General features: G+C 50.3%; 2 protein-coding genes across 2 annotated transcripts; one reads left to right on the top strand and one right to left on the bottom strand.

Annotated features, from left to right (window-relative positions):
• Positions 1-21,465: 21,465 nt before the first annotated feature.
• ZIC1 (Zic family zinc finger 1) lies at positions 21,466-24,764 on the bottom strand. The gene is made up of 3 exons (XM_016221764.2): positions 23,783-24,764; positions 22,246-22,409; positions 21,466-21,660 (listed from the first exon to the last, which is right to left on the bottom strand). Exons 1-3 carry the CDS (start codon positions 24,762-24,764, stop codon positions 21,466-21,468), a joined length of 1,341 nt encoding a protein of 446 aa, XP_016077250.1.
• Positions 24,765-29,306: 4,542 nt separating this feature from the next.
• Positions 29,307-64,294, top strand: ZIC4 (Zic family zinc finger 4). The gene is made up of 7 exons (XM_087818512.1): positions 29,307-29,377; positions 31,968-32,052; positions 37,801-38,418; positions 42,625-43,024; positions 45,204-45,319; positions 63,408-63,631; positions 63,947-64,294. Exons 2-7 carry the CDS (start codon positions 31,983-31,985, stop codon positions 64,292-64,294), a joined length of 1,776 nt encoding a protein of 591 aa, XP_087674638.1. The 5' UTR covers positions 29,307-29,377; positions 31,968-31,982.
• Positions 64,295-70,113: the final 5,819 nt, after the last annotated feature.

Here is a 70,113-nt window from a genome sequence, read left to right as displayed (position 1 = left end):
TTGTTAAATGGAGAAATTAATTTATATAATATTATACATTTTCCATGGAAAGTATATTGATGTGTGTATATCTCCAAACCAAGTTTAGCACTAGGGAGAGTTGTGAGCTGGGAAAGGGCAAATGGGATAATGATTGGTGTGGGCGAAGAGACTATCAAAACGGTATTTTACCTTTATAAAAATTATTTCAAGTTGTTTTAAAATATGTTTTTATTGATTTCAGAGAGAAGAAAGGAGAGGGAGAAAGAGATAGAAACATTGATGAGAGAGAAACATTGATCGGCTGCCTCCTGCAAGTCCCCTGCCCTGACTGGATTGGAACCGGTGACCTCCTGGTACATGGGAAAATGCTTAACCAACTGAGCCACCCAAAAATTGTTTCAAGTTTTTAAAGGTGATATAATCATTAATTATCTTTTTATATAATGGCGATTCATTATTTATCAATAGTAACATAATGTATCACAAGCATATATTCTGTAGCCCCTATCTCCTCCCCTCTTCCAGATACAGCTGATTGGACCAGGGTATATATATGTAATTCAAGCTGGAGAAATCAGATTATCTTTCCCAGGAATTTAGAATTGGGTTGTTGACAGACTAAGCCAGTCAGAGAACTGTGAGAACTGGAACTATAGGCCATGTGGAATTTGAGACCAATGTCAAGTAATGCCATATGTAAAGCAAATTTTTGGAGAGACAAAGAAACCATGAATAAGGAAAGAAAGCTTATGTGAGAAGAGAAACAGGAGACTAGATGGGGCAGATGTGTAGGGAGAAGTACATGTGGCCTCCTACTTTTCAGAGCCATCCGCACGCAGACACTACACTCTATTTCCTGTCCATGCTCTTTCCTATCTATAAACACCCTTTAACATCAACTACTTTAAAAAGAATTCTATTCCCTGTAATGTTAGAATCTTGACTTAAATACCCATATCTCTTCTATGGTAGAAGCACAATATCCCAACATTTGGAGAAAGAAAAAAAAGTATTTTCAAATATATGAAAATGTGCTCAAAGTTAAATTCAGTGCTTTTAATTAAAAAGTACAAGAAAGCAAAGACCAAGGCTGATATGCCTTTTCAGAATTGTTAAAACCTATATTAATTTGCATACCTTCATAATTTGATTTTAAATTTTATTGCTATTAAAGCGATTCTTTACTATTTATTTAGCAAAACTCCTTAATTCTGCCATACATTCCCCTCAATTAAAACAGCTGCTTTCAGCTTGAGTATCCCAAACTCTTGGTGAGGAGAGTTGCATGAATTTGCTACTACTAATAAAGCACATAAATTTATGAATCATTTCTTTTTTCATACACTTGAGCAGTTGTGGTTCCTCACATTCCCATAAGCATTCACCCGTGGAAGAGAAAGTGGTGAGGTTACAGGTGGATCCACAGAAGTCAAGCATTTTCTGCAGCCTCTCACTATATTCCAATCCAAAATTTAAAATATCCAAAGGGAGTATATGACACAAGTTTGAGCTTCCTATTGCTGCCTTCCTATTATATGGGTCACTTACTCAGACATCCTCTGGCCCATGGAGCTAAGGTATCCACAAAAAAGTATCTATCACATTATCACATTGTTCCATCTCACTTAGTATTAATTCATTTAGTATCATCTGATACTTCCTTCCCCCCTCCCCCCCATTCTTTCTTCCCCACTAGAACATAATTCTATGACAGCTGGAAATGAAGATGTCTGTTTTGTTTATCACCATTTCCCTGGCACCTTAGCATATGTTGTGCCTGGTACAAAAGAGGCGCTCAGCACATACTTGTGGAGAGAAATAGATGAATGCTTTAATTAACAGGCCAAGCTAGTTCCCACCCAGCCCCTTCATATTTTCTTTCCTCAGCCAGAATCCCCTATCCCTTGTTCTTCTGATGGCCGGTTCCTTCACATCATTTAGGTTCCAGCTCAAATGTCAACTCTTCAGAAAGGCCACTGATTGCACCAGCCTCTCCACCCCTCCAGACCCTCTCTGACTCATGCGATTTTAACGTAAGCACAACACATGTATGTCAGAATTTCTCTTTTACATGTATTCTTTCCACATTCGTTGTTGCCACCCATTCCCTCTAGAATGCAAGCTGCATGAGGAACTTTGACTGGTCTCCCACTGCTTCTTCAGAACCTAGAAGAGAACCTGACACTTAGAAGACATTTAATAAATCTTTGTTAAATGAGTGAATGGAAGGTTGAAAATTGCAGTCTAAAAATATATGTTCACTATTCTTCAGTGTTAGAGTACAGACAAGCTAAGTTGCTAAATGTGAAAGTAATTTTTAACAATTAAAAATTCCTATCTATAAACACCCAAGCCCAGCCAGCATGGCTCAGAGGTGGAGCGTCATCGACCTAGGATCCAGGAGATCTAGGCTCAATTCCAAGTCAGGGCATGTGCCCAGGGTGCGGGCTCCATCCCTGGTGGGTGGTGCGCAGGAGGCACCCTATCGGCGACACTGTCTCATCACTGATGTTTCTATCTCTTTCTCCATCTCCCTCCTTCTCTCTGAAATCAATAAAGACATATAAAAAAAATTCACACAAAACATTGATCAAAAGTAGCCAAATTATATTTCCAGATGTATTTAGAATCCTGGTTGGGTACAAGTGGCTTATGATCAGGAGCTGGTTCAACTTTGACTATCCTTACTTAGTTTCCAAGAAAAAAAATTTTCTTTCCTCATATAGATTGGAAATAAAATTGCAAAGGATACTTTACTACAATTAAACCACAACTATTCAGGCTTGGCAATTGTGTGCCACTGTCCAATGTATTTGTGTGTGCAAACAGACACAATTCCTAAAAGAAGAAAATTTTCCGTTCCAAAAAATTATTTCCCATGACTACATCCCCAAACGGAATTAAGTCCCACTTCATAACAGTCTCAGACCTAAGGTGGGGGGGTCCTTTGATTGAGAAAATGACAACTACAATCACCCCAAGTCATCGATTACTGAATTGGCTCACAGCAGGCCGACTGAAACTGTCAAACAAGGGGACATTCACAGCTGAGACAAATCTAGTTGCCCTGCAGCCCTCCCCCGACACAACCATTCCCAGCCAGCCTATGGGTATCCGTGAGATCTCACCACCTTCTGGAGACCTTTCCTTACTCACTCATTCAGCCAACCATTACTTATGGAATATCTATTATGTAGCTGCCACAGTCAGCCAAATAGAAAAAAATGCTCACCCTCATGGAGCTTGCATTCTAACTGAGTCACATTTACTTTAAAGACACGTTAATACAGAGATGACGCAGAGCGGATGTTTGGTAGAGATAAACACATAGAGCCATGGATACATCAACATGCTTGGCACATAAACTCACAGTTATCCTCTCTCTGCCAGGGCACTGAGAATTACATCACTAGAGAGCGTGTTTGGGATATGGATCAGGTATGTTGCTTTCCAATTGTTTTCCTGTAACATTTGTGTGCGTGTTATATCATTATGGGCTCCCTTGAGCAGACAAGATGTTCTTCATTTTCTTTGCACTATGTTCAGGGGACAAGTTGTACAATGCCCCCAAATAGGCTAAGTTTGTTAACTGAGTGTTGGTTAAGTAATACATTGTATTTATAAGGTTCTTTTTAACATTTTAAAAGGTAGTTTTATGAAGATTATTATGATTAATATCACAGATATATTCTTAATATCACAGATATATTCTTACTCTACTGATAGATCAAGGAGAAGACAGTGGACTGAAGTAAGGGAAATGGTGGTAACACAAGTAGTATGTTTGAAACAACCACCTTGCTTGCTAAGAACCCGTCCAGTGTTTTGTTGTTTGTTATTTGTTTTTCTGAATCCCTAATAAATGTCTAGACTCTAGAAAGTGTAGGCATCAGGAAGTTTAAAAGCACAGCAATTGGTCTCTCCACTGTGCTGTGTATCTGAAACTAATGCAAAATAGTATTGAATGCAAACTGTAATCAAGAAGCAAAATAATTTTTAAAGATCACAGTAATAGAAGAAAGAGAAAGAAAAGAAAACTTGGGCCTAGAGAAAAACTGAAATCCAAGTGCATAGTCTAGGGCTTTAGTCAATGATTTTTAAACTTCACTTTGATAAGATACAGATTCCTGATTTAAACATTCTGGTTTGTTAGACCTGAAGTAGAGACTGGGAATATACATTTTTACAAATATCCCCCTGATGATTCTGATACAAGTCCTCTGAAAAACACTGGCCCTGAGAGAGCTTACCTCACTGCCCAGGTTGGGCAGGTATGGTCCATGAGTTCAATGGGTGGCCTTCACAGTGTGGCACGTTCGGGAATGGCTGGGTCCCAGAGGCCTATTACCACAGGCATGATACAGTAATGAGAAAAGCCATCATTGCCGAGCGCTGGCTGTCGGAAGAACCGCTGCTGCCCGAGGTGTACAGACCAAGATCTAGTCCCAGGGAGGAAAAAACTAGAGTGCTTCTAATGTCTTAGTCTCATGGTACAGTCTGGTTGGTACCCTAGGGGAGATGAGTGCCAGGCAGGAACATCTGGCATTACCAGCACATGAAAAGGAAAAAAAGAAAAAACTAAGACAGAATTCCAATCTGTGGGAAGGACAGGCTGAAAAGAAGATAATTTTGCCACTTTGAAGGATTTGCTTGTTTTCATTTCTAATATTCCAGATCTGGTTAGAAGATGGGGAAGAGTAATATAAGCTAACAATAGAGGCCTTCTATAAAAACCCAAGTCTGAAGACCATGATTCAATCTCAAGTTCCATAATGAATTACAGTTGAGGATGCGGATTGGTTTCCTACCTCTAGCAGGAATGGCCCAGAAATGACGTCTGAAGGGCAGATGTGTTATGAAAGAAGAAACAATGAGTCAGGAGTTAACCCTGAACTTTAAGAGTCTACATCTCTCCCCAGGAAAGTATATGACCCAGCATCATCCTGTCTCACTTTAAAATCTAAAGCCACCATCGCTTTCCCCACATCCTGAGAGATGTCCTGTCAGAATCAACACACTAAACAATTACAAGTAGAAGATAACAGCTAGTTCCTTTCCTAGATGGCAAACATTCAAGTAACTGCAAGTTTAAATTATTAAGCAACATTTTTCTTGCAAGGTGATAGGAATTGATACCTAATATATAAGAGTATATGGAAAAATATTATCTGGTTTATTTCAACCAGAGGGAGTATTTTTGTTCATGTTGAAAGAAGTTCATTGGCTCTTCCAAGTACGCTCATAGGTTGTCCAAGATGAAGGAAATAAACTTCTTTCTTTCTAGTTTTAAAGTTCATGTTCATTCTGCCTTCTGACTTTTCTGCTGATAGATAAATGGATAGGTAGACACTTTAGTGGGATTTTACCTGACTTTTTAAAAATTTTATTGAGGAAAAAAAATTAAAAATATATACGGAAGTAGAATATTATCATGAACCCCAAGTACCCATTGCCCAGTAATGAAAATATTCATTCTTCTTTCACTCACTCACCCCTGCCTCATGGTTATTTGGAGCAAATTACAGACATGATATCATATCATCCACAAATAAGAGTTTGGGTCAGATCTCTAAAAGACCAGTCCCCTTTTTTAAAAAATAACCATGTACTCTTTTTTTAAAAAATTAACCACAACATATAACTTCATATAACTTAATTAGATAAGAAAACATGCATTTAAATCACAGTGCATGAATTCATATTTATTATTTTATCAATAATTAGGGGATTGCCTTGGGTGGTATGAAGCCAAAATCCAAGGTGTTTCCGTGATAGTTTTTCAAGTGCAATTTTTTAAATTTCAGTATAAGATCATGTGTTGTTGTTTTTTTCATAAAAGGAATTTCTAGTCGTCACATTTTCCCAAACTCAGAAACTTTTGAGTTACTTCAATTCTATTACGACTACTGGGCCCTGGGAATTGTAAGATTTCCCACTGGAAGCTTCCATCTTCACTGATTGTCATGATAATCAACTGAATTATTCTTTCCCTCTCGAAAGCTACAGAGCTTCTTGATTCCAGTGGCTAACAAAGGCTCTGGTACTGGAAGCAAAACTGCTAAAGGATCGGGAACAGCAACCCAAAACCTCAAGCCAGGCAGTTTTTCAGAAAATTGCATTGATTGCCTTGGAAAAGGCTGCTCTGCTTTGTAGCAAACATAAACTACATATTCGTTAAATAATAAATATTCACACATTAAATAATATGATGTCTAGGATTTGCTTCAAAATCACCTTGGAGAACAGCGAGTGAAAGTATAGACGAAACTAAACTGGCTCTAAGTTGAAAAATGTCCAAGTTGCGTGACAGAGGTTTCTTTTATCATTCGCTCTACTTTTGTATGTTTGAAATTGTTCGGAATGAAAACTTTTAATAAAGAGGATAAGAATCACGTGAAAATGACAAAACAAAGTCCTCAAACACACTTCGCAACCTCTCCTGTCTGAATGGACTCACCCAAACAGCCAGCAAGCACCCACCGCCCTGGTCTGGGTCGCACCACTTCCCGACTGGCCCAAAGAACAACAGCAAAGCAGAATAAACAAAAATCTGAATAATATAGAACTGGTCAGTTATTTCTAATCTTTGATTAGTTACAGGTTAGCCCTGTTTAGACCTTCGAAAGGACTTGAATGCAACCCATTTCAGAAAACATGAATTATTTATTCCTTGGCTCCATGGGGTGACTATCAAATGTTGTAAGGACATAAAATTTCCCCGGAAAATACTACCAGAAAATCAAGTCAGCCTCGGGGGAAAGAAAAGCATGGCCGATTATGTCAGAACAGGTCAAAAATTCACACACACAGAAATGGTATGCTCATACTTTTATAGTAAATATTTTTTAAACTTAGTAAGCATGAACAAGCGAACCATAATAAACACGAGAAAAAGGCTTACTTGTTAGTGACAAGGGATTCTGTATTTAGATCAAACAAAGAATAGAAGAGGGTGAAATCATGCACAATTCTGTGAAGTGTAAATATTCTGCGGAACAATCACTGCCATCTTCCCAAATATTAGCCTGGAGTTGTCAGAACTTGGTCTGGGGATGGCCTGAGCCACCTCCACCATAAAAACGGACACCTGGTTGCTGACAAGATCTGAGCAGCCCAAGGCCCAGAATTCACCCAGCTGAAGCCGGCCGCTGCGGGCCGGCCTAACTGACTGCAGGTGGGCACTCGGACAAAACTGCCCGCACGGCAGAGGCCCCGAGCATTCAGGCCGCCAGCTCACAGCACCACTGCCATCACCCTGAGAAAGTCCTTTTGAAAACCTCCTATTGACGTAGGTTCCAAAGCAAGGGAGAGGAGAGGAGAAAGGGAAGGAGCTGAGGGGAAGGGAAAGGAGGAAGGGAAGCATTAAAAAAAAGGAGGAAAAGTTTGTGGTATGATATTTTGTTCTGATGTTCTAACCCAGCAATTGAAGTCCGATATCTACCTAAGAGAATCAAAAAGTTAAACATTTCCCAGTCAGATTTTGTCTATGCCTCTCTATGACCAGTACCATATTTTACCTTGAATTTTGTCAAACTGTTTCTGTCTCTCCTTTTAAATTTCTCGAGGGAAAAAACACTTGGAATTCATTCTTGAAGTACATAGTCTCTATAAAAATTACCATATTTGTCTTTAATGTTTGTTGGGTTAATTAATTAATCTGTCCACTCAAATGCAATCAGCTGATAGGGAAGTAACAAGCTTCAGCTGCAGAACCTGTAGATTGACTAATACACTCACTATATTTAGCTCTTCATGCTGATCCAGCAATGAGAGAGCATAGGAGGATTGAGTTTTCTTCTTATTTTTGTTACTTTACATAGTGGGATTTGTATAGCTGTCAGTAAGTTAATAATATAACAAATATATTTTATATCTATTTACAAAACTTCCCAAATGCATGCCCTTAAAACAATTGAATATAATGGTGTTTCCATCGCTTATGCACCCTCTGCCCCCAGTTTATGAAAATATTCTTTATAATCCATATAAACAAGACAACAGGAATTTATTTTATTTCCTTTTCAAACTGAGAAAGAAAGTTTCCTGTACCCTCCCTTGTTTCTTAGAATGCATATTTTTGAAACAGGACTCTCAGAAAAGAAAAACCTTAAAGTGAGATTTTACAATAGAAATTGTTAGTCAACTGCATTTTATAGCCAAATTAGTTAAGTAGATTTTCCTGATTTAATTTTTCACAAATAAAATTCTATCTTTAAAGGTTTTGATTTTTATCTATATGCAAGAGCAAAGGAAATCACTGCTTTGAGAACTACATAAAACTTTAATGAGCATCTTGTCCAGGGTACTGATGCCACAAGTGAAAAGGCTAAGAGCCAACGATATTAACTGACTGCATCAGGTCAGCAAGTGAAATAATGACCGAGGCAGCACCAAAAATCACACAATCTCCATAGATTATTGTCTAAATTGTACAAATTGCTTATTTGAAGATATATACACACATAATAACAATCTTGAAATACGGCATTTCTATTAAATTATTACCTTAATTTTGTACATATTTATTGGTTCAGAAACTATAATAATGTTAGCTAACTTTTAAATCTAATGACTATCCTGGGATTTTTCTCAGCCATAGTACTAATACATACTCTGGAATATATCTTAGACCCACAAATTTTACCCTTTACCAAAAATAGCAGAGCCCTCTGTAAAGATTTATAGTATATAAAAGAAGTAGTACAGAAAATAGAAACACAGTACTAAAATTGTTGGATATTGATTAACTGTTGTCTGAACTACAAATATTTTTTTATTGCAGTTAACATACATTTTTGGAATTATAAAAAGTGTAGATATTACAAGCCATGAAAATGGGTAATAATCATTAAAGAAAAAAAAAACAATTTTGGAGCTTGTACCTTTGTTTGCTTTTATTTACCATAAATGAGGTTATTTTTTAATTTTCCTTTTGTGTGTAGATATCTCTTTTCCTAATACTTTTAACAGACAATTCCTAGAAATTTTTATTGGTGCATATTTGTAGAATTTTGTATATTTATTAGTGTGACCTTTTAAACGTCCAATTATCCTTCATAAAGATTTCAGTACTACAAATATATTTATATTTTGTAAAAAAATGAGCTCCATTTTTACTCACATTTTACAAAATAATTATTACACACTTCTGGGGGACCAGTATATATTTGTTAATTGTTTACCATATAATTACTGGTTAAAAATAAATTACTAAATTCGGAATAAAATGATCACCATAACAGTTCTAAATCAAAAGCTGCCTACCAGACTCTAAAAGTTCCAAAAGAAAAATTAAAGTTCATTTAGTTGGGGGTTTTTTGTCTGTGAAACATTAAACAAGTTATGCCCTTTAATGTACTTTTCAGGATGTTTCTGCCTCCTATAAATATAACTAGAGAGGCTTTTTATTCTGACCCTGTGGGGATTGACAAACACATTTTACATTCATATATATGGAGAAAATTTTATTATTTTGAGAGCTGCTATTTACAGACTATATGCTGTGATAGATGTGACTTTTATTTTTAAATATAGGATCTTCCAAATAGCTGATTCTATTAAGGAATTTCAAGGAAATTATTCATGACAAATAAGATAATACTTCAGACATTTGAACTTGAGGATTATTGTTTCCACTTACATAAAAATTGCCTTAATTTAGATGGGTTTTTACTTTAATTCTAATTTCATTTTCCCTTTCCTAGAAAACCACTTCCCCATTACCTGTGGAATTCTATCTTATGTGGCATGATATCCCCCCCCCCCTTTGCAGGTAAGAGCCCAAGAGACAATTCTGCTCACAATGACCCTGCTGTGCCCTGTGTTTACTTCAGTGATACTCAGAGAAAGGAGTTTGAAAATGTATTAGAGCTAAAACCAAAAACTGGTGTGATTTTGAAGAAGTTATTGATGCTTAAAATTCTATTTTAAGCCATATATAAAAATAATTCCTTTTCAAACAAAAGAAGAGAAGGAAAGCTGCTTTTGATGTTACAAATGAAAGGTTTTGGTTCTGATGCCAAATTGCACTGTTCATTTATTTTAGCCCTATCCGTGTATGCAGGGTTTCCCCCCCTTCCTTTTTACTCAACAACAATAATAATAATATCAGATCTTTTGGACCTGACCAAACGGAAAGGGTGACAGGAACACACTGTATCCAGCTTTATAAAGCAGTGCCCATCCCCCTTGCTAACAGAGCTGATTAAGCTCCTCAAGCTTGAATCTGCAAGGAAGTTGTAGCGATTTTCGGATCCCACATGAACAAATGTTGACACTTCCACCAAGAACCCCCCAAACCAGGTACAAAGTGAGAAGCCCAGACCTGGACCCAGGAGGCGGACCTGGACGCTGGAGGGTGCGAAGTTAGTAACTATGCTTTAAGAAACCTGATCGCTGTTCCTCATTCCATTTCTGCATTTCTTTTCCCTCTCCCCACTCAAATATATGTATATATATGGGCTGATTTTATCAGCCTCCACCTGAATCTGAATAGCTTGAGCTTTCTTTTCGGCATTTACTCCCAGATAATTAGTGATGGCCACGCGGGTGCCTTGTGGACAGGGCTGGGGCTCGGGCGCGGGAAGCACCTGACGGCGAACCCTCGCCTGCTGCGTCCGTAGTCCCCCCCCCCCAGCAGCCCCCGGGGGGCCTGGACCTGCACAGTTCTGGGTGCGAGGAGGGAGCCCCCAGCAGGGCTGGATGAAACCCCAGAATGGTAGAAAGGGGCTTCCCTCAAGCCCGCAGAAAGTCCAGTCCCCGAAGCGCAGGGTTCGCCGTCACCCCAGCATTGTGACCGTGTCTGAAGGCCCAGCCCCAAGTGCAGGTCCCAGGGTACAAGGGTGGGCTTCTGGAGAAGGGAGCCAAAGAAAGTCAGGGTAAGTCTGCGAGCGGCCAGCGCTTTCTTCCTTCCATGTAAGTCAACGTTACATTGTTTCCACTGGCTCCAAAGGGTGAACCATAAATAGAAAGAGACCCATCGCTCTACCTCCACTTGACACAAGGTGGAAGTTAGTGATCGTGGGGCGTTTCCCCGCCCTGCACCGGGCGCTGGGGGGTCGCAGCTTGGGGACAGGGTGCTGGGACCCGCCCCTGAGGAAAATGCACTCGATCTCGCCAGTCTTTTCTCTCTCCTTCCTCTCCCAGCCTTTTCCTTCTTCCCCTACCCTCCCTTGCACCCTTAGACCAGCTTTTGAAAACCTGTCAAGTCTGGGGAGTTCTCAAGATTATGAAAAGTGTGATTTATTTATTTTTTTCCAAAGAGGTCCAGGGCCACTGTTTCCACAAAACTGTTCAACCCTCACACTCGCCCTTGTCGGAGGGTCGGGGACCGAGTCTGGCTAGCGGTGGGCCTGTGCAGGGGCTGGAGTCTACAGAACCGGGTCTGGACAAATCCTGTAGCTCTCCTGGGCCCTGTCTGGATTTCTCCAACGCAGACCCTTGGCGAATCCTTTCTCTCCCCTAGAACCCTTATTTTTAAACTATCTTTTTCATGATAGTAGATGCTGTTCTCCTGTAATTTTCCACCTTTTCGTCTACACTCAGAGGACAGAGGCGAGTGGAGGCAGAGTCTCCTTGAGCAAAGATTTGAGGCCGAAAACTTTCGCTTGGAATAAATTCGGGTCCCAGGAACAGCCCCTTTGCAGCTCCAGCAACCCCGGCGGAAGCCAACGCCCAGGTGCACCGACCCGCCACTGGCCGACCCTCCCTCCACCTCCCTCCACCGCGGCAGCGAAGGATCAGCCGTGGCTGGTCTGCGGGGCACATGCCAAGAATCTGACTTCACCCTGCTCTCCCCCTGAACCCCAAGAGTGGCTGGGCACTCGGGCAGGAGCGAATTTCTACCCCTCTCCAACTGAGAGCAGCTAGCGGGTTCAGTTACTGGGGGAAAGAGAAGAAAAGCAGTTTCTGGGTAATTAAAAAAAAGTTAGAGCTTTAATGTCAACTTAAATAAAATGACACCTTTCTCGACTCAGTCAACAAATTTCACAGGAGCTGCCACACCCTCCCAGTGGCCGCAGCGAAATGCCCAAGTCCAGCCTCATCCGTGAGGCCAGGGAGCTGCAGGTCCTGCCGCCCCCACCAGGCGGGGGTCCTGGTGGCCAGCCCGCCTTCCCTTTCTGGGCTGCAAAGTCTGGAGGCAAGCAGAACCGAACTAAATCGAGACCGGTCAATCTGAACTAGCTTTAGTATCAGTGATGCTTCCCCCTGAATGTGCCTCACTGCCTAGTGGATATAAATTGTAACATTCCAGTATCTCCAGCCAGTAAATATATACATATATTAAAAAAAAAAAAAAAAAAGTATTGTCATAGTGTAACACTGACTTCACAGGCTTGCCTGGTGTTAGGAATTAACACAACAGAATTCATTCCAAGATGATTAGCTTTATTCATAAGCGTCGCCTGGAAGCGGCAACTTGGAGGATTTCAGGAATTATTCGAATATTTTTTGTTTGTTTTATTTTGTTTGTTTTATGAGGAGCTATAAATGTGCCTTCCCTGGTGTCCTCACTGCCCTTTTCAGGTAGTGATCAGCCTCCTGACACTTAAGAAGATCTTAAAAAGCCCATTTCCTCGTACACTCATTTGAGCGGAATCTGGATTCAGGCTGTGGGTTTACACGCCCAGCTCGCATGTCTAATGTATCAAATCCTCGTTAAGGAACGCCCGCTCCGCGGCCGTGTCAGCCAAAGGTCAGCCCTGTGCAACAGGGCACCCGGTTCAAAAGCACTCTTCCAGCGCCTGCCTCCCTCCCCCAGCCCTCCATCCATCTTTTCACGTTTCAATAAAAGAGCGCACGGAGCTTCAACAAGAAATGCCAAGGTTGTTTTTCTTCCCTTCTTTCTTCACATTAGTGACATGTAAACGACGTGTCCTAAGGCAACTGCTGAAAAATTAAGTTTATTTTTTTCCAGTGGGAAGGGAGTGGAGCTAGTGGACAAAGTAATTGTCAAAACGTCCTCAAGAGGCACGAATACTTGAGAAGCTGTGGCTCTTAGAAATCTTCACTTAAAATAGTAATAATAACAATAATTAAGAATAACTTCACAGAATTGAAATGGAAACCAAGAACAAACTTTGTTGAAGAACCTAGGGATTAAAAACCACTCGGGGAAAGGGACAATTCCCCTCCTCTGCCCTCCCCCCTTCCACACACGCACACTTTAGAGCCCAGCAGAAAGCCTGTTCTTAAAAGGCAGCTTTGGTGTCCTCGGGGACAAAGAGGATCCCCGAGAGCGAGGCTGGGCCCTGTGCGCTCCCGCCTCGCTGGGGAGCCCCGCGACATTTCTGAGTACTTGGGGTCCGTGGTGGTCACACACGCGCGCCTCGCAGGCCGGAGAGGCGCGGCTGCCACGCAGCAGCCCAACTTCTCAGCGCGCGCCTCGGGCCACGCGCGCTCGCAGTCACGGGCCGCGTCCACTGGGAAGGTGGCTGCGCGGGGTGGGGAGAGAGCGAGACTTACCAGGTCTGGGGTCTGGGTTTCGGGCGGGGTTGGCAGCAGAGAGAGGCCGGGAAGATAACCAGTCCTACGAAAGACGCGCAATTTGGGCAGGGACTAGGGCGCTAGTGGGGAGAAGGAAGCGCCTCTCTTGTTTGGGGCCCGTCTTCCCCCGGCCCGGGCCCGCGCCCCCCGCTGTCGCCTCCGCGGACTAAACTCGGCCGGGCCTGGGGAGGCCCCAGAGCCCGCCTCGCCGCCACCTAGCCAGAGCCTCGGGACCTCAGGGCTCTGGCGCCGACCCTGGGGGCGCCGGGGCGGGGGCGGGGGTGGCCCGAGAAGGGGCGTCCCCACTCTCTGGCCGGGAGAGAGCGACCGCACCGCCGGCACCGACTGGAGGCCGAGTCGGCTGCGCCAGGCCGCAGGCTTGCAGACCCCCGCCGCTCCCGCCCCCGCCCCTCCCTTTCCTCAAACCCCTCGCCAAATGAAAAGGGTTCTTGGGGCCTTGGCCTTTTGGGAAAGAGCGCAGGAACCCACGCTGGGTTTGATCTTTCTGCCCAGAGCGAGCCCGACTCGGGTCTTCGTCACTAGCATGGAGTCCGTAGAGTCTAGATCACACGCCCCATCAACACGTTCAAACACAAAAGGACCCAAATTGGGAAGGGATTTCCTGTGGGGTGGCCCTTCTGGCGGCGGCTGGGTGGATGGAGCGGCCTGAGCAGACGCCGGGTGGTCGGGGCCCGGACGAGAGAACCCCCGGGCTCCCTCCCCTTTCCGGCCAGCCCCCGGGAGTGGGGTGGGGGGCCTCTGCCCCGCTTCCCTGAGCCCAGGTGGTCCCGCCGGGCCTTCTGGCACCGATCTCCTGTTCCTGAGCTCTGCGCCTCGGAGGCTGTGTAGGAGGAAAAGGCCTGTCCTGGCAGGAACGTTTCCAAAGCCCTCTGCCCCACCCCCGGTGCCAAGCTGGAGGCTTTGCCATCAGCGGCTGTCAGGTGAAATGACGCCCTAGCCCCCAAACCTGGCAGGGCTGGGGCTGGCCTGGCCCTAGGCTAGACAGAAGTGAGAACTGGGCAGTGGCACAGGCCTCTCCTGTTGGCAATGGGAAAGCAAGAGGGTGGGCACCATGGAACGGGCCTCCCCATTCAGCTGAAAGTGATGTCCAGAGGAGGAACGGAACCTGCCCGCGGCCTTTTCTGATGTCCTTGTACCTAGGATTTTGACTAAAATACCCAAAGGCAAAATCAGTTACCCAAGGACCCTCCACTACGACTACCCCTTGTTTACAAGTGCTGATCACTCCTTCAGACAGGTTATGCACTGTCCTGGAAACGTCAGTGCACTGACAATAAAGCGTCCTGCATCCTGCCGATACCCCAAGAATGTCACCAGACGAGGAAGGCACTGCACCCGAACTCCTTCAAACCCTACTTTGCAGGTCTCTGGGCCAGGACCGTTCCTATTCCTCTGCCAGCATCGTGGCTGCACCACACAAGCAGGAGCCTAACCGAGTGGACCAGCTCCTTCGCAGGGGAGCTCACAAGTATTATTTCGGAAGGGTCCAGTGAAAACTCTAGAGAAGCCATAGACTCAAGCGGCTGCTAGTCCCCAAATAGGGCGGGAGGGCCTGGGACACAGCCAGAGAGAGGAAGAGGGACCCAGAGAGAGAAAGCAAAGGGGGGGGGGGGGGAGAGGGAGAGGGAGAGGCAGAGAGAGAGATGTGTGGATAAAGGATGGATGGATGGATGGATGGATGGATGGATGGATGGATGGATGGATGATAGATAGATAAATACAGATAGATGATAGGAGAGGGACGAGGACAGGTGGACACTCAGGCCCCGGTCTGTGCAAAGACAGAGGGTGGGCGCGAGGGAAAGCCCTAGTGTGCCACCCCATCCCCCACGCACGCCTCAGGCTTGGGCTCAGGGCACCGGGCGAGTGGAATGGGATTTCCTCTCCAAGGAGCTAAGGACCACGGGAGCAGCCAGGGTGCCAGTTTCCAACTTGGAAGGGGAGAAGGAAGAGGGATTTTCAGCAGCGCGGCTGGCGGCCCGCTGGGGCTCTCGCACCTCGCCGCCCGCGGCCCTCGGGATGCGGGGGTCAGCCCACGGCCGAGCCACAGACGGCCCCGGCCGACGCCGTCTCCGGGCTTGGTGAACTCGCTTGAGCCAGCGCGGCTTGAAAACAAACACGTGCAGCTTCGCCGCCACACAACTTCGGCAGCAGGGCCGGCGGATTTCACAGGCCAGGGCCTCGGGGCTGCTCCTCCCGCCGCCCGCGCGGGCGGGGCGCCTCCCGCTCCGGCGGCCGCGCGGGGACGCGAGGGCCGGGGTCCGCGCATGCGCACGGCCCTCCCCGCGGCGGCGCGGGCGGCCCGCGGGCGCCGGGAAAGCTCGCGGCGGGGCTGCGGGGCTGCGGGCTGCGGGGCGGCGGGGCGGCGGGGTGCGGGGCGGCGGGGTGCGGGGCGGCGTGAAGGGCCCCTCAAAAGCTGACCTTCCGGCTCTCTGTGGAGGTGATGTGGGGAAGCCTTGCTGTTCCCCTCAACACACCGACACCCCAAACCTGAGTTTACGTATTTTTCAAGAAATTCCCCAGGACAAAAGCCTCCTCCGAGGCACAGGCTCACCCACCGGCCCCTCTCAGTAGTGTTGCCTTCCCCCAGCGGCTAGGGGTTTCCCGGGTCAACGGGAAAAGTTTAAAAAGGAACCCGGATGTGAGAGCTTCTCTCACCCTAGTTGGGTCCCTGTGTTTTCTGTAGCTTAATGGGAATTGTTACACGACAGACAGATACATTTCATACATATGTTTGATAAGGTCGCTTGCCTTCAGAATTTTGGGTAGTTTTTTTAAAGATATGATTCCCATGTGTTTATAGTCACGCTTAATGGCTGGTTCTTACGTGTGCTGTCGGTGAAAATGTCGCAGTGTAAGTTTCACAGCCCGCGACCGCTCCTGCATGCACTCACAAAGATGCCCCCAGACCATCAGGGGCAGCTAGAGGCTTGCCAGCTGTAAGCCTCTGGCATCTTCACTGCCAACGTAAATTCCATACTAGATTGCTAAACCCGATTTGTCACTCTTGAAAAACCCACCTCCAGTATAGCATCAATTAGAAATTCATACTATTTTAGGTCCTCGCTCTAAAGTGGAAATAAATGTTAGGAGCTAAAGCCAGACTTCAGCACGCATGGTAAAAATACCCCCTTGTTTAGCTGCATCATGTTTCCTCTTGCTCAGGCAGAGACTCTGGAGTGAACCAGCCTTGCAGAGATTGAGAGCATTGCCCATATTTTGTGTATATTAGGCCATTATATTTGCAATAAACTTTGAGGAAAAGGCTTAATGGTGACGTGTTATAGGAAGTTAACATTTTTCGTATTTCTTGTCTCCGATTAGGGAATCTCATTTGAAAACATTGATTACTATATAGTTACCCCCATAAAGTCTTACTCTTTACATCTAACCAGTTTAAATGGGTACATATTACTGAGGGTGAAATGGGTGGTAAAAAGCTGAAAATGAGAGCATCATGAATAATGTGAAGTTTCAGGGCTCGGTGAGCCTAGAAAGGATACACCTCTCCATTGCCACTCTATTTCCAAGAATTCTAAAACCAAAGAATATCAGCTGTGACCATCTTTATGAAAATAACACTTTTTTACCCCTAATTTCAACACATAGTTCTAAGATCTGCCCTTGGTACAAGGAGGAGGCCAGAAATCTGTATATAGAAAGAAGATAAATTTCTAACCAGCATTTTGAGTTGGAAAAAAAGAAAAATATATAAATAGGAAATCTCTAAAATCTGATGGCTTCATATCTAGTTTACAAATAATCAAAGGGACGCCCACAGTGTCTTCATTTTGAGTTTGTCAGACCACATACAGTTACTTCCCAACCCATCGTAAACAGATGCTGCTTTTTAAGGACCAGGGCCTTCTCTAAGCTGCTTCCTGGAAGGCAGTGTGCTCAGGTACCAACTCTACTAGCACTGATCCACGAGGGGTCCAGGACACTGATTACACCTTGGCCTCAAAAAGGGAACATCTTGAAGGTTTCCGGGCTGGACAGAGTATTTAGTGAGTATAATTCTGTTGCCATCCCTTTAGAAGTTCCGAGAAAACTTCAAAATCAACAAATAAATAAAAATATCTAAATGCCAGGCCCATCAGCAAAGAAGGTTAGTGCTATTTTCATTGTCAGCTAAAGCGGAAAAAAAAAAAAGAGATAAGCATATGGGGCAATTGAAAGGTTACATCTTTCTTTTGGAGATGGTTTGCTTCTGAAAGGTTAACTCGAATGCTTGACTTTAAAAAATCAAAATCATCAGCTGCAAATGCTTAAAGCAGTTGGGGGTACCTTTTGAAGAAGAAAACAAAGGGTCTGAAATGTTTGAAAATTACTTAGCCCTCATATAAATGGTGCTTGTATATTTATATGCTTACTCTGTAAATGTACACACACACCACAACTCATTTCTCTTCATTTCTCAAATATGATTGCTTGTACTCAGGCATTTTTTTGTTGACACAATATAACTTTTTAATAACTTGTTAGCTACTCTAATCATTAGACAGTACCCAGAAAACAATGTAGTTGAAATATGAACCAGGACAGCTTTCTGCCTCAATCAAAATCCACAGCTCCACACAGAAACCAGTCATTTGCAGCATCTGCAGCTTCGGCTAAATAGGGTCTAACAATATATTTTGCTGTTCACATGCATGTATTTCAGGACCTAATAGCCCATGAAGACAAGTATGAAGAGAACATCTCCAGAAGCAGACATTAAAGGTACCAGCAAAAATAATAGACTACATTTAAGTTTGAAGCATTATTTTAGGCGACCTACATCATTAATGACTTTTTCTTTGTGGTGGGTGTTACAGAAAAGAATGCATAAGGTGGGTTGGCATAAATATTAGTTTCTACTATAAAAGTTCCTTTTCTGTGAGATTTTTCACAAACACACACACAGTACTTCTCAAATGCTTTTAAAAAAGTATTTGGCCTTCAAAGTCTAAAAAATGTTTAAAATATGAAGTATTTTTGAAGTACATATTTGCCCCTACATTTATCTTTAAAATACCCTACTTAAATCATATATTATAGTATAGTTATTATACCATGACATTAAAATTTAAAAGAAGGCACCAGGTTCATAATAATGAGACATTCATATTTCCAAGTTTGAAGTAAACTGCATTTAGAAAAAAAAAAATGCACTCATTTACTATCTTCCTAAATTCAACAACAAAGTTACAAAAGTACTATTGTTATGATTATTAATATTATCATTCTCATATCACACTCCCACACATTCTGATCTCTAATGGGGAAGGGAAGGATTATTAATTGAGGTGTCTATCTTTCCTTCCTGGAGAGATGATCTGCCTTTAATTCCTCCAAACGCTACACTGTTAATAAATTTCAAACCTCCAAAGCAAACTGGAGACAGCTTTTGGTCTCACAAACTGTTGGAGCCAGCAGCAAGTCCTGCTTAGGTGCTCCACTTCCTTAAATCTGGCCACACCTTGCAAGGTGGCACTCTTTCCTGAAAGGTAGCCATCTACTCTTATAACCACAATAACATTTTTAAAAAGCTAAACACCACCATTTCCAGTTTTTGATCGGAAGTTCACCAAATCTCCTCAGCCAGTAAAACTTTGCTACAGAAAGTTCACCAAATCCCCTCAAGCCAGTAAAACTTTGTTGCCTAAAAGTGACAAACACAAACATCAAGAGATGAAAGAACACGTCAACAAATGATTTTTAAAGAGAATTTAACGCTTTGGTTTTCTACACTGTGAAAAATTGTCACTTTTAAATAAATGTGAGGATCTTAAGAGGATGTCATGCTTTTAAGGGTTTTTCCCCACTTGCTTTTCTCCTCAGAGCCACTTCCTGAACTCACATAGTATATTAAGAAGCAGGCCCAGGTTCCCCCTTGCCCACGGTGAGGTCAGTGTCCTCCTCCCGCTCGGACACATCCAGGCCCTGGCATCTACAGCCAAGGCCCTGATTCGCAGTCTCCAGCTCCGGTGTCTGCCTAATGGGGCGATCGTGCAGGCTACAGCCAGAGACAAAGAAGCTCGAGCTCCTACCAGGGCAGCTAACTTTGAGGGAGCAGCATAGCTTGCAAATCTATCAAACTAAACTGCAAGAAAGACAATCTGATTTAGAGAAAAGGCGTTCCGCTACAGTCATTAAGCACAAGTAATTTAGATTTTTTATATTGTCTCCTCATTTACAAATTTACTGTATCAACGCCAGCCAATGGAACGAATTTCTTAAGTAAATGAGAAATAAATAAAAGAGATAGAAAGATAATAAAATTACATAAAATAATTCTCTCCCCTAGATGTATTTTTGAGAGAACTAATAACAGTAGCAAAATTATAGTGATAATAACATATCATAGGAAGTAATTAATTTAAATTAGCATCCCGTTTAAAGAAATATAAGTAAAACGCTTTATGGACATTTACTTTTGTACAAAGAAGGAAGGCCTGGAAAAGCATGCATTGACATCCTGAAAATTAGTTATAGCCATAAATGGCTTAATTGAAGACGGCAGTTTAAAATATGATATTGTAAATCTGTAACTTGGTTTCAGCCTGGGGAATTTAATTTGGGAGCAGCGGAACCCTCGGCTGCAAGTTCATTTGCAGCGCTGCAGAGCGAGCCCCGAGCTCCTGACAATTCGTCTGCATTAATATTGATGTCGCCGGTGCCATCTATTTCTGTTATTTTTACGGTTGTTATTCTACGTCTGCAAAGGTCATTTAAATTATACTGCGGCCTAAAATTTGTTTCATAAATTTTGATATAAATACTAATTACACCCGCTCGGAGAGCCAGCAGGGTAGCGTTCATTTATCACGTTTATACAACCTGCGATGACAGAAAGGGAAGGCGGGGGAGACGGCGCAGCTTGTCCGGGAACCACTACGGGCGGCGGAGGGCAGCGGGTCGCTGGGGTCGTGGGGCCGGAGAAGAAGAAATCCTGCCACAGCCACTGAGATTTAAGAATCTTTAATAAGGTACGAAAGATTACCAAACAGTTCTGGAAACTAAAGTGTACATAACGAGTTCTTCTAGCCATAAATATTGAATAGCTGTAACAGGAATGAACCGGCCCTTTACATGCGGATAAATATGGTAGGTATGGAAACTAGGAACTATATACATTATGTGGTTGTATCTTTTGCCAAAAGCAACTGACAGTTATAGTTTATATCTTTTTTAATATCACTTTACATAAACAAATGGAACAGTTTTGACACGCAGATCCAGGCTCCTACTATACGAAATCTTGACAGGACGTGAAACAACATTTTACTGCACTAAAGTACTTAGACTTTGGGACGAAATGTTTGCACTTTATACAAAAAAAAAAAAAAAAAAAAAAAAAAAAGCACATTAATACCAATATTCTGTTAGGTCGACGTGGAGACTGTAATCGTACAAAGTAATTCACATTTTGGTACACATTTACTAGGACATTCTTGCCATTCAGTACAAACAGTTGGCCTGCGGCCGCCCCTCCCCCCCCCCGCCCGGCCCCCCGCCCCAATGCAAAGACCACGACGCCACGTCCCACCCGCCCTCTCCAACCGAGATGTAACTATGTACAGAATCCAACAGTACAGTTTTAAGCTAATAATTCTGTATTTACAAGAATGCAAAGGAAAAAAAAAAGCCGAAGCCCAGAGTCTGCTCCGATTCTGGCGAGAAACTGGCCCCCCGGGTTGGCAGCTTTTGGTCAGGCGGCCGCCTTCCCCTCGACCCCCATCCCGCCCCTTGGCTACCAAGCTTTTGCCAAAAAAAAAAAAAAAAAAAAAAAAGAAAGAAAGAAAGAAAAGAAAAGGGGGAGGGGGCGGAAGGTTGGCGCTTTCTCTCTCTTACTCGGTCCTGGGTCTACAAGCAGGTTCAAAACCGGGACTGCGGGCGGGAGCGGTGTGGGTGCGCAGGGTCTGCCGGCACATTTTGCGTACGTGTGTGCTCAGTCTCTTAAATAGGGCTTGGAAGGGTGTTTCGTTTCTGGTTTTAAACGTACCATTCATTAAAATTGGAAGAGAGCGCGCCGTGGCCGGCCGTGTGGTGCACCGCGGCGGAGGGCGACAGGGAGCTGGCGCTCGGGTTGTCTGTGGAGGGAGACACGATGGTGGGCGGCGTGGAGGACTCGTAGCCCGAGCTGGCGGCCGGCGACGGCTGCGAGCCCTGCGAGGACGACTCGTGCACCTGCGGGGATAAAGCCGCGTCGTTCAGGAGACGGGAGCCGGGAGCCGGGGCGGCGGCCGCAGGGCCGCGGGGGCTGCGCGCCGCCTCTCCGGGGAGCCCCGCGGCCCGGGACCCGCGCGGCGGCCCCGCCTCGCCCCCGGCGGCGGTCCTCCGGCTGCGGATTAGGGCCCCCGGGTCCACAGAAGAAAAGCAGATCCGGGAAGAGGGAGGCCGGGTTGGAGGCTAGAGCCCCAGAGGGCTCCCCACCCTCCCCGCCGCCGACCTGGGCAGGCTCGGCTCTCCCGCCGCCGCCCCGGCGGCGCCCCCGCCCGCGCAGCCTCGCGCCCCGCTGGGCCAGGTTCGAACTCCTCCGCCGCCTCTGCTCGAGGGCTCACTCCCTTTTTACTTTTCTTGTTACTAAATAATAAATGCAGCCGGGTCCGGGGGTCCCCCGCCCGCTCCCCCAGCCCCCGCCCCGTCTGCCCAGCCGGGCCCAGCCGAGCGCAGCCGCCGCCCGGCCGCGCGCCCGGCTCCTGCCGCCGCCGCGGGCCCGGCCGGAGAGCGCGCGGGCTCCCGGCGCCCGGCGGGCGGCGGCGCGGCGGTTACCTTCATGTGCTTGCGCAGCGAGCTGGGGTGCGTGTAGGACTTGTCGCACATCTTGCAAAGGTAGGGCTTGTCGCTCGTGTGCACGTGCATGTGCTTCTTGCGGTCGCTGCTGTTGGCGAAGCGCCGGTCGCAGCCCTCGAACTCGCACTTGAAGGGCTTCTCCCCTGGCGCGAAGGGCGATAAAGAGGCCTGATTAGAACACAGCCCGCGGCTGCAGTTTTTTAAACGTAAACAAATGAAAAAAAAAATAAACACAACATAAAAAGGTTGCAAGCCCCAAACCCGCGTCTTCAATAAAGTCAAATGTATGCAGCGGACTTACAAATATTTTAATTATATTAACTACTACTCTAATTAGACCCAGATGTTATTGTTGTTGCTACTGTTATTAGATTTTTTATATTTTTTTTAGATCCCGGCGTCGAGGCAGGTTGTCCTGCCGGGGCTGCCCGAGCGGCTTCGGGCGCAGCACCCGGCCCCGGTCTCTCCGCTCACGTCCCGGGCGGATCCTCGGCGGCTTCGCTCCCGCCGCCCCCACCCTCTCCCTGACGCCCGCACCCCCGTCGCCTCCCCACCACACCCCCACGGACACTCCCGTTTTATAAGGTAATCTGAGCCGGGAGCTCGGCGCCGCGGATTCCTCCTTGACCGCGGCCATAAACCCAAAGCTCCGCAGGCGGGTCTCAGACATCACCCGGGGCCACCCGAGCGGGGCAGCCGGCCCGACGCCCGGCCCGGCGGGGGCAGGGGGCCCGGACAGCCCGCCCGCCCCGGCCGCCGCCGAGAGCTCGCCGCCAACTTTTAACTGTTCGCGACCAGTCTCTATTTTAAAGGCCGAAGTAGGGGGCCGGCGTTTTTGAAATCCACCTCATAGAATCTAATTGACAAAAAAATAAAAAGACTTCTGTGCCTTCCGCTGACTCTCCCAACTCCTCGAGCCTGCTCGCAAACCAGCCGCTACTGAAACTGGGCGCTTTACACGCGCGCAACCCTCCAAAAAGCCGCCTCTGGCGGGACCTGCTTCCACCGTCCCTCCTTCCCGTCTCTGTTTTTGTTTCTTTCCGTGCCCTTCACCCCGCCTCCTCCCGTTTCCTCCGCTCCTGCCTCTGGGAAAGTCCTCACTCAGGTGCACCCAGAGGGAGGTTGTCTGGAAGCGAACGTTTCGATTTAGATTCGTCGGCCGCCGGAGCCGCCGGAGCCGCGCGGCCGCGGGGAGCCGGCCCCTTCTCCTGGCTTCGCGCGCACCGCGGCTCTGCAAAGCCGGGCTTGTCCCTCCGCTCTCCCGGCCTTTTTCATTCCTCATTTAAAAATCTATATCCCAGGATCCTTCCCATCCGATCCTTCCATACTTTTTCACAATTTCAAGCCTGAAACCAAAAACCGGCTTACTCCCGCTGCCTGCCTGCTGGAACCTGACGCCCAAACCCCCATCAAGGCCCGGTCCGTGCGCCCTGGCCACTGACATTTGGATTTCGGGTCCCAGGCCCGGGATGAAGCGGGGTGGGAGGACACGGGTCAAAGACGAAGGTTTCCGTACCTGTGTGCGTCCTTTTGTGGATCTTTAAGTTCTCGGAACGCGCGAACACCTTGCCGCATCCAGGGAAGGGGCAGGGGAAGGGCTTCTCTCCCGTGTGCACGCGGATGTGGTTGACCAGTTTGTATTTGGCTTTGAAGGGCTTGCCCTCGCGCGGACACTCCTCCCAGAAGCAGATGTGGTTACTCTGCTCCGGGCCGCCGACGTGCTCCACGGTGACGTGCGTGACCAGCTCGTGCATGGTGCTGAAAGTTTTGTTGCACGACTTTTTGGGGTTGGCCAGCTGCTCCGGCTCGATCCACTTGCAGATGAGCTCCTGCTTGATGGGCTGGCGCATGTAGCGGAAGAAAGCCCCGGCGCCGTGATGTGCGGCCATGTTCACGTTCATGGGCCCGTAGCCGTGCAGCTGCGGCGCGGCATAGTGCTCCGAGCGCGGGCTCGTCACCTGGCCGTACTGCTCGGGACGCGGGTACATGTCCCCCGAGAAGCCAAGCCTCATCTGCCCGTTGACCACGTTGGGCGACGCGTGGCCCGCCGCCTGCTCGTGAAGGCCGGGGAAGAGGAGGTGGCCCGCAGCGTCCGTGTGGCCGTGTGGGCCCCCGAAACCCCCGGCCGAGGCGGCGAACAGGCTGTGCTGAGCGCTGGCTGCCGCCGCCGCGTCGCCGAAGCCGCGGTTGCGGAACAGAAAGTCCCGCGTGGAGTTGAAGGCGGCGCTGGAGTAGGAGCCGACGTGGCCCGGGTGGTGGTGGTGGCCGAGGGCCGCGGCCGCCGCGTAGCCGGGCGCCTGCGACGTGAAGGCCGTCTGGCCCGCGGAGGCCAGCTCGTGCGAGCTGGGGTTGAGCTTGAAGGCTCCCATGCCGTCGGCGAACGGGTTGATGCCCAGGCCGACGTCGCGCTCGGACACGTCGCCCGCGGAGTGGTGGCGGGACGCGCCAAAGGTGGTCACGCCGATCGCGGGGTACTGGGGGCCGGCGTCCAGGAGCATCGTGGCTGCTCCGGGCGAGCCCCGGCCTCCCCCGCCCCCCCCACCCTCGCCCGCCGAGGAGGGAAAACCAGGAGGCGGAGGAACGGGAGGCGGAGGAAAAGGAGGCAGAAGGAGAGGAGGGAGGAGCCGACCCACCTCGCGAAGTCCGAGCCCGCGGGCGGCGGCTCTGCGCGCCGGGGAGCCGCCGGGCCGAGCGCGGGGAGCCGGAGGGCGGCGCGCCGCGAGCAGACCCCGCCGGCCGCGCTCGCGCCTCTCGCCGCTCAGCCTCTGCCGAGAGGACCCCGCGTCAAGGCTGCCCAGGGAAAGCCGCGGAGCATCTCAGCCCCCCCAGAAAAACTTCCTCCCGGGTTTGCAGCATAGAGGAATGTGCGCGGAGCCGCAGCCGCTCGCGCTCTCCGCCGCGCGCCGCCGCTCGCCCCTCGCCCCGGCTCCCTTTCTCTTAGGCTCGCTCCACGCTCCTCCACTCTCCCTTTTCCCCTCTGCTTTTTGCAAAAATAATAATAATAATAATAATAATAATGAGAAGGGGGGAGCAAAAAAAGAAAGAAAAGAAAAAGCCAAAGAGAAGGCGCAAATCATGCACAATATTGTCTTTTGCGGTTTATCTTCCTGGGGAGAAACTTTCACCTCCTCAGCCGGGCGGTGAGCGCGAGACTGATAGCAGCAATCATTCCTGCAGATAAATGAATTGAAAGGACGACACCGGCCCCCCCCTTGATGAATGGGCGCGGGGGGAGGCGTCACGTGCCGCCGCCGCCAGCGCCGATTGGCGCGCCCGCCCTCGCCCCGCCCGCCGCCGCCGCGCCAGCCGAGGGCGCGCCCGGGCGCCGCGCGCCGCTCATTGGCCCGCCCGCCTCATCAATCCCAGGTATTGTAAAGCGCCTGACACCCCCTTTTGACAAACCCGGCTGCCAGGGGTAGCAACTTTTTTTTTTTTTTTTTTTTTTTTTTTGCCAAAAATTGTTTCCCCTCTTCTCATGGAAGAAAAAAAAAATTGCCACGATTCCTTTTTCTTCTGGCAGTCACACGCATTTTCCCGCCGCGCCCTCGCCCTCTGCCCCCTCCCCCCGCCCCTCTACCTTGTCCTTCCTCGGACCCGCTCCGCTGGGCGGCGGGCGGCGGCGGGGTCGGGGCGAGCGGGCGGCGGGCGCGGGGCCGCTCCGCGCGGCGACGGCGCTTCCAGAACGTCCGATTCAGCAACTTTCTTTTCTTCCTCCCCCCTCCCCTCCCTCCGAGGGCAGCAAAGGAGGCTTTTGTTATCTGCTGCTTTTGAAGTTTGCTTCTCTCTTGCCTTGTCCCCTCCTGTTTATAATTTAAGATCTCGGGAGCACACGGACACTCCACTCTCTCTTCACCAAAAAAAAAAAAAAAAAAAAAAAGTGATTTGTCAGGATAACCGATGGCCTCGATTCTCTTACTTTTATCAAATCCAGCAGGTTTCCTTCGCCCCTGCACACACACACCCCGCAAATAAGCACAGGTGGGTGAGAGCTCCTAACTTTCTAGTGGATTGAGGTTTGGGGTTTTTCATGGCAAACTGGAAACGTTGTTGCCGAGTCCTGCTTTTTCCCCCGTCCCGGCTATTCTTCAGCCTCTCCCTCTCCCTCGGCTCCCTCGCCGGCCCGCGGGCCCCTCCTCTGCCCTCCTGTTCCCAGCCCGGGCCCCTTTCATTCAGGTAAAACTGTAAATTTCCCAACGCGCCATTGTTCTTCACAACTGTCCAAAGCTCCCTAGAAATCCCCGAATACTTTTTTTTTTTTTTTTTTTGGTATTTAAATCCCCGATAGATAGAACCAATGTAAATTTTGTGACATTCAAACCTTTTTGAGTTCACAAATCAGTCACCCTTGTCACAGTTATTGAAATTCCGCAACTCGCCACACCAGGACGGTGGAAAAAACGGGCGCGGTCTTTGTTGCCGACCAGGCTTTTGATCGCCAGGGAAAATTTACTTACCTTCAGATGAGTGAGCAGAAAAAGAAATAACACTCCCTTTGATTTAGTTAGGAAAATGCAGACATTTGGATTCAGTGCAAACATACAACACTCGCTTGTTTTCGCGATGCGGCCCTCGATTAACCTGTCTTTGCCCAGCGCAAAGTCTATTCAACAACTGCGCGTAGTTGCTTTTTGTCCTGTCCACAAAGAGCCATTGACCATATATTAAAATGATTGTTGAAAGGTAGAAGAGTATGGCACTTAAAAGCAGCAAAAAAATCCCTGTGACTCAATCAATTAAGGCGAGTAACATTTAAGCGTTTCAAAAAATGCAGACGGATGGGAGGGAGGGATAAAGGTTGCGTTTCTCCGCAGTTCTGTTTAGAACCCGGCCGTCCCGCCTGAGGATTTAGCCCAAGCGTCTGCATATTCATTAGGTCTAATTATTTTCTAGTAAGGAAAACACAAAAAGCCAAGAGTCGGAATCTTTCAATTTGCCCTTTGTTTCCAACTTCATTTGGCGTATTTGCAGCTGAACCGGAGCCCTAAACTCTTTTTGCGGACAAAGAAGCCCCAGCTCATCCTTTCACAGGCTCCGGGTTAGGAGGCTCGGCCGCGGCGGGGAGAGCGGGGCGCGGGCGGCCTGCGCCCGGGGCCGCGGGCCGGGGAGGCCGGGCCGCGCCGCCGCCGGCTGCCTGTCGGGTCCTCTCGGCGGCTGGATTGTCACCTGGGGCGCGCGAGCTGCGCCGCCCGTTCCCGGCGCTCTCCCCTCCCGACCCCGACTTGTGCAACTGGGATGGTTTCCCGGTGTCTGAAGAGACCTGGCCGAGCGTTTGTGCTTAGGCTGGGAAATAGAAATTTGAGAAAGAAAAAAAATTCAGATATTCTGTCCCCAGCAACAAGTCTGAGTGCAGCGGCCCAGCATTCCAGACCGGCTCGACTGGGCTGGGGTGGGCAATGGGGGGGAGGGCTTGGGCTTGAGGGGTGTTAAAAAAAAAAAAAAAGCATACACTTCGAGGGCCTCCAACATATCTGTTTTGAACAAAGTGTGTTGTGCTGCCTGCAAGGGGAGGTTGGATCCTGACACCAATGCAGTTGTAGGAGCCTTATCTGCAAGTTTTCCATAGAGGTGGGACTGCTATCACCAGGAAGAACTAACAGTGAACCCACCTCTCCTGCCTTTCAAAAAAAAAAAAAAAACAAGGGAGGGGACATTCGGGGGAAGGGTAGCCATTGGGAGTGGAGAGCAAAAATAATTCTTCAAAAAAGAAAAGTCAGTCTTCTCTCCAGTCCTGGAAAATCCAAAGGGGACGCTGACAAGAGAGTCTTTTTAGGAAATGCGTCCAAATATACAGGGTAAGAGTGAGTGTACGGGGGGAGATAAAAAAGTTGTGGGTTGTAGAAGTTATCAAGTGGGATTTGCGGCGCTCTCTGCAGGAAGCGAAAGCGGCTCCAGTTCAAAGCCACATGCACCAACGTGACATATAAGCCATTAAAATATCATCCTGACGGCTCATTTCTGCTCCGTCATACATTCCCTAACTGCTTCCCGAAAGCTGGAAAAAGAAATGAAGGATGACCGCCTCGCTGGAACCACAAAGAGAGGCTCGGAGGGGTTTGTGGTCCCCCCTCAGCCACCCCAAAGTGATGTGCAGAAATGAGGCGACCCCAGCAACAGGTGGAGCGGGGTAAGTGCGTGAGCCCAGGGGGCAGACAGAGGGAACCTGGACCCTCAGCAGTTTGGGGGCCACTGGCACCCAAACCCCACTGGGGGCAGAGGCCCATCCAGAGGTTCTCCCCCAATCCCCTCCCTCTCTAGCCCCCCAGCCGTGAGTACTGGCCCCACCCCACTGGCACTGGGGGGAGGAGGGGTCCCTTCTACACAGGGGCAGTGACGGGGCTGAGTCCATTCCTTCTCCCCAGGAGAGGGGGGAGGGGCAAGGGGACCGGATGGCGCTCCAACTGGCAAGGGGACCAAAAGCAGCTTGTTGCCCGCCTGCCCTCCCTACCTCGCCTCCGTGTAAACTGCCTGGGTGTCCACGTGGGCACAGGAAGGGGAGTCGTGGCCCTGACCTTCCCCCGCGCGGAGCGAGCGGGACCCGCGCCGGGAAGGGGCCCCTGCCGGCCGCCTCTCTGCTTTGCCCCCAGGGGGCTGGCGGGAGGGACTCGGCTGCCCCTTCCCGGGGTCAAAGGAGCCACGGTGGCCCGGCGGCGGCAGGACGGTGGGACTTCTCCGCGGCAGCCGGACGGCCGGCGCTGGCTGGGCCGGGCGCGGGCCGGACGCTCGCCCTCGCGGGTCCCGGGGCGGCCTCGGGACGCTGACCGTGGGAGCCGCTCTCCGCGCCGCCCGCCGCGGGTGTGGAACGTGGCTTTCTGTCGCTCAGGTGCAAACGAGGGCGAGGACTGGTTCTCCGGGGAGCAGGCCGCAGGCACCTAGGGCTCCGGGCACTGCCCTGACACCGAGGGGCACTGTAAATCAGGGGCAAGAGGGGCGGAACGGTGTCGGGCTGCGCAAGAGAGCAGGACGGCCTCAAAGGCTTGGCCGGGAAGCTTGGGGTTGATGAATGGTCCGTGGGGACAGCTGGGACCTAGCGAGGTCTTAAGAATGGAGAAGGGGCGTTGGAAGGTTCAACTTGGCGGGCACCATCTGCAGGAAACTCCCTTTGGCTTCCAAGGTCATTTCTCCCCCCTTGGGGAGAAAATTTCCGGCGGCTTAGGCGGCACAGCAACCCCGGGGGAAGCACCACCCTCCTTCCCTGCATCCAGCCGCGGGCAGATTTAGGGGTGGGGGTGGCTCAAAGGGATGGTTAAATATCCAGGCTGGTCCTTCAGGCGACTCACTCACGCAAACTAGCGTGGACACGCGGAGGCCGCCCAGCTTTCAGCCGCGGGCCGGGACCCGAGCTCTTCCCTCCCGGGAACAGAGTGAGGAAAGGCCGGCACACACCCAGCCTCGCACCCCAGCGTCCTGGTATTCGAGGGCCCGGCGGAGGGGAGCCGGGAGGGGCCTGGTGCAGCTGACAGCAGCGGGCCGCTGGCAACGGTGGGGAGGGCTTTTGGCCTTGGCCTGGGCGCTCCGAGGAGGAGGCCGCGCCGGGGCCCTGCTCCGCACCCGCGCTGAGCTGCGGCCCGCAGGCTAGCGCGCCTTCTTCTTAGGGGAGCCTGCGGGCTACTCAGAGTGGGGCGGCGGCGAAGGCTGGCCACCAGAGCCCCTAGCTTGGGCAGCAGGCTGCAGGTGACCTCTGACCTTGACTAGGACCACGCAGACTAGGGTGACCCCGCAAAATGGGGCCTTTTGCATGTACCCACCCGCCTAACCACTTCTTGGCTCTCCCCCAACACCATTAACTTACTAGGGCTGATGACACCTCTTCTCAGGATGTGGAAACGCAGGCAGATTTCAGTGGGTCTCCAGACCGTGCTCCTGAATGGTGGTGATTCAGTGGCCGGCCGGTGTGAGAAGACAAGTCAGGAGCAATCATTTGGGGGAAAATCAAGCCTAGCATTTTCAGGGCTTTTAAATCCTTGGATTTTGGGGAATCTCAGGTCCAGGGGCCCAGGGACTGCTCCCCAGTTCTCTCACTCCTCGTTCAATGAGATGACCAGCTCGCTAAGTGGGGTCAGAGTTTGAACCAAAGACGGTATTTACCCTTGTTCCCTACACTGGCTGGTGATGGAGCTGCTACAGAGAGCAGCTTGAGGTCCCAGTTCCCTGCCTGAAGTCCAGCCTCTGCAGCAATTGTTTGCATGCCTATGGGTTTGTAATGCACAAAACAGTGCCAGGACCTGGGGGTAGAAGTCGCCTAGGCCTCTTAAATGGAGGGCTTGAGTGAACAGGGTTTGCTAGGGAAATTCACACCCATTTTCTTCAGAAGCAAAAAAGTAAAGTCTATTAGTTCCAACCAACCAGGACGGTTCCCCTGCATGAGGAAATTTCAGAGTAAAGACACCCAGCATGCCACCCCTCTGTAGGAATGCAAAGTTGGGCCTGCTTTCTCCTCTGGTTTGTGTGGGAAAGAGCTTATTACCTTTGGGGATGGATGTCTTTTGGTTAGGAAGAATTGAAAATAAATAAAACTCTTTGGGAAATGGTGAGTCTACTCCCCCCCCCCCCCCCTTTCAGGCTTGAACCTTTAAAAGAAGGGAGAGGGAAGGGTGAAAACACCCAAAGTAGTTCAAGCCCCAGATGGAAGGCAAGGAAGCGAGAAAGAGATCTTTGAACCTAGAGAACTGGAAAGCCTTTCAGATAGCAGAGCCCCACTTGGATTTGGCCTGCGGTTCAACAAGTTAAACAACCGCTTGTTCTGTGGGCTGGAGTGTCAAGACAAGCAGACTTCCTCATTGACAGAGGGCTTGTTGTGTTTGTCCAGCCTGAGACCTTTTCAATGACTGTTTGTCTTTCTAGGCCAAACTGAGGGCCGGGCCGGGTGGATCCCCTCTGTTTGCTGCTCCACTGCCTTTCCTCGCCTGACAGATGCAGAGGTTCCCGGGGTGGGTTTCAGGCTTTAGGATAACCAAAGGCTTGCTGGTTCTATCTGAAAAGGGAATGTGATAAAGAATGCACATATCTTACTTTGGGGGAAGCTGGTTGTTTCTGACTTTCTTAAAGAAGAAATGGGACGGATGATAGAAATGATACCTTCGCCCCCTAATCTGGGGGATTTTATATTAACTTTGAAAAATTAGCCAGTGATGGCTTCCAAAGGGGCTTGGGGGAAGAAGCCATGTGAAGGATTACACACCAGCAGAGTAGAGCAGGATCTAGAAATCTGCAAAGAAATCTCTCTTTTCCCAGTTTCAAGAGTTACAACTCAGTTTCTAATCTGCTAACCTCCCGGCCCTCCCCATTATGTTTCACTAAACTCGTTAGTACACTTAAAGAAAATAATGGATGCTTCTCATACAATAAATTCAAATTCTAAATATTAGAGATGGTTGAACACTGACTAACTGAAAGGGTGCTTAATTCTACCTGCAAGGAAGATCAATAAATCAGTTTAAGATGAAAATATTGTTCGGGAATGATGATTTTAACATTTTTTATCATCAGGGATATGCTGTTTTTCAATGAATACAGGAAGTTCCCAGCAGAGTTCTTTTTTTTCCCCCCATTGCCAGATTTGAAAATGGTCAAAGAAAGACTGAAAGACTCTTCAGATTAATGCTTCCTTTCACTCACACAGGCAGGGCACAGAACCTTGCCATACAAACATGGATAAAATTATTTAGCTAGTAACTGTTTCTCTCTTTTTCCCCCCTGAACAGGCTCAAGGGCAGAAAATGAGGCACAAGACTTCCTTGGTGATGAGGAAGCGGCTGCGGTTTTCCCGAACCGCTCTGAAGGAGCCCAGTAAGTTAAAATCCTCTTTTGAACGCTGATTTGCTGAATCAATTTAGCCAGGAAGTTTTGTTTTGTCTTTTGCTTGTGTTGGTTGTGAGTTTCGGGGTGTTTCTTGACTTCAGGTGAAACTTAGGACAACACGTTGGTGTCTGATGCATTTTCACACAAGTGAGCGACTAAAAGTCCCACCAGCTGCTGACTAATCTCCCTCAGTGCCTTCTCATCTGGACTGGGGGTTCTAGAATTAATATTTGACGACTCTCTCATTGAAACAACCACCCCTGACCTTCTGCAGTTCCACTGTCACATTATTCTATGACATATTCATCTGAATTCATTTCCAGACGATTTGATTGGAATGAGGTTTGACATGTATTGGCTTCCACGAAAGAAGCATACTTTGATCTTGGTGATGGGGCTTACATGATATGCATCATCTTTACCCGGGACACCAGCCTTCTGCAATGTGGTGGTGATGATCTTCCCACAATGTGGTGTCTGAACAGGGAGTGACTGACAGCCGCTCAGTCAGGAATACCTTCATTGTGAAGAATTTAATTTAATATTCCATTTAGAATAAGCATATGATTTAGGGTTGGGTGTTTCCCCTTCCAGGCTTCTAGTTTTCCTCATTTCAATTACACCACCAGCTGACGGTTGCCTCCAAGGTGTTTCTTTGTTGGTAGGAAAAGCAACCTTCTTAACAAAAGTTAAATGACAAATCAGGAAATGGCTCCTTCTATTATTTTGGGAGGATTTGATGGCAGAATTCTCCAGAGAGGTGTGGTTATTATGTAAATTCAGTTGTTTTAATTCTTCAATACTGTTCTGAAAAATCCTTTAGCCATGTTTCTTAATCTTTTGTTGAAAGATGTTTTGCAGAACCATTGTTTGAAAATTAAATTCTATCCAAGTATATTTTCTTTCATACTCAGTTCTATTAATGCTGATTAAAGCCCAAACTTGCATAGCAAAGGGGAGGAAGGTCTCCAAAATCCTGATAGATCTCATCTCTTTTGTACAATTTGGGCCTGGAAACAGGCCCTCCTGGGGCTTAAGTTATTTAATTATTTTTCCATAAGTGTAGAGACAACCTCTTACTGCGGGGATCCTGAAGTCTATCTGTGAACAGCCTATGAAGATATTTGTCTCTAGTCTGGGGTGGTAACCTGGTCAGAAATGAGGAAGAAAGGATTGAACAGGTGACTGCAGATTTAGATGCAGAACATTCAGGCAATAGGTTTAGGCTTAACCGGCCTCTATGCAGTGGCCCTCAGCTCCTAGGATACTGTTTTGGGCATAATCTGCAACATATAATGACCATTTAGCATTGTTTAAAGGAGCAAAATTGAAAAATAGCCCAGTTATGGATCTGAAATTTCCCTCACTTCTTTCCTTTCCAAGGGAGAGAGAACAGACATTTCCCCATTAGAGCCAATGATGTGAGGAGTTCTGGCAGATGGTAGCATCATCAAATGTCATATTTCTATATAGCAGGACTAGAAAATCATTTTAGTTTATGCTGTTGCATTAGTCTGGCTGGGACAAACAAAGGTATGTAGGGCATGATTCTGGGCACTGGAGGAATGGTGAAGGTCTGTTGGTGAACCGTGCTCCAAACAGGCCCCCTTGAAAGACTCCAGAGCTTCTCTGACTCTGCTGAAAGATCTCTGGGCTGCAGAATATGTCTTTTTTTTTTTTTGCAAATGAAGCAGGAAAGTGGACTCAATAATACAATAAGCCCTAGAATGGTTAGGAAAAGAATGTTCCAGCCAAGCATTTGGCATTGGAAGTAGCTGTGGTGAGATAACGTTCTAAAAGAAAAAATGTGATCACCACTGAGGGGGATACTACTCCCAAGCCTGCCCAATCAATAGTCAGCCAAACCTGAACTCCTTGCTATCTGGGCACTGGAAGACTCAAAGGAATGTCTCTGAAAATTAAAATATGCCCCCCCCCATTGATGCCCCACCTGTCTTTTGTGGTTAGCTGGATACTGCTTAGGTGTGAATTTCAGAGATAAGCCTTGAAGGCCCTTATGTAATCACCCAGAGTTTCCTGTTTATAAATATTAGTGGGTGCAATGGATTTTTCTCTCCCTATCTCTGTCCCTCGAGAAATGTCCAGATGTTTTCAGTGCTTCAAGAGAAGGCTGCATCTGGGAGGGAGCTCCACAGGGCCAGGTAACTGTCAGTGAATTTGACTGAATCAGATGTATCTGCCCTTTTGCTGTTGGCACAAAAAGCCATACACATGTTCAAAGCTTTTCAAGGTAAAGTTAGTAAGTGAGTGTGTAGCGTACTAACAGTTTCTGTGTATAAGACCTCTGCCTCTCATCCCTGGAGTCCACAGAGTCAATGCTTAGAATTCAACAGTCTGCAAACTTGGATGGGGGGAAAATGCATCTTTATTTTCAGCACCTTCTAATGTAAAGTTATAATTTTCTCCTTTGCAAGCGTGGGCAGCAAACACAGTACTATGAGAATTCCCTAGCTTCACCAGGCTTCCAAAAGGGTCTACAGCCTCAAACAACTTAAATACCCTTGTTCTGTACAGTTATTCAAAGAGTAAGATGCAGATGGGGTCACGGTGTATATATTAAGAGATCCATTTTTGTGCAGATCAGAGTTTTAACGGAAGTCAAAGTGGATGGTGAGTCTGACAAACATCCTGAACAGTAGGTTGTAGATGGCATCCATGGGAAAGAAAATGTAATTGCTGAACTAGTGCAAAAGTGCCCGGCACTTAGGTCGGAATGCTGCAGGAGGGGATGTGTTGAGGGATGATTGGGAGAAACAGCAAGGGTCCCAGGGAGGAACACACACGTTTGGGGTTTTGGTTTTGATCTATTTTCTGAGCCTTGCTTGGGTTCAGCCCAGACTAGCCTAGAAAGCTGCGTCACTCAACAGACACCTGCACCACGGGGGTTTTGGAACCACCCACAGAGACTAGGAACCCCTGGGCTGGAGACAGAGCTCATCCTGGCCAGGCTTGGAGGAAAGGAAAACAGGACAGGAGACCAGAGAGGAGGCACCTGTAGGCAGAGGGGTGAATCCTAGAAAGTGAGAGTTGGAGAGAGTGAAATCCAGGAAAGGAGACAAATAAATCCTCAAAGTCTAGTCTCCACACTGCCGTGGAAGCCCTTGGTTTCCAGAGCAGACGGGATGGGCTGTCAAATGCTCCCCTTCAACTTTTTTCTTTTTGTTTTTTCAATGCTAATGCAGCATCTATTGGTAACGTTGCTTAAGCTCTTCCGGCTGGGCTGGAGGAGCAGAAAGCCCTGCACTTTCAAAGGCAGGGGAAATTGTTGTGGAAGTTAATCCCTCACTAAAATGCACCCCAGGAGGAACAATGTATTAAATGAAGAAAGTCTCAGAGAACCTGCCAACCATTATAAATAAGTCAATTATTTTTAAAATTTAAAAGAAATCCTTATTTACTGGCCCGGAAAGGTACACCAGTACTCGCTGCTGGGAATGGGTGGGCAGCTCAGAAACCCTGGTCCGAGTTCACAGCAATCTGTGCCAACTTCTCGCCTCTGCTGCGGGTACGAGGATTTTTACTCCGTCCTTAAAACTTCTCTTAAAACCCCTTCTCGGCTTTGGGGTGCTTTCTATGGCCACCAGGGAGGCCCGCGTACTTAGGTGGGAATTTTCGGCTGGAGACCAAGGCAGGGCTTGGAGCCTGCAGCCCTTCCTATCGCCAGGCGACCCAGCCGGCCCAGCGGGTCGGCAGGGACAAAGGATCCCCAGCCACCCTCGCCGGGCCAGAACTGAAGGGGTTCTTTCCCCCTCACACCCCCACCCCAAGACGGTGGACCCCGAGGCCCGGTAGGGAGTCTGCGAGGGGAGGCCAGGAGCCCACAGCCCTCCCACAGCCCCGGCCGGTAACGCGGCGTCTGCTCTAATCAGAACCCTGAAGGCGAGCTAGGAAGGAGGCAGAGACTCTGGCCACGCGCAACAAGTGGGGGGAGCGGGGAGTGGAAGTGGCCCCTAAATACCCATTTTCAAAGACAGGTTCGGTCTGGGGGCGGGGTCCCCAGAGCTCAAGACCTGGGGGAGGGAGGCCGGGAGAGGGAGGGAGTGCCCCCCCTGGCTGCGCTCCCCTTTGTTTCCTTGGCCAGTCCGCCCGGGGCGCTGCGAGCTGCGCCCAGAGCACCCCGAGCCCCTCTCAGGAGGGCCTGCGGGTTCGAAGCCAGCCTCCGCCGGTCATCACCTGCTCCGGCTCACTGCTGGCTCTGTCAGGGCTGGAGCCTGGGGTTCCCGAGTCAGTGAGAGCGCCCGGCACCGGGAGGAGGGGCCTCCAAGGCTAGGGGGGCAGAGGGGAGGGGAGAAGAAAGGATGCAAGTTGGAAGGCTTGGTGTGGCCTGGGCTTGGGGGGGGGGGGAGGTGTGTGCGTGAGAGAGAGAGAGAGAGAGAGAGTTTTGGGGAGGGAAAATGAAATTAGGCTCAAGGGCTGCTAGCCTGGGCGCTCTCTTGCTCCGGCCGCCTGGTCTGCAGCAGCCTTCGGTCCCTGGGGCCCCGCCTTCGCCTCCACCGGGCTCCTGGGACAAGCCTCTGAAGCAGTCAGGGTGCCGCGGGCGCTGCCCACGAGCCGGGCGAGGCCGGGCACCTCCGGCTGCCCCCGGGACGCGTGCAGCGCAGCACCCCTCCCCACAGCCGGGGCGCCGAGGCGTTACCGAGCCCTGCTCGCTTTCAAGCAGATGCACCCAGCTTTGGGGGCCGAGGGGGGGCGGGTTCAGGGGCAGAGAAAGGCTCCGCGCGCGGGTCAGAGCGCATGAGCAGTGAGCAGTGGAAGTGGGAGCCGATGGGGGGCGAGGCGGGGAGGAGCGGGAGCAGGTGTGTGCGTGCGTGTGTGCGTGTGTGCATGTGTGCGTGTGTGCATGTGTGCGTGTGTGCACGTGTGCGTGTGTGCGCGTGTGCGCGTGTGTGTGCGTGTGTGCACGTGTGTGCGTGTGTGTGCGCGCGCGCCCGCGCCAGGCGAGGCCTGTCACCGCTGACGTCGGGCCGGCGGCGGGCCAATGGGCGGCCTGGGCGATTGTTCCCCTCCGCCGGCCCCGCCGGGCCCCGAGTCTCTATTCACCGGCCTACGCGCCCCGCTGCCGCCTCTGTGGTGCGCAGGTTTCAAGTAGGCTTTAAAGACCGAGAGAGAGGAGGGGGGAAAGTCACAGTCCAGAACTTAAGGGGGGAGTCTGCCGAAGTTGTTCCGTGGTTTTCTCCCCCCCCCCCACGCTGTCAGGTGACCGTGGCCGGAGCGGCCCGACCTAAGGAACTCCGGGGAGTCTGCCCGGATGCAGCAGGCCGCCCACTCCCAGCGGACCTGGGCGCTAAAATTAGTATATATGGCCGCGCTTCAGCAGCACCACCACCTGCAACACCCCGCTTCCCTCACCCCCACGCCCTGGCCGCCGAAGCTCGCTCGGGGGGCAGGCCCTATCTTCCTGGAGCAGAGGCTAGGGGCTCGCAGCCGCCCACAGACTCCGCGCTGCGCGCCCGCCGCCCCCTCCACGTGCCCCGCCGCCACCATGCCCCTTAGGCTCGCGCGGCGGCGGCGGGCTCTGCCCAGCAGCGGCCCAGCCCGACGGCCGGGGCGCTGGGCCTCGCGCCGCCTGCGGGGTTTGCCGCCGCCGCCCGGCCCGGGGGCTCGGCGCTGAAGGCGGAGGCTGCGGCGCGGCGGGGCCGGGCCCGCCCCCGGGGCCGGGCGGAATGCTGCGCTCCCGCCGCCCGTTCTCACGCTCGCTATTTGTCTCGACCGCAGGTAGTGGCTCCGGACGCCATGACCCCCAGCTCGCGGCAGCCTCCAGCCCCTGGGTGTTCCCTGGCCTTCGCGAACAGCCTCCCGAGGCCTCCGCCAGTGGCACTTTGAACGGACTCCTGCGTCTGGGGCTCCCCGGAGAAATGTACGCGCGTCCCGAACCCTTCGCGCCGGGACCCGTGGCCCGCGGCGACGCCCTGGCAGCTGCGGCGGCCCTGCACGGCTACGGGGGCCTGAACCTGACCGTGAACCTCGCCGCGCCCCATGGTCCCGGCGCCTTCTTCCGCTACATGCGCCAGCCCATCAAGCAGGAGCTCATCTGCAAGTGGCTGGCGGCCGACGGCCCCGCGCCCCCGCGCTTCTGCTCCAAAACTTTCAGCACCATGCACGAGCTGGTCACGCATGTCACTGTGGAGCACGTCGGCGGCCCGGAGCAGGCCAACCACATCTGCCTCTGGGAGGAGTGTCCGCGCCAGGGCAAGCCCTTTAAAGCCAAATACAAACTTGTAAATCACATCCGCGTGCATACGGGCGAGAAGCCCTTTCCCTGTCCTTTCCCGGGGTGTGGGAAGGTCTTTGCTAGATCAGAAAATCTCAAAATACACAAAAGAACTCACACAGGTCAGTATTCGGCAAATCTCATGCAGATCCTGTGGGGAAGCTGGAGGCCTCTTCCGGGCCCTCGGGCTGGATTTCCTCAAGTTCCATCTGGGGAGATGGGGGGATATTTGGTGTTTCCATGAGCCAAGCCCATAAAACATTAATTATGCCTTTCTATTAGAATCACAGAGGTTCCCGAGGCTCAGCGTGGGGAGAATAGTAGGGGATTTCTGCTCTGGCGGCCGGGGGTGACCGTGTTTGCATCTCTGAGTGTGCGTATCTGTGTTCCCCGCTCATTTAGCTTGATTTTAAGGTATTTAAAATAGTACTGTTTCTCAGTCTTAAAGATATAGGAACAATTTAATTTTTCCTGGCTTCTTTGGCGAGCACTCATCCAGCTTAACAACCTGACCGCCACCTGAACTGAGGGGTCATCAGGCCCTTGGCGCCTTCTTTAGGATTTGGGGTCTCTCGGCTAACTTTGGCCCTGTTTTGGAGCCTAGATGACTGGACACTTGGGACAAATCCTCCCTTCTGCTTTAGCAGAGATCCAAGGAGACTCATCGGCCTTAAATGTCATTTACCGAGCTGTTAAGTGAAATGGGGACATGTGTCAACCACATCTGTTAGTTCTAGTTAACAGAAAGAAAAGGAACCAGGGCAGGAGCCTGCGAAGTCGAACTTCTCCGGCCAGAAGCATCTCTCATTAATGCAATTGCAAGGAGAAAGTTCTCACACTTCCCAGCACAGCCCGTGAAGTCACATTAATTAGTTTGCAGTCATGTTTGTATTCTAGTTAGCTAGGGTTTTCTCGCCCACCCCCCAAGTTTAAGAGGTCAACATTTCCCCTCCCCTATCGCTTTTTTGTTTGGCTGGTTTTTGTTTTTTGGCGGGGGGAGAACGGACCGGAGTGAGACCAGGGTATGAAATAAGTTCCAGCTTGAGGCCCCGCTTCTCCTACTCCCCGGCGCTCTCTTTTACTCACCTCTATTATTGGTGGAAACATTGGCAATTATTAGAGCCAAAGGACTCTCCCAGGCTGGCCGTGTCCGGGAAAGAGCCTGGCTAAGGCCCGCCTTCTCGCACCAGCCCCGCAGCCTGGGAGGAGGTCCGCGGCCGGGACCCTGGCACACGCGGAGGCAGACCAACGCCTGCTTTTAGTCTCCGGTTTTATTTCTAGAGCGCGTCTGGAAACGCAAGGTTTTCTGGAGCCGTCTCCAGGCCGCCCCCGCCCCGCCCCCTCAGGGTGTCCTCGCGGGCGGCCTGGAGGAGGTGGGGTGCTGCCCGCCGCCGGCCGGCCGTCGGGAGCGGGCGCCCAGTAGAATGGCGGTCCCGAGCCCGAGAAGGAGCCGATTTTTAATGACCGGGGAGTTCTAAACTGACAAACTTTCACTGCGCTTTGTGGGCCTACTGTTTGAAGGCCGTGAAGCAGAAAATGGTTAAATTCTCAGTGCAATCGACCTACAGCAGAGAAGCGAGTTCCGTGCGCCCGGGCCGGCTCAGGTTCACTTCTGTTCAGGACCGAATTCTAGGCGCGTCCTTCCCACGGGCAGCCCCGGAGCCTTGTCGCTGGAGCGAAAAACCACAGAGCCTCGCCTGGCCGCGCCGGCGTTTCTCTCAAAACCCCTCCCAAGTAATGAAAAGGGGGGAAAAACCAACAAAATGTTTCTCAAATGGCAGTAGACCTCAGTACGAATTATTCATGAAGACAGTTCAACAGGAAAATAATTGCCTTTTCAAATATTAATGGCGTTTCATTTCCTCGAATCGCGGATGCGGCGACTAGGAGCTGGTGGTTTCTCGGGAGTTAAAGTCTGTCCGGATCGGAATCCCGGCCCGGCTCCGGGGGCGGCCGCCCCACGCCCGGGCCTGAAGGCTTCCCTTTGTGGCGGTCTCCGCAGCCCGGGAACAATGGTGCCGCCCGGGGTGCCCGGCCCGCCGCGCCCCGTCCGCCCCCCGCCCGGGTCTGCGCCTGGGACGCGCCACCTTCCCAGGCGGTGCGCGGAGGCGCGGGGCTCGGGTCTGAGGCCGAGGAAAGGCCGCGCCGGGGCGCGGAGGCCCGGACGCGCCGGCCCAGCCACAAGTGCGCGAAATGGCGCTGGCGCCCCGCCCCGCCGCTGCCAAACGCTGTCCGCGGGCCGGGCGCGGCGCGAAGGGGCCTCTGCCCGCAGCCCAGCAGCTGGGAGGAGACTCGGGCCGTTCACGACTCGGCCCCAGGACGCTGCTCGGGGTGGGCTGCGGGCCCTGGACCAACCCTGCCCCTCCACAGCCACCCACCCGGGCTCGGAGCCCAGACCTGGTGGGAGGGACGGGGCGGGAGGCAGTGCGGGGGGGGGGGGGGTAGGCAGGAGCCCCGGGCGCCTCCAGCACTGCGGAGAGGCCGCGGGGGCGCGGGGCGCGGGGCGCGGCCTCCCAGGGGCCTAGGAACTTGCAGCTTCGCGCGTCGCCTCCAGTGTCCTGCCTTTTTCCGCCTCTGCTCCTGGTCTGGGGCGAAAGCATTGTTTGTTTTACGTGAATGTCCAGCGAGGCGCTCACAAGGTGGGACAAGTGTGGGGGGGCACAGTCTTCAACGCCGTGCAGCCTCTGTTTTCTCAGCAAATCTTGCTTCCTTTCGCGGGTCCCGAATTGCATGGTTCTTGTAAGAGATTTTAGAGGGGAAAAGGGGAGTGGAGAGGAAGAAAAGTTTTAGTTTGGCAAATACCAACAGGGATTAAAGGGAAGAAGACGAGGGGTAAATAGGGACACTGACTTATTTTGCGTATCTCTTTATTTATTTATTTTTATAAAACGGCGCCGGTGTCCCAAGAAACAGCAGACTAGCGCCGGTCTAGCCCGAGTCCTGCGGGGCAGCAGGGCCCGGCCGCAGCCTCGCCGGCTTCACACACCCGCCGCGCGGAGGCGAGGCTGTGCAGACTCCGGCCCGCCCGAGCCTGGGCAGGCCCCCGGAGAGGGTCTTTGTTTCAGCCTGCCCCCAGAGCGCCCACAGAGGCTCCAGCGCTCCAGCCGTGCGCCTCCGCCGCCCCCCGGGCGCTGGTCGTGGTTCCCTGCACCCCGCGGCACCCGGCTGCCTAGAGCGCCGGGACACTTTCGCCCCCTCGCTCCCGCGGCGTCGCGGGCCCCGCGGGGACCTGGGCTTCCGCGTTCCCGGGCTCCTTCCCCCTCGCCGCGGAGCCAGCCGGCCGCGCGCTCCCGGCCGGGCGCGGCCCTCCGGTGTCTCCAGCCCAGCGTGCACTCGCGCCTTCCCGCGGCCCCACAGGGCATCGCACCGGGAGCCGGGTCCTCGCGGCTCGGCCCGCGGGGCCAACTGGCCCGCCCGCAGCAGCTGCGCTCGCGCCGAGGCCTCCGCGCTCCCGGGTGCGGCGCGTGACAGGCCGCGGGGCCCGCTCGGCCGGCAGATCCCGCCGCCGCGGCCTCTCCACTCGGCCTGCGAGGCCCGGCTCCCGGGCGCGGCGGTCCCGGAGCCGCCGACCTCTCGGCGCGGCCTGGACGGCTGGTGCCGCGGGCAGCGTCATAAAGTAGGGCCGGCGGCGCGCGTGGGGCGCGGGACCCCGAGCCGCTTAGGCAGGGTTTGAGGAGCGCTGCTAAATGTTTGCCCTCAGGCGGCCCAAGGGAAGGGGGGCTCCATTTCCCGTAAATACCGCCTCTGAAGTGAGTCATTGCTCAGAGTACCTTTCCCTACGGCTCGTGCATCGGGGGCGCTTTCTTAAATCATCCCCTCGCCTCGGCCTTTACACGGAACCTACTTTAGGAAACAATTTGGGCCAGGGCGGGGGGGGGCGGTGCGGGGGGGGCCTCTGAGTGGGGAGCAGAGGCCTTTGGCAGAAGCAGCAGCTGTGAACTGGGCAGATGAGACCTCTTTGGTCAACTCTGTTCTCTGGGCAGAGGAGCTTCTGGCTCCGGGTGGAGAGAGTTTGGAGGAAAACAATCGGAGTGGATCGGGATTTTCCAGGACGGAAGCTCCTCTAAGATGGAGTCCTCGTCGCTCCTCCCCCTGCCCCCCCCCGCCCCCGGGCCCGGGCAGGAGAGGGGGGTGCAGGTCCGCCCGAGGCAGCCCAGAGGGCGCGCTCCGAGCCCGGCGGAGGTGCGGGACCCGAGGGGCCGAACACAAAGGTTTCTGAAATCGTCACGGGCTCTTTTCCAAATAACGGAAGAGACGCCGGGGGAGGTTCGTGAGGCCGAGCCGGCCGCGGCTCACCCGCACTAACGTCTCTGCATTGCCTCCGCCAGGGGAGAAGCCCTTCAGGTGCGAGTTCGAGGGCTGCGAGCGGCGCTTCGCCAACAGCAGCGACCGCAAGAAGCACTCGCACGTGCACACGAGCGACAAGCCCTACACGTGCAAAGTGCGCGGCTGCGACAAGTGCTACACGCACCCCAGCTCGCTGCGCAAGCACATGAAGGTGCACGGGCGCTCCCCGCCGCCCTCCTGCGCCCGCTACGACCCCGCCGCGCCGTCCGCCCTCGACTCGCTCTCTTCGGACTTCGGCCGCGAGCCCCCGGTGGCCTCCTCGGCGGCGGTGGCGGCGCGTGGCGCCGAATTGAGAGAATGGTACGTGTGTCAAGGTCCTGGCCGGGTCGCCACTGCCCCCGCCGCGCCGAGGCCCGCGCCAGCACCTGGCCCGCGCCGCCGGTAGTAGGGCCGCTGCTCGGCGGGCACTGACTGCTAGTCTAGGCCCCGGCCTTGAGGCTTGAAGAGAAGGTGAGGAAGGAAGAGGGAAGGAGGAAGGAGGAAGGAGGAAGGCAGGCAGGCAGGCAGGCAGGAAGGAAGGAAGGAAGCTTGCCACTAATAGTTGTTAGAGCTCATTAAATATGCTGATAAAATGTCCATTATTTTGAAATGTAAATATGGTACTCATTTATTGTACAATCACACCAGTACCCCCCCCCCCCCATGCTCACATCCACACAGACACCTTCATGGCTGGGTAGCATGAAACCAGTGCAGTGTTGGGGTAGAGAAGGCAGATAAACAGACGGGCAAAAAAATATATATATATATATATATATATATATATATAGAGAGAGAGAGAGAGAGAGAGAGAGAGAGAGAGAGAGAGAGAGTTTATGTGCAATCTTGGCAACTTCAGGTTGACAAAAGTAAGACCACAAAGTCCTCCGGAGATTCAGAGGATGGGAACTGTTTTCCTCGGGCCTGGGCCGCTGGGATTGCCAGCCCCACTCCTTTCTCAGTTCCCAGTTGGAGCCTCATCTGAAGTTCGGATCACTTATATCTTACCTCCTATTTCCCTCCTCTTTTGCTTCCTTACAATTTCCCACCACCCAGCTGTCCTTTGAAACCAAAACACACAAGTTCCAGATCCCAGAATTTCCAAGGACTTCTGTAAAAGAGATGAGAGGGTTTCCGCGGCACCCTTGGGGACCGCATGCCCTCCCCAGTGGACTGACCCGAGCACACAGGTACATCTGTCTGCTGGCCTGCCTGCTTCGTATGGACGTTATATAATTGGGGTGGGGGGTGAGTCCAAACAACAGGAAATTCAGGCAAAAGAGTGCTAGAGGGGCTTTAGGATTCAGTGCCCCAGGTCTCCCCAGGCCTCCCGCGCTCTCCTGCCTCCCGCCCTTGCGGGTCTCTGCCTGCGGCTGCGGGCGCTGGGAGCGCAGTGAGCCAGTGACGTCACTGAACCCAGGCCTCCACCGCAAAGGGAGCCCCCCCGGGCCACGGTGTCTGGATAAACTGAGTCAATTCTGAGGTGGTCTGTCAAAAATAGTACAGTGGTGGCCTTAACTTTTTTTTTTAAGGTGAAGGAGGGGACAAGAGATGAACTGCAATAACGAATGTTTTAAAGGCAAACACCCAAATGGGCTTAGATTGAATGTGTATTATTATTTTATTTTTTTAGAGAGAGAGAGAGAGGAACATCAATGTGTTGTTGTTCCATTTACCTATGCATTCCTTGGTCAACTCTTGTATGTGCCCTGACAGGGATCAAACCCAAAACCTTGCTGCATCCGGATGATGCTCCAACCAACTGAGCTACCCAACCAGGGCTGGGTCTGGATGTGTATTTTATGTGCCGGGTATTAAGTCCCCAGAAAGAGAACCAGATGTTGGTGTCAGGGGAGAGGAAAGCCTTTGCAACTGTTGCTAAGGGGGGAGGGGATTGGGAACTATTTCAGTCTGCCACCCTTCGGGAGAATGGGGCTTCCCAGAAATCCTCGTTCTGTTTAGGAGGAAAAAAAGAAAGGGGGGGGGGGGCACCTCGCACAGACCCATTCCAGTCCCCTAAGAATTTGGAGATAAGTAGGGGTGTGGTATTCCCACCTAGGGGGGACCCTTAAAGAGTTCAGTTTTGAAAGTTGAGCCCAGCAGACAAGTCCTGGCCCTGCCACTCTGCTGGGTCTTCCTCTGCTCTCCTCTTCAGAGGCATTAGGCAATTATCGCTCCTGCCCAGCAGCCCCCCAGTTTCCTCAGATAAATAATGTCCTAACTGAAGTGGGACTGTTTTCATGACTCCTAATAAGAAGCAGAATCTTCCCAACACATCCTTGGTGAATCTCTCCTTCTGGAAGGGGGTCCACCAGCCCCTCTTTCCCGCACTGCAGTAGGGCCCCGAGGCTGCCTGGTCGAGGCCGGGTTGGCAGCAAATCTTGCTCGGCTCCCGGAAACGCCCCGCCCCACGGCGAAGGGCACAGGGCATCTGGGCAGTCTGCTTGTTCTGACGATCTTCAGAAATTCCCCCGTCCCCAGGCGGACTCGTTGCCTTCCACCCCCACCCAGAATAATAAAATAAAATAGCAATGTTTGGTCGGCCACTCATCGCCTCTAATTTTTCATCCGCTCGTTACAGATGTCCTCCGCGTGGCTCGTCGGTGCCCGCGCCCGCGCAGCTGAGAGCCCGCCTCGCCCGCGACATCAAAGGGCCGCGCACAAAGCGCCGCGTCTCCGCCGCGGTGCATCTTCATGGTAAGTTAGGATTTCTATGGCAATGGGCAAGTCGCACTGAAGTCCTGAAAGGCCGAGGCTGGAGCCCGTCCAGGCTTTTCATTAAGGACATAATATTTACGTCTAACAGGCCTTTTTTCCTGTGTATACAAGTATATATTTTTGTTTGACGCGGACTAAATCATTTTCATTTAATTTCCGGTAAACAAAACCCACGCGAATGGGCACTTGTTCCCGATCATAATAAAAATGGGTAATAATGTGAGGGGAGAGAAAGGCCGCTTGAATCGCCGCTCGGCCCCTTTGTTTCTGCTTTCTGCGGTGATCAGAGGGCGCATTTGGGTTTGATGGCGAGTTTCTAAAGGCGAGGAAATGGTTTTTAAGAGGGGAAAGAAAAGGAGAAAGGTCTAATCAAGCTCGGGCCGTTCAAAGGCTCGGGTTCTGGGGTTGAAAGTGTGAGCGGACGGCGCATCCGCACGCCGCGTTAGGCTCGCCATGGAAATGCGCGCGGGCCGCGGCCCTTCAAAGGCGGCACACTTCCCCGCAGACCCTCTCGGACGCCGCATTCGCGCCGACCTTTGCTTTCACGCCATTTAATCCTGTCACCGCGCTCTCCAGTGTACCTTCCCCCCGGGACCCCCTCGCCGGCCTTTAGGGGTTCACCCTGCATTCTAATGGCCGGGGCTCGGGGCCGGGGGCGCTTCCTGGAAAGGGAGGGGCCTGACTCTGCGCGTCCTGGCTGCTCTTCCAAGGGGCTCCAAGGTCAGGAGTAAATAACTTTAGGGCAACCCCAGAAGCTAAGCAAGTGAGCATTCCGAGCTCTCGGTTTTGTGCACAGACCTCTCTGCATCTTGAGCAAGGTGGAGGCCTGAGTTTGAAAGGGGCTTGCCGGGCAGGGGGGCCACCCTGGATGAGTCTGGGAAGTTCAGGCCGTGGCTTTCGGTCCTTTCCACTTTGGCCCCCAGGGCAGGCCATCCTGCCCCTCTCTCCCAGGAGTCCCTCGCAGCCCCCCAAACTGGCTTCTCCCTAGAGTGCTGTGTATGGTACCCCTCAGGCCTGGGCTGGCCCTGGGCACGAGCTCAAGAGTGCAAGGCCAAGGGGAGAGGGAAGATGGCAGGAAAGTTAGAAGTCCATGTTCCCTTAATTGTCATGTTGTTTATTTTATCCAAGTACCCCAGAGAATAGGGGAAAAATAAACATGGTGGAAAAAATCAAACAGTGGAGTCTTCTTTAGTGCCAGTCCTTGTGGTTGAATGAAAAGGATGGTCCGCTTTCTATTGAGCTGAGAAATCTTTGAAGTGGGAGTTATTATCTGAGACATTCCTGCCTGTCGTCCTAACAACGCTGATGAAACGTAAAAGGCTCTTTGTCAGCGATTTGTTCTCCTCTCTGTCAAACTCCCTCTGCCCTGTTAGTTTCAAACCGTTTCTAAAGAGATAAAAATCAAACTTCTTTTAAAAAGAAAAGACACGCACACTAACTGGTAACTTTAGGGCTAAGTCCTGCTTGGGGGAAAACAAAAGTAATGCAGAGACATCAGGTCCCAGGCCCGTGGAGGTGTGCAGATGTTGAGGGGCCCTTTGCACAGGCTCTGACTCAAGTGTGCAGGCTTCTCTATGCTCTGGCCTGCACTCAGTCAGTCCAAGTCAGGTCAGCTGAGCCTCCTCTGGGGACCCCTCAGGCTCCCAATATTCTTGCCTGGGATCCTTGGAACCTAAGGCTGCAACAAAGTTATTGTTAATATTTCCTGCTCCTTCAAAGACAATCTCTGCTAAAAGTAGGCCCATTCTGTGTTTCCTCTCACTAGCAGCAATCAGCAAGCCTTTTTGGCCATTAATAGACAGGAGAGCGGCTTGAGGGAGAGAGACTTTTTTTTATATATATAATTTCCTGTTTTCCTCAGAATCTTGGCAATTGGAGTTCAGAAGATTTAGTTTACAAGATAGTGACCCCAGAGTGCATGCAAACGCCCCCCTGCTCCCATCCATATAGGCAGTTCTTCATGTTATATTGTGCCCAGGAAAAATCGTTCACCCTGTCCAGATTTCCCCAAACCTCGTTCATGTGGTTTTAAAGGTGGTTTAAATAAACAAGGATGCTTCAGTCTCTCAACTCCATGTGTGCTGACTAAATGATTTGTAAAGAAGTTTCCTCAAGCTGTAACCCATGCTGTTATTATAGTTGCAACAAAATGTCTCTTATATTGATTTTTAGTTGCTTACTTGAGGTCCCCATATGTTTATTTATCTCACTAATTTATGAGAGAATGTAATGATTACAATAAATGTGAGTTATACAGACAGGCAAATGTTTTGTAATCATAATTCACACACACACACAAACCGAACTGAAACCTTAGACTATTTAGCATCCTCTCTGTTTGTGATTTATCATCTGTCCCCTTAGCATCCTAAATTATGAACTAAGTTGAAATTTTTAAAAAAAGTTGTTACAAGTACTTGACTGAAAGTGATTGTTCAATGAAAACACAGTTGCAAGAGTTGGCTTAATCTTGCTGTAAATATGTAAAAGTGAATTAAAAGCTGTGATTGATTTTCCCTCCAAAGATCTTTGTGTACACAGACCTGCATTTTCCTATTTTCTTTGGAAATAAAGGATGTGATGTTTTCCTTCCTCTTTTGGATCTGAGTGTCTTGTTGCTTCATGGTCCTGGTAAAGGTGTGGACTCTCCCACAGCCTCCAGCCCTCTTCCCTGCCTTCCTCGCAGCTACCCAGGAACATCTCTGAAGTCTAGTTGTTCAGGGTAGAAAAACGGAGGGACCCACCAAAGTTGCCATCGTGGAGGAGACCTCCCTCACCCCCAGCTTCGCCCAGTGACATTGGCCCTCGTCAACCGACAGCCATTAGGAAGGAGAAAAGGTAACAGTCAGTGTCTTCCCGAAAGGCCGCCTTTCCCGCGGCCCCGCACGGGGCACCCTCCCACCAAACACCTCTGCCTTTCTAGGGAAAGCCAGTAGTTGGAGGGAATAAAAACAAGGAACGAGAATCACAGGGCAGGCTGGCTCCAGCCCCCGCCTAAGCCCTGACCCGGGACGCGGGGCCCGGTTGGCTGCAGCCTCCCAGCCGTTTCCACTCCCTCGGGCGATGCGCAGAACCGCCAAGGGCCCAGCCCTCAGCGCGCGTGGCTACAGGCGCCCCGCGCTTTCCTGAGCCCGACTGGAATCCTCGGTGGCGTTTAGCGTCTGATGCAGGGGCCCTTCATCTGACCCTGTCTCTGGAGAAATAATTTTGGATTCTCCAGGACCACAGGACTCACTAGAGCCTTCCCCCACCTACCCAGCAGTCAGGGAGCCTCTAAGCCCCGGTGTCCCCTGGGTGGGCGCGGAGACCCCCTCCGCTGGGCCCGGCTCCACGCGTGGGAAGCAGGTTCCCGCGGGCCTGGCGGGGCCCGCGCAGCGCTGAGCGAAAGGACCACCGCTTTGGGGGTGGGAATGCTAGGTCTCCCTGGAGAGCACCTCGGAGGCCCAGCTCCTAGCGCAAGGGATGCAGTGCTGAAGGCAAGGCTGGGAGAGGGACCCCGCGCAAAGGCGAAAGGGCGACACACCTGCGGGTGTGAAACGAGCGGCCACGAGAGGAAGGCCCCCGGGAGCCACGGGGCAGGAGGCCGCTGGACAGCAGAGCTGGGGCAAACGCGCCTCGGGGCTCTGGCGGAAGGAGCCCCTCCTCCAGCTCCGGGACAAGTTGCGCGCCTCCCCAGACCCGGCCTTTTGGCCAAGCGCGCTCCTTAAGGCCCTTTCACGGACAGAATGGGTGCGGTGGGGAGCTAGTGGGCTTGGGAAGAAAGCTGGGCTTGCGGGGCCCGGCTCCTCCGGCCCGGCTCTCCTCTTCGCCGGGCTGCCCGGAGTCCCAGCACAGCGCGGGGGGCGGGGGACCCCGAGTGGTGGCCCCCACCATCTCTGCGAGCGAGGTGAAAAGAGAGTCTTCGGAGGGACGGCTGGCCCTGGCCTCCGTGGTCTCGGAGGGGGAAGGGCCTGCCTTTGAACCTCTTAGTTGGAACTGGGGTGGAGGAATCCAGGGGTTAGAGAGGGAAGGGCTGTGCGCTGGGCGCCTCCGCGCCCCTCCCCTAGGAGAGCTCGTACTCCTTGGCAGAGGGTTGAATTCAGTGGTTCTCAAGGGCCCCCGTTTAGCCTCACCCTAGAGACAAACTCCCCTGTCTTCTGGGGAAATTACCCCCCCGCACCCCGCAATGGCAGGGCGGAGGGCAGTTTGGGGAAATCTGAGACTGTCAGTTATTCCCTCTGGGCCTCGCAGACCAAACATTCCCGTGGTATCTCCTCATCTGCTAACATAGAATTTAGAAGTTTGTTTTGAGCGTTAAATAAGATAATCCCTGAACTATTTAGAATCTGCACGGTAAGCGGTTGTTATTATTATTTACATGGCAGCACCTTTTAGACACACCCAGTAGCATCTTCCTGACTCAGATCTCTAGGCCCTCCTGGAAGACGTGGCATCAGCGGGGGCCATCGGCAGGGAGCGCTCCTCCCGGAGCAGGCGCCTGGCTGCGGGCTCTGCAGCCACCGGAGTGCATGTTCTGGGAGAGGTTCAGAGCCCTACGCAGCGGGTCACCAAGGCAGAGACAATAATTTATTTTAAAAGGTTCAAAATAAAGTGAAGGGAATTAAGTGTATGAGGGTGCAGAAAGAGGCTGGAACCCCCCCCCCCATTGTCTTAATGCCACCCCCCCACACACACACTTGTTGAGACACTAGCACTACAGTAAACTCTATGGCCAGGCCAGCCCAAGTGTTGATTTAAATTTTTTTTAAGTCTCTGCCGTTAGTGTGAGTCCCAGGTTGGGTTTTTCAAGACCCAGGTGTGGAGGGTGGGAAATGCAAGTGGAGGGGGTGTTTTGGGTGGGCAAAAGCCACACGAGAACACATTTTTTCCGGGAAGGGTATCAGGGCCCGTTTCATAATAATAGTTTTCTGATACAGAATCCTCATTCCGGGAAAACTAATAACAGCTACCAAGTGGCTGAGGATCCCACAATAATGTTTCACTTGTCACCTACTTCCTATCTGGGCATGAGGGTGGCCTTGCCTTTTAACCCAAATGTCTTCAATGAGGAAAGTGCCTGAGAGTTTTCTAGGAACTTCATCAAGTTCAAACCCCCAAACCATTCAGGAAAAAGGGAAACTCAATGGACAATTTAGGGGAGGCTTGGTGGTTTGCCTCTGAATATTCCAGTGGTTTTGCAAACATCCAAAACAGCTGGATAGGAAAAAAAAATGAAAAAAAAGTTACAACAGGATGCAAGTTAATCAATGTAATTATGACCAGGGAGGAGGGCTTGAAGCCTGTTCTGCATCGTGGGCTTCCTTAGAGCCAGCGTAGACTGTATGGGCCAAAGTGCAGGACAAAAGTGTTGATTTGTACAAAACAAGTAGAATGGGGGATGTGCATGGTTTTGTATCTCCATCCATCGGCAGCCTTGGAAAATGTCTGCAGAGAGAAGAAACTAAAATTGGGTAAATTTCTGTGGCTTTGGTTGGACCCTGAAGTTGTAGAATAATAGCAAAAATAAGAGGGAAAAACAACAGGAAGAATATTATCAGATGATTTATATTGTATATCAGAAGGATGATCTAGTTTTTCATTGCCTGTGACTGACAGCTGGCCCGTGCAAGATCAGATTAGCCAGATGAGATAATATTCTTTGCCAGAACTGGGGAGAAACTGCAAACAGTTCAAGGTCTCCTGACCTGAGCCACTGCAAAGCCTTGCTCAAGGTGTAATGAGGCCTCTACCTTTCCTACTCATCAATGTATTCATTAAGTGTTTTTTCTTTATTTATTTATTATTACTTTTAAATTTTTATTTATTTATTTAAATGTATCTTTATTGACTTCAGAGAGAGGAAGGAAGAGGGAGAGATAGAAACATCAGTGATGAGTCATTGACTGGCTGCCTCCTGCATGCCCCCAGCTGGGGATGGAGCCTGCAACCAGGCGTGTGCCCTGACCAGGAATCGAACCCTGATCGTCTGGATCCTAGGTCAATGCTCAACCGCTGAGCCATGCCCAGCTGGGCTCATTAAGTGTTTTTAAAAATACACCCAGCATGTTAGTAAAAAGTGTTCTGTCTGAAATATGCATATTTCTAAGTTATGAAAAATAGGCATCTGGCCCCAAAAGCTTTGCTTACTTATTTTCTCTGAGAGAAATGAGAGTCACCTGATGCACAATGCATATAAACAATTCTGAATCACACTATACCCACTTTCATCTGAGAAATTTTGTGTTTCAAATATGCCATAAAAATTTCCGCTACATTTTCTGCCACTGCATTTAGTAAGCAAGCATTCCATTTTCAAATTCTTTGCATCCAAAAAACCTGCCAAATTTCTCATTAAAAAAAAAAAAAAAACAACTGTTGTAGAATAATGGGGCTTCCTTTAAGTGTGAAATATCATTTCATTGTAAAAAGTAAAAAAAAAAAAGGGTGGAGAGCCGTAATCCAACTTCCGGATACTGTTCTGAATTATTTCACCAGACCCTTTTAAAAAGGGATTAGCAGGGCTTTGGAAGCAAAATCCTGTTTTATTCAATCTCTGATTTTATGTTATAAATACTGGTTGTAAAGGCTGTGGAATTAGTACGCAGGCACTGTCAGGACACAATGCAGGTGCTATTCTAATGGTTCAGCTTTTTAATTAAGAGAAGAGGTAAGAAAATTGAATCATAGAAACACTTTTGTGAGAGCTGGGAACATAGCAGAGACTGCATGAATAAAGCCTTTACACCTTCCCCTGACAGGTCAGCTACCAGCGCATTGACTTACGACCTTTTTACAGGCCAGACAATAGTTCACAGCTTTCTCACCTAGTCCCCACTGAACTTATGGAAATTGCCTTAAGTATTTTGACTTCCACAAAAGACACTGCAGTTAGAATAGATGATATCTGTACCGAAATGCCTGTTCTTAGGTCCCAACCACAGACCTCTTGCTCTCTGTATCTCTTCTCATGGATGGGGTAGGGGTATGTGGAAGGCTCAGATAGTGTATGGGGAATGGAATCTGCTCTCCAGTACCCACCCCAGAGGAAGCAGAACCAAAGCCAAAGTGGACCTCCCTCTATCCTTGGGAAAACAAAACAGGGAAACTGCAGAGAAAGAGAGGCAGGGAGTACAAGTAGTTCTGAACTTCTCTGAAATGGACTCTTCTTGAAACAAGAGATTTGGCCTGGACAGGAGAAATGGCCTTCTTGGAGGCAAGGCAGCTCAAGCCAGTGGCTGTGCCCTGGGCCTTTGTGTGTTTCTTCAGCTCTCCAGGTGCCCTCAAATAATCACCACCTGTGGGCAAAATTGTTCCTGCCCAGGACACTTCAAGACAAATCCTCCAGCTCTTCCAGTAACTCTCCCACAAAAGTAATGCTGGAGCTGCTCCCGCCTTGAGACACTGAACCGCTGGACCTGTCGGAGGGCTTGCCTGGATCCCCCATGTTTCTCCTATCCCAGGCTTTGCTAAAGCTGGGATCCCAGGTCTGGACTCTCAGGGAAGACCCTACTCCATCTTTCTTAGGCCCCAGTAAAACTCCCAGCCATCATCACCTTTTCTTCCAGAACCGGGCAGGCCTGCGACCAGGGACCTGGTGCACCGCCGGCAACGCAGACCTTGCCCTTGCGCAGGAGGCCAGGGCGCCCCTGGGCCCAGCTGAGGACAATGGGAGTATTAGGATATCAGCCGCCCTCGCAATGATCACGCGTTCAACGAGTTTGTTTTCACGGCTGAGGGGGCTTTTTTTCCGATGTAAATCAAGCGCTTTAGTTATTAAGGCCGAACACTAATCTCCAACAACCTTGACATAATGTGGCCCAGCGCGCCGGCCCACTTCGCACCTGCAGCCTGAATAGGGCGCCTTGTCAACGGGGGACACGCTTGTTGCGCTGCCTTGCAGAGGCGGGAGTGAATGAGCGAAGCTTTGTGAATGCCCATGCGCGCTCTGCCTCCCGCCTTTGATCACGGAAAATGTCTTCTAATTTGTCCCGTTTTCATTGTAACAACGTTTTCAAGGCTCTTTCTATTTTTCCAAACCACATTTTTATAAAGAACATAAATCGCCCCCCCTCCCCCCCGCGACAGCTTCAAGAGGCAACAAACTTTCCAGCGCAGCTCTGGAAAGTTTGTTGCCTCCCGAAGCTGCGCTCACAGCAGCTCCTGCGCCGGAAGGCCCGGGTCTAGGTACCCAGGGCCCGGCGTCGGCGCGAAGGCGCTGACGGGCTGCGGGCGGAACCGGACGGGGCTCTCCCTTCTGGGGGAGGAGGGAGGGCTCGGCCTGGGGAAGGCGCTCCGAGGGCCACGGGACTAAGATTAAGATTCATAGGATCAGGACCCAGGGGCAGAGGCGTCCCTCGGGAATGCTTTCCCACCTCCTGGCTCCCCAGGACTCAGCGGGCTCCGTGGGAGTAGACACGGGCGGTCCACCTGTTCTTACACAAGGCAGGTGCTGGCGCTCGCTCCCCTCTAAATAGCCTTTCAAACTGCCCCCCCCTCACCGAACCTGGGGAACTGAGGGTGCGGAGTATCTGGAGAGGCTTCCTGTCTGCACACAACCCCCCAGATACTTTATGGGGAGCCAGAGCATTTTAAAAAGAAAATAAAAACGCTACAAGAAAGCAGAATGAGTGCCATTTTATCGCGGGCTATGAAGTAAGCTCTTTTTGCAGGACGTGGCTTTCATTCGGGATTGCAATTCGTTCACATTCTCTCTCCCAGAGCACACAGGCACTAATGACTTTGATGCCTTATTTGGTGGGATATTAATGATCATGTTTTAGGAGACCTCTTGCTAGGGACACTTTTATCCTAGAGTTTTATATTTCTCCCCTTCTTCTAGAAGATCAAATCATTTATTTTCTCTGACAGAGGCGGGCTAAGGCTTCTCTTTTCTTTTTTCTTCCATTAGCTATTATTTTGGCGCAGGCTCTGGGTAGGAAAACTAACATAACCCACTAATACAGTTTAAAACACTTTGATGTCTTGCCAAGAAACACACTTCCTTCAAGAGAGAAGTCAACATTTGTTTTTCACATTAAATGGCATTTAGTTGCCAGTGGAAAAAAAATAATTCTAAGGACTACTTTTTAATTCGCTGGATAACAACCGCAGGGGTCTAAAGGAAAAGAGCGGCGATGGCGAGACACAAATAACTAAATTACCAAAACGTTAGTATATCTCCCAGCTTCATTAATATGTAACAGACTCCCCAGTTAATCTCCAAAAGCTAGTGTTTCCCCTGTAAAATAGCACTCTGGGACGAATTGTACATGAGATCAATCACTGCTAACGCAGGAAGGTTTACTGCAGGAAAGAAAAAAAGCTATTTACACCTTCAAATAGAAGCTTTTCAGATTTAAGAGTAAGAGCCATACATCACCAAGAATAAATGATTATGAATCGGTAAACGCGCCCTCCAGCGATTAGCTATGCGATGCTATTTATCATTTCTGGGGTGGTGGTGGTGGTGGAGGTTTTTTTCTACCTCTCCTGCGCCTTCTTTTTAAATTCGTCTGACTGTTTGGAAAGACAAGCTTGACAAGCAGAGGAAAATTAAAACAAAACAAACAAACAAACAAAAAAAAACAAAAAACAATGCGGGAAAGTTTGTGTTTGCATCTACTGTAAGTTTTCAAAACACGGCCTTGCAGATGCAAGCCGGGCCGTGTATGGAGAGCTTAACGGGGAGCAACGCAGCCCTTTCATTGTTTCATTTGTTATTAGAAGATCCTGTTTCCACTGAAGCTGACACATCAGCAGGTATTGTTTTTCAGTCTCCCCCCCCTTAATTAATCCTCGACTTCATTATATTCCCCCTTTCTGTCTGGTTCACGTGCTCAGGTAGTTCGCCCACAGTGCAAGGGCAACTCTCTCCCTTTGCCCCCCTCCCCCCGCTTCCGAACTCTCTTTGTGCGCGGGGGGCGCGGGCGCGGGGGCCGGGCGCCGCGTGCACGCGCGAGGCCACCGCCCGCAGGCCGCGCGGCCACAGTTGTCCAGGGAAACCGTGCTCCCGGCAAGGCACGGGGTCAGGGACTCCTGGGGACCCTGCTTGCTGTTTGCAACACAAAAGCATATGCAGCCCCTAAACATTCCAACAGAGACAAAAGCTGGAGCCGAGGACTGACTTAACCCTGGTTAAAACGAACCCACAGCCCGCCCCCTGGGCGCAGGCGGGCGCTGGAGGCGAGGGGAGGCGCTGAGACCCGCCCTTGGGCCGGGGGCTGGGAGAACTTAGCCCCAGCCTCTCCTGGGGTGGGGCCGAGTCCGGGCTGAAAGTGAGACTCTGCTCTAAAGCAGGGTAGAAGAGCGACCCAAGGCTCTGGAGGGGTAGGGCAGGGGCGAGAGGCCAGCCCTGGGGCTGAAGCCCGTTGAGCTCTGGCCTGTCTGCGCGCAACGCCCGCCCGAGAGCCCTTGGGCGGAGAGCGGAGGCGCCGGCTTCCCCCGAAGGTGGTGGGAGCGTCAGCCCTTCGGTCAGTTTCGACGCCAACTGTGTACAAGGGGGCGGGGGAGAGCAAAGGTTCTCGGGCGGGGACTCCGGAGGCCCAGGCCGCCAGGCCCCGGGCTCACGCGCCCACTGCTCTGAGGAAGTCGGCCGCGGGTGCGAGGGCCCGCCCTCGGGAGCTGGGCGGGGCTCTGCGGGCGCACGCCAGGGGCCTCAGCGCTTCGACTTCCACTTGCGGTGCTGCAAGTGGTTAAGAGTGGGACGCTTTGGGGACCAGTTACTGTGGGCTGCCAGGACCCCCAGCTGAAAGAGAGGATGCCAGGGCAGTTATTGCGCGCTCCCCATGGCCCACAGATACGGACTTGAGTTGTGTCCAGGGCCTTTTCTCTTAGGTTGGAGAAATTTAATAGGGCAGGGAGAGGAGTCGTGGCTGTAAGTCTGAACACTCCCTACAGGATCTTTCGAGCAAACATGCAGGCCTTTCAGATAGTCTCAGGTTGTGGAATGAACCTAGGGCATGTCCCCCACAGGCAGGAAAAGGGCCCATTCGGCGAATGCTTTATGATTGACTCTTAAAGGTAGAGCCTTTGCAAAGCTGTGCCTATAACTGCAGAAGGAAGGTTCCTGTCCACCCCCAAAGTTGATTAGAATAGTTGAATCTAAAGTATCTACTCATGCACTCTCAGTTTTAAGACATATTATGAAGTTATTACAAAATAAATTAACATCTGGGGAGTGGGAGGAGGAATGAAGCATCCCTTGTTTTTATATCATTCTCTGTTAAGTAAACTTTTCTCTCCCTCTTCCCCGTGGAATTTTCTCCCATTTTGATAACTCAGGACAGGCTGGTGTAGAACACCGGCTTGAAGGGTGATATGTTCCGACAGTATTGACCTTCTGGTAGTGAATTTCTCTTTTGCTTTGCAAGGCTGGCACAGTCCTGTGCTTCAGAAAAGAGACACGGAGAGCAGGAATGAGATCAGAAGTTTGAAAGACAAAACATACATTCATTCCTCTTGTATCTCCCTCCCAAGAAGCTTTTTATACTTTGCACCTAACACTGACTTCAGAAGGGGAAAAATCATCATCATACAGGTTTAATTTTGAAACTCCAACAAAGAGTTTCTAGTGCTTAAGCTTTTATTCTTAATTTTACATTTTAATTCCATTATTTTATCTGGCACAACCCGTTTTTGAAATAAAGGGTTCCCTTTATGACATGTTTTCAACAGTGAAACTCTCTGAGGATCTATAATATCATTATTTATCTGATTTTTGTAGCTATGAGGACTGTACACATGATGTAATTGCTTTAACATGTTTTCATAAATTACATTCAGAAATGTGTCATAGTAAATTACCTTTGTAATAAAATGTAAAAAATGCAAATGGCTGTTGTCTTTATTACGTTTTAAACCATTGGTTTATCTGCCCTATTTCACTTGTCACTTGCACAATATGTTGGCTAAAGGGGCGGCACAGTTTGATAACAGAGAGCTGGTCCTGTGTGTAATCTTGCAGGCACGTACAGTTTGGGTCATTTCCTCATCTCCCGCAGAAAAGACATTATCCCGCTCCTATTTACATACTTTTCAATATTTGTCAAACAATCATAAATTATAAATTAATGAAATGTTCGACAGTCTTCAGAGATCAGACTAATGAAGACATTTACCTTTTTGGTGATTTTGAGTCTCATCTTTATAAGTTTAATGACATTTTGACGCTCATGCTTTATTAGGCTTTATTAGATTTGCCCTTCACTCCCGCTGCCATTCAGATGTCTCTGCAGAAACATCACCTGCTTCAGGTACAAGAACAAATCGACTTCAACCAGGAAACCTTCCAAACAGGTTCTCTGCAACCTTAGTTTTAAGAATTAATGTCGAGTTGGGTTTGAAAGATCACTGGAAATTTTTACCCTTCTTAAATGTTTTAATGCGACTGCTGTTACATTTATTTTGCTGGCAGGCAATAACGTGGATACTCTGACTGAGGTGCAGCTGAGATACACTGTAATTTCACAATGATTTACAGCAGTGTTATCAAGAGGAGGGGGAGGAGCTCTGATCAGAATTTCATCTTTTGAATCTTGTGAAATTTCCTTAGGATTAAGGTTAGGCACACAGTTTGTAAACCACCTTTTGAGTACAAAGGCAGAGGGCTCATTTGGAACTTTGCCTAAATGAAGGGATGGGCACTTTCTTACCCAGCTCTAGTCCTAGGCAAGCAAAGAATTCCTTTTCCAAAATGCTACCATGTATTCATTGGGTGCTGTACTGACCCTAAATTCTCAAAAGGAACCCCAGGTATGTGCCCGCTCAGCCCCGGGCAGGAAAATGTTGGTTAAGTGCCTTGTATTGGTGAGGTTGACACATTTTCCTGAAAAATATTGGTTCCTTATGCTTTCATTATGATTGATAGCCATGGGGTTTTTAAATAAAATTATAGGTGATGACTTTAGTTCAATCCAGAGAGGTCAAATGATCAGTTTTGACCTAAGATTCAAATAGTGAATCACAGGGAAAAAATGCACATCTCTGCCCCTCCTCTCCAGCCAAGGTAAAAGTGAGCTGGGGCTTTAGTACCAGGTTAATCTAAACAAAGGGCAAGGAGCCCAGGAAGTAGGAATGACAATGTCTCTGTCATCTGGTTGGGTAATTTCATTAGCCCTCTTGCAAATTTTATCAATCCCTGGTGGTACACAGGACTCCACCGGTCCACCAGACGGTTTGCTTTTCTCAGCCCTTGCCCGTGAGGGACATGCAGCCTTTGAGATATAGTGATATTTGTGGAGGTGGAAAGGGGCTGCTGCAAAGAGGGGGCACTTTTAGTTGGCTTGAATTATCTTTAAGTATAAAGAAATATGTGTGTGTGGGGGGGCAGAGAGAGACAACTTTCGAGGTGGCTGGTTGCCCTGCTGCAAGCCTTAATACCGGTCCATTACACCCCCTTCAGCCAACTCTGCTGGGGCTGGAGCATGTGGGTGAGCTCTCTGGAGGGAGGGGCATTGACTTAGAATTCAGCCTTTGCCCTTTTCTAAAATATACATCAGGAATAAACCGGCTGCCCATTAAAGGCCACAATCATAACATAGGAAAATATTGAGAGTGGCTCCAAAATATTTCCAAACACTACTTTATTTTCTTTCTTTCTTTCTTTCTTTCTTTCTTTCTTTCTTTCTTTCTTTCTTTCTTTCTTTCTTTCTTTCTTTCTTTCTTTCTTTCTTTCTTTCTTTCTTTCTTTCTTTATATATTTTTAAAAGATATCTTTATTAATTTCAGAGAGAGGAAGGGAGAGGGAGAGAGAGAGAGATAGAAACATCAATGATGAGAGAGTCACTGATCGGCTGCAGCCCGCAACCCGGGCATGTGCCCTGACCGAGAATCAAACCCTGATCGCCTGGATCCTAGGTCGATGTTCAACCCCTGAGCCATGCCCGGCTGGGCTCCAAACACTACTTTTAAAATACACAAGGGAGAGTTATTAACAGGCTTCTTGGTGAAGGGAGCATTGCTTCTGCAATCATCAAAAACTGATATGTACTGCTAGTAATTAGGCACCGTCCTAAAGGTAGGGAGTAAACAGTTGTTAATCCACTTGCACACCCATTGACTAGCAGCACCAAGTTTCGAACAGCTTAATTAAGTCATACACGTGAACTATAACCACATCACTCCATTGCATCATGCACGCTGTATCTCAGTGTATTGGAACAATTAATGGGAGAGCTCCACCTCAGGTGGAGATGTCATCCATCCTGCATCCAAGTTCCTTTCAAATGATATTTGCCCAGCCAAGAAAGCCAAGAACAAGGGAGAATTAAGAGAGAAAGAGATGTCCAGCTGGGAGTGGAGGTGAGATTTGTCAGGAGCAAATTTTGGCCCAATGGAGTTGTCTGAATGGGGTGCCATGAAAGCTGAGGCAAAACCAGCGCTTTGGACAGATCACAATTCATGTTACATGTTTAAATGGGTAGAGTGCCCGTTAGGTTAATCATAGTTGTAAACTGCAAGGCCAAGCCCATTCATTAATCATAAGAAATCCTCAGCCCAGAAGGTAAGGGGTCTGTTTGGACAGCTACTGAAATCAGCTCTGCTTAACTCCCTCCTCCCCCCCATCTATAGCTAGAGGCAGTTGTTTTTTCTAAGATAAAACTATAGAAACCTTCAGGTGGAACCCAATCGATTTCTCCCCATTTACAAACAATCAAGACTTAAATTTCTGTCTAGGAATTCCTCTCTCTTTCATTTGTGTTCTTGAGGATTTAAATTATTCCAGGTGAGGATAAGGAGGAGCTTTGGAAGCCGTGGGGAGTCAGGGTGAGGGGCTGATTGTGCCCTGGGCCAGCCACCCTGGACTCCAGCTTCCACAGCAGGGGCCAGGGGACTTTTGGTTCCCCCTTCTCTTGAGGAGGTGGGGATCTGCCCTGTTTGGGTGCCAGGCAGTGTTCTAACTTGGCTCTGAGGTGTGAGATGCCCAAGGCACGCAAACATTGACAGAAAGTCTAGTCCTCAGGGTGGAGATCAAGCATCCTTTCCGCATTTCGAATAAGTCCAAGTGGAGGTCAAAGGACTTCTCATCTATGCCCCAGTAAATGCTGCTTGATGTAGGTCAGCCCAGTCTTGTAGATGTTTTAGGTCGTTTGCCCGACAAGATGAGGGCATTAATTCTGACAGCGAATTTCGGAGGCCTCTCCTGGATTTTGAGCTGCTGTGGTGTCCCAGGGTCCCGCAGCTGCTGGGGGTCAGCGACTCTCTCTCCAGGGCCCCCTCCGCCCCCTTCCCCTTCACCCCTCACACAGGTCAGCTGCTGAGCCGGAGAAGATTTCCTCCCGGCATCCTCTGCGAAAAACACTTGAGCAGGAAGACCCAGCGTGAACTTGGAGGGGCTGGACAGAGGGCCCGGCCCTCAGCCCCGGGCGGCTTTCTCAGGTTTCCCTCCAAAAGGTATAAAAGGAGCACCTTTCCCCAAGAGGCCGTTTCCAGCCCAGCTTTGGAGGCTTTTTCCAGGGTCTGGGCACCTGTGAGGGACCAGGTTGGGGATACTCCGGGCCTCCCCAGAGACGCTTGGGGCTCTGCAGCATCGCGCAGGGAGAGCGGGAGCTACTGGGCGCCCACGGGGGGGGAGGGGGGTGCGGGCAGGGAGAGCGGGTCCCTTCCCGGGACTCGGGACCCGGGGACCTCTGCGGGCTCTCTCAACCTGGACACGTTTGGGTCTCTAAGCCAGGGACAAGAGGGCAAGGGCCCCGCACCGCCTTTGGGAGCCCGTGTCTCGGGGTCCTGGGCACGGTGAGCGCAGAGCCCGCACCGGCACGCACAGTGAGAGCAGCAGCAGCTACACGTGCGGGCGGCGCGCTGTGATGGCTCGCACGCGAAGCGCCGTGCAGTCTATTTAACACCAACGAAGGAGCAAACAAAACTCCCCTTAGATAGGTTCTATTCTTCGCGCCCATTTTAGAGATGGGGGAACAGAGGGTTGGGGGTGTCTAAAGGCCTTTGTTGCGGGTCCTCAGCCGGGGAGAGGCTGGGCAGTCCTCGGAGCAGCCCCGCCAGCGCTGCCACTCTTCCCTTTCCTGGAGCTGCATCTCCTTGGGGGGGGCCTGGGGAGGCTCAGATCCCGCCTCCCCCTTTCCTCCCGCTGCTGGCCCAAGGCCTTGCACACCCAACGCCCTCCGCGAGCCCTCCGATCTCTCCCGCCTCTTTCCCAGCCACTCCCCCAAACCCCTGCTGGCCCGCGGGCGGGTGTCTTCTGCGCTTAGACCTGGGCCCGCGGAACCCCAATCTCCAAATCCTTCTAAAGCCCCGCCCCTCCACCGCACCCAGTTCCCAAGCCTGGAGAGCTGTAGCGGGACTACCGTGCAGTCCATCCGGAGGCCTTCCGGGTGGTGGTGGCCAAATTCCCAGACCGGGCTAAACCCAGTCAGAGTTAAGGCAGAGGGATGGGATCCTGGCGGCCCCCCCCCAGAGGCAGAGCCCCAGGTGCTCAGTCTTCTCCCCCCATTTCTGTGCTTAGCGGGCATCGGGCTCCAAGAACTAGCTCACATGGGATGCATATCAAATTCACAGCTTCCATTCCAAAGTTGGAATGGAGCTGCTGCGGCCTCCCCAGTCTGTGCCCCTCTGACCTCTATGCACTTTATAGGGGACCCTAGGAAAATTTTCGGGGATACGCTGCTCTGCGGGTTGAGATGGGAGACTGAAAGGGAGGGAGCCGAGAGAGTGCAAGGCTGAGGGGTTAGCCGTGTCCTCCGACTTCCGACGCTGCGCGGGGGAAGGGTTGGGCAGGGGTGGTCGTGAGAACAGACTCGTCCTTACATTCAAAAGCCTTAGCTGCCTGGAGATGGCGGGAGCCCAGGCCTTCCAGCAAGACCGAGGGCGGCGGCGAGGGCCGGGGGCTTTCAGGGCCGGTTTCACACCCGCGGCAGGGCCGCTCCAAAGTTTAAGTCTGTTATCAAAGGGGAAGTTGAAAAGTGACTTCTGCAAACCCCAAGGCAGTGTGCCGCCGGCCACTCCTAGGATGGGCGCAGCGTGGGGACCAAAGGAGAGGTGAAAAAGAGAGCGGGGAAATCAATTGAAAGAAAAAATAAAGATATAGGCGGGATTAAATAAGTTAAGCAGCTCAGGCGGCGGAATTCTAGGGCTGGGTTTTGAAATCCAGAGGGCCCGTCTACCTTTGGCCATCTGGCTGTTTTAAGCTCTGCCCCATGCTGTATGATTTTGGCTGAAAATCTCTTCCGTTGCAGCTTTGCTTTTATTGAATTCATCAAAAGCAAACTTTCCCTGAGTTTTTTTTTTTTTTTTTTTAAGAAGGCTAAAATAATACGCCGACCACTGTGACATTCTCCGCGCCCAGGCCATTTTTCATAACGCCTTGGATCAGCTTTTGTGCTTCTGAAGCGACTAAACAGATGAATGGCCGGCAAAATCTCCCGAAAGTTAGCGAGCAGCTTTCTCAGCTCGAAAAAAGTTAACTGAAGTGAGGGGCACGGAGAACCCCCGCCGAAGCCGGGCCACACTTCCATTACCCTGAGTGACAACGACGTCTTTTTAAAAGCAACTACCTCTCACACCAGCGGGCGCGTGCGAGCGCGCACACACACAGTCACACACACACAGTCACACACTCACAGTCACACACTCACACTCACACTCACACAGTCACACTCACACACTCACACTCACACTCACACACTCATTCACACTTAGGCGCACACACCGCACAAACTTTAAGCCTTGCTGCCTAGGTGGTGTTTTGGGAATTTCGTTAAAGAAAGAATGAAGACACAAGTATTTCAGGCAGATTCTCGCTAGCGAGATGTGAGAGGTGTAAAACCCGGTTTTATTTAGTTCTTAAAATTATTTTTTTAAGAAACGCAGCTAGTTTGAAACGGTGTCTGGCAAGAGGAAAGAAAAGGCCGCGGCACTAAAGGAAGAGCCAAAGTGTCCAGAGGACGCTCAGAATGTAGTTTTGTGGCAGGTGGGTAAGTTCACTTTTTTCTCCCTGTTTTCTCTTCGGCTTTGGAACACGGCGCCAGGGCGCTCGGGGAGACTGTTCCCGGCGTGTTCAGGGACCAGAAAGTAACTCAGGTTCCCGCCCGGGGGCTGCCTCCTGAGGCTGCGCGTCGGATTTGCGGGCGTTTTACAGGAGGCGCTCCCCCCAGCCCTGGGTCGCGGTCCCGGGGCCGCCGAGCCCGGGATGATGGGTTTGGGGCGCCGCGGTCGGGCCTCAGTGGCAACAAGTCCCGGGCCGCAGCCCCGAGCGCGCCCAGCCCCGCGCCGCAGCTGCGCCGGGGGCCCGCCCGCCTCTCAGGAATGAGTTTTGCGCGTATGAACGACTTGCTTGTGGACGCGCACAGCTGCGGCCCTCGGGTTTATCAGGGGGAAAAAAACTGTTGCCTTAAATGGACGATTTGGAAAAAGTCAGCCATTGGTTCTCGCTAGACGCTTATTGATGCAAAGTAAACTCTCGGGTTGGAGCGGGCGCGCGCGCGCGCGCATCTGTTTAACCCTGAAAGTGTTTCCACCGCCGAGCTGCTCAAGTTGACATCCACTTCAAACTGTTTGCGGGCTCTCTTTTCAGGGGCTGGGGAAATAAGCAGAGGTGCTCTCCTGCGACGGTGTAGACATGCTGGGTGGGAGGCATATTTCGCCAGAAGGCGTTGCCCTGTATTCGCTGAATTGTAGGAAAGTGGCCTCAAAGAAAATCGGAAGGCGGCCCCCAGCGCGGGCGCACTGCGCACGGACGCGCGTGACCAGTGCTTTCTTAGACCCCTCTCCGGCCTCCACCGCGGCCCTGGGATTGCTCCGCGGTCGGGCGACACTGCGGGCCGGCTGCGTCTCAGGACGCGGGCATTCAGGCCGCGCGCGGAGGGGTCGTCCACGCAATCGCTGCGCAGCGACCCGCCGGCGCCTGCCTTCACCCCGGCTTTTATCGCTACTAGTTCCCCTCGCCCGAGGCCGTGGAGTAAACAGGCGCTGCGCCGGGGGCTGGGCGGAGCTGATCCAGATGTTGGCAAACGTCTGTGCCAGTGATTTCCGAGGAGGCCAGGAGACGCGGGCTGGGCAGCCGGGGAGAAACTGAGGAGGGAGCTGACCCTTCATTGGAGGCGGTTCTGTTCACTAGCAGGCGCGACTCCGCGCCTGGGTCCGGCGGGCGCGCATATAAAATGCAACTTTTGCCCCATTGGTTCGCTAGGTGAATTAGCACATACTGGGACTGAACAGTCCTTGACCTTTGCCTTTATGTTTGCGCAAATGTTTGCCTAAAACACAATCGGCCTTGACAAGGGAGCATGCTACCGTGTGACACCGCCTATTCACCAGATAGATGTTCCCTGCCACACACGACCCAGAGGAGCCTTTTAAATCGCTTAGGTATTTGTACGCGCCGTATAAATTAACGTCGGATGATTGCCAGTTGCTGGTTAAATAGAAGACAATTAGATGTGAGATAAACATATCTTTCTCTCTGGTCTTTTTTTCTTCTTAGAAAAGTCAATAAAAATGATTAGGAAGCAAAACTGGTAGTGGAGAAAAGTTTCTATTTGGGGGAGTCAACAGATTCTTGTTTGATCAAAAGGGCATGTGAATGTAGTTTCCTTTTTTTTTTACGAATGACGCTTCCACTCCCATCTTAGTGGAAAATGACACTTGTACAAATGACTTTTCCACAAAGGTGGGAGTGGATACTGAAGAGAGAGGACAGTGGGGAGAACTGTGAGGAACGAATGCTCGGGGCAACTGGTGATGGGGAGGTTTGGAAAATGAACCCCAAGATCATAAGAATTTATTGTTCCTGGAGGAGCCATGAGAGCCAAGAGGCTCTCGGGGCCCCAGAAACCCGTGGGTCTTGGGAAGTTATCTCCATTCCTGAACTTTACGGGTTTAAATACTTCCTCCAATAAAATTAAATACTTTAGCAGGAGAAGCAAAACATCTTGTAAAAATTTAAAATCGGTTTAAACCCTCTTTTAACCCCCACATTGTGTGTTTGAAATGATTTATAGCAGCAATTTTCAACCTTCTTCATCTCATGGCACAGATAAACTAATTACTAAAATTCTGAGGCACACCCAAAAATATATTTTTTTGCCAACCTGACCAAAAAGGTGTAATTTTGATTCACTCACACCAGATGGCTATTGCAGTGCTGGCTGTTGTCATTTTTTCATTTGACAATCTAGGGGAAGAGAGGTCAGTGCCCCTGACTAGTCAGGTATTGCAGGTTTTAAACATTCTTGTTGCACACCAGTGTTTCCCAGCATATCAGTTAAAAATCGCTGAGTTAAAGGACTGGGCTGCTTTTCCCTGAACTTTGACATGGGGAAAATCCCCTGAACTTCCTTTAGCTGTTGCTTCCAGCTGGGTTCAAAATTTTACACATTTTTTTCATTACCGGCAGGATGGCAAAACCTCACCAATTTCCGGGGCTTAATTTCTGGGCAGATTGGACCTCAGAGGCAGGGAAGACACATTAGGAAAAATGGGGGCGTATGCGGTGTTCCTTTAGGGAATGTCACTCCTTTGGGAGAGAGGAGCGCTTGCTTTTTTCGTTACAAAAGGATGCAGCTGACCAGAGCAGCACTGACTCAAGCCATAGCCTTGGGGTGCATACTTGAATGCCTGAGAACTTTTGTCCTTTATCCAAATGCTGGCCAGGTCTCCGTCAGGTTTCCTGTAACCATCTGTAGGTAGAGGGGAGGGCGAGTCACCAGTTCTCTGCTGGAAGCCCTGTCCCTAGTTCTCTGGGCAAAATTTACCATTTCTCTGGTGGGCTATGGGTTAGATGAAGGGGGGAGCTTATAAAAAGCTATGTTCTACTTAAGAATTTTGATATAGCACAAAAATAGCAGAAAGGTATAAACAACAACCCCAGAAGGCAAAAGAAAAACATAAATCTAAGAACAAGGACCTTGCAGAGAACCGTAGCATGGAGAGTCTTTCAGGAAGAGTGAACACAAGTGGTCTAGGAGAAAATTAAGTAGAGTGCCCCTATTTTTTTAATTAACAGATCATATTCATTAGTTTACCCTTATTATTTAATTAATAATGTGGCAGGTGTGAACTATTTCAAAACAGTTCTGTGAGTGTGAAAGAAAACGATGCGGATGGCAGTCCCTATGTTTTGTTTAGAGTGCAGGCAACTAGATACACATGCACAGAAATAGTGTTTGAGTCCTCAGAGGATAGTTGCCCATTTTCTTAAACTTGTAATCATCCTATTTTTGAAAGAACTGTTTTATTTTAAAGCAAAGTGACTCCAGCCATTTTCTTCCCTCTGTCCCTTCTCACCATTCCCTAATCTTTGAGAGAACTTAGAAATGAAACATATACAAATGCACAGACGCTCTACAGTGACATGTCAAAAGCGTGGCCAGGTCCGAGAGACCCTGTAACTGTGCTTGTGCTGGATGAAGCTGGTCCAGGCTTATGGGTGAATTGGGACCCAGGAAACACAACCCAGGAGGATGACTCTGAGAGACTTAGGTCCAAGTGTAGTTGTTGTAAAAAATCAGTTTAGGAGTTAAAAACTTTCAAATTTGCTTAGTGAGAAATAGATATATTTTAATAAAACACATCAAGTTAAAAAAATCTACATATCATATAAAACATATATAGGATATGTAAAACATACAGGATATAGGTGAACTATATCCGAGGCACCAACAATTCAAGTATGTTGTCCGAGTATTCAATTACTTATTTAACTATAATGAATCAAATTGAAGATGAGAGATGATTAATTCAATCTATTGCTGACAAACAGCTAGACATTGTACATATTTCTGGCAAAAAAAACTGTTGAATATTTATATTATGAAATCTGTAGTTGGTTTAATCTAGCAGTGTTCAGAGGACATGCAGTAATTTGTTAAAGACTTAGCATAATTGCTGAAACTATTAGTAGTAAAATGAAAAACAGCTTTAATGGAGAAGGAAGTAGAAATTAAATATTGTTTCTGGAAAAACTGACCTTTCATGGTAATGTTATTTTTCTCAGAGCAAAAAAGGTAAAAATATTAGTTTAAAACTACATTTGAAAAATTAAGGTAAATTTGTTCTCATGAGTTGAGTATTTGAGAAAAATCTCTGTTGAAAATTTCTTTTCATATGAAATTAATATTCATTAAAGGTAAAATAATGGCCTATAGTTGACACCAAAGTTTTACAATCTTTTAAATAACTCTATAATATATATTAGCCTCTATTTAATAATTTTCTTACTGACTTGATTATAGAAGGGCATCTGCCAGTTTCTGTGGAATCCTACATTTGACTATAGAATGAAATGAACGTGAAGAAGTGGGTTAGGTTGCAGGTGCTAGAGGGAACACCGTGGACCTTCCTCCCACTCTAGCCCTTCTAAGGAAATTTTTGTCTCCTAATTTACATAGACGTGGCTTATATTACTTTAAAAATCCTCATTAATAACTTGCTATTAAATTTCATTCTATTATGCACATGAAAACTTAACTCTTAATTACAGAACTTGAGTTGGAATAGCCCAAATATGCCACTTCCAGGCACTGTGCTTGTACATGCAAATAGCCAGGTCACGCCCAAGTCTGGGTAGTCTAGGTTCAGAGACCAGCCGTCGCCTGGTTGGTGACAAGCCTACTTGTTCTTGCTACAGAGAACAAGTTCTTTCACCTGCATTTAGATTCACACCCCAATTACCTACTGTTGCAAAGAGAATGGGGAGGCTGGGGCAATACAGAGCAGGGCTTGGGTTCCAAAGGGCATTTGGAAGGGGGCATGCAGAGCCTTGCCCAGGAGGTGAGATTTAAGACCTGGATCCATGGAAACTGTTCCTATGGACAGTCATGGAAAATCCTGAACCTGATGCTCTTTTTTGTAAAAGTTGTGAATTCAGAGTTAAAGAAGTGGGAGGGAGCGGTGCAGGCCTCAGTGGACAGTATGGAAACTAGTTCTCACCTGACATTTCATTAGTCCCATCATTTGCCAAGAGGGCATAGCGGAGCACCTGTGCCAATCAGTCACTCAAAGAAGGTGATCCCCACAGACAGTGTGAGCCTGGCAGGTACCAAGAGTGTTTGAGGGGTGGAGAGTCATTCTCTGCTCTATCTGAAAGCAGCCTGATGGAGGCCCAGGAGTTTCCTGGCTCCCAACTCAGTCACTCACACACGTCTGATCCCTACTCATTTCCACTCTCAGTCTCTGTGCAGCAGCCTGGCAGGGGTTGCCCTGGCCCACTCCCTCAGTCTCTGTGCAGCAGCCTGGCAGGGGTTGCCCTGGCCCACTCCCTCAGTCTCTGTGCAGCAGCCTGGCAGGGGTTGCCCTGGCCCACTCCGCCATCCCCTCCCCTTCCCCGACCTCCTCTTAGGCCTCAGACCTTCTCACCCTCTCATACTCCCTCAACCCTTCACAAACGCTTTCTTCCTCACACTTCTTCACAGCACCCCTCTTCTCCCTCCCTTCCACTCCCCCCCACAAACCCCTTAGAGCTCCTCCCCCCTCCTTACTTCTCTCACCCCTCTCAAACCCTTTACCACTTCATACCTCTTTACCCCTACACCCCCTTCTACTCCTACTCACCCTGGCATTGCCCCACAGACTCCCCTCACCTCTGACATCTCTGCACCTACCCATCCTGCCTTCACACCCCCCATCTTCCAAAGTCCTCACATATCTTCTGGAACCCCCCCAAATTGCTCACACCCCCCGTATTCACATCTGTCACACCCCTCGCACAAACCCCATGCTCAGACTCCTACTCTCACGCACACAGGCCACCCCCTCGAGCTGCCTTTTCCCCGGCCTTCTTTGAGCTCCTGCCTCTTTTCAAGAGCCTCCAGCCTCCTTCCTTCCCTGAAAGCTAGCATCTCACCTGCCTCCATTCTGGACTTACCTTTGCAGAAGAGGACATGGCTGCCTCCCCTTCACCTTTTTCTCCCATGGGGACTTAAAGTCAGAGCCACCTGGTGCTGCCAAATACAGAAGTTGCTGCCCTGTGCCCTGGGCTCAGCCAGGAGCAGATAGGAGCCAGAACCTCTGACTTGACTCCTCTGCTCTTAGTTCTCAGCTTCAGGGAGTTTTTCCTTGACTCTCCCTCCAGATTTATCTTGCAGAGTTCAGGGACAAAAACTCATAGGTGTAACATTTCTGTTAGCAGGGTGGGTAGTAGGGTCCTATAAACTGGTGGTTCTTCAGCCTGATCAAGCTTCACAATCACCCAGAGTCTGCTCAAAAGAAAACAAAAACAACCAGAGATTGCTCAGTCCACCCCCAGAGTTTCTGATTCAGTGGACCTGAGGTGGGACCTGAGAATTTGCATTGCTAACAAGTTCCCCAGTGGTGCTGAGCCTGCTGCTCTGGAACCACATTTTGGAGAAATTTAAATAATGTCTCAGTAGTATGAGGTGATCCTATTGTACAGTTAGAAGACAGAGGAAAGTCCAAAGAGCATCAAAGTTTAACAGCAGAATGATGCTGGCTAGATGGAAATAGTACCTTAAAATTTTCCCAAGCTAGGAAATGCAGAGTGGGGCAAAGTAGGTTAACAGTTGTTCATACAGAAAATACAGTAATTAACAAATAAATAACAATACAAGAATAAACTGTGTTTCACGTACTCACAACCGTAAACCTACTCTTGCCCCACCCTGTGCTTTGGAAGTGTGAATTCATCCTGATGAATATTTAGTTTCTCAGAAAATAACCAAATCTTCTCCATGGTTAGGGCTTTTCCCATGAGAGGAAGGAAGAAAGAAGGAAGGTCTTGTCCAGGACAAGTATTTTCCTAAGCTCTCACTGACCATTTGTTTTTGTGTGTGAGGATAAGGATGTATAGAATTGAGGGGACTGGGCCTTGGATCACTCAAGTGTTAGTC

Source organism: Miniopterus natalensis, chromosome 6, assembly GCF_054644295.1.
Source record: "Miniopterus natalensis isolate mMinNat1 chromosome 6, mMinNat1.hap1, whole genome shotgun sequence".
Lineage (NCBI taxonomy): Eukaryota > Metazoa > Chordata > Mammalia > Chiroptera > Miniopteridae > Miniopterus > Miniopterus natalensis.
Note: the sequence above shows the minus strand (reverse complement) of the source record. Positions and strands in the feature narration are given on the sequence as shown.

Bases quoted from the DNA above. Each gene is read 5' to 3' on its own strand.
- ZIC1 (XM_016221764.2), bottom strand. From the start codon at position 24,764: ATGCTCCTGGACGCCGGCCCCCAGTACCCCGCGATCGGCGTGACCACC. The intron at 22,410-23,782 runs GTACGGAAACCT...CCTTCGCGCCAG, and splicing joins CCACAAAAGGACGCACACAG to GGGAGAAGCCCTTCAAGTGC. The intron at 21,661-22,245 runs GTAACCGCCGCG...TTATCCCCGCAG, and splicing joins CGCTGCGCAAGCACATGAAG to GTGCACGAGTCGTCCTCGCA.
- ZIC4 (XM_087818512.1), top strand. From the start codon at position 31,983: ATGAGGCACAAGACTTCCTTGGTGATGAGGAAGCGGCTGCGGTTTTCC. The intron at 45,320-63,407 runs GTAAGTTAGGAT...GGCGTTTTACAG, and splicing joins CGCCGCGGTGCATCTTCATG to GAGGCGCTCCCCCCAGCCCT. The intron at 63,632-63,946 runs GTTTATCAGGGG...GCTGAATTGTAG, and splicing joins CGCACAGCTGCGGCCCTCGG to GAAAGTGGCCTCAAAGAAAA.